General features: G+C 42.0%; 2 protein-coding genes across 3 annotated transcripts; one reads left to right on the plus strand and one right to left on the minus strand.

Annotated features, from left to right (window-relative positions):
* Positions 1–13,826: 13,826 nt before the first annotated feature.
* On the minus strand, positions 13,827–56,710 carry septin8a (septin 8a). 2 transcript variants are annotated; one of them, XM_055942004.1, is made up of 10 exons: positions 56,586–56,710; positions 41,197–41,311; positions 40,701–40,896; positions 39,647–39,833; positions 28,656–28,817; positions 27,369–27,465; positions 25,213–25,381; positions 24,131–24,263; positions 21,405–21,574; positions 13,827–15,957 (listed from the first exon to the last, which is right to left on the minus strand). In XM_055942004.1, exons 1-10 carry the CDS (start codon positions 56,613–56,615, stop codon positions 15,795–15,797), a joined length of 1,422 nt encoding a protein of 473 aa, XP_055797979.1. In that variant the 5' UTR covers positions 56,616–56,710; the 3' UTR covers positions 13,827–15,794. The 2 variants fall into 2 exon arrangements, with proteins under 2 accessions (XP_055797979.1, XP_055797980.1); XM_055942005.1 differs by lacking the exon at positions 13,827–15,957 and adding an exon at positions 17,924–19,241.
* A 254-nt stretch (positions 56,711–56,964) lies between these two features.
* Positions 56,965–59,684, plus strand: LOC129868219 (ankyrin repeat domain-containing protein SOWAHA-like). Its single transcript, XM_055942003.1, has one exon. It carries the CDS (start codon positions 57,533–57,535, stop codon positions 58,973–58,975), a length of 1,443 nt encoding a protein of 480 aa, XP_055797978.1. The 5' UTR covers positions 56,965–57,532; the 3' UTR covers positions 58,976–59,684.
* The last annotated feature ends 1,264 nt before the right edge of the window (positions 59,685–60,948 follow it).

The following is a 60,948-nucleotide window of genomic DNA, read 5'->3' on the forward strand; positions in this document are numbered from 1 at the left end:
TAGGAGATAACACAATAGATATGGTAGGAGGAAATCCAAAGAAAAACCAACCCAATTTTTTTTTTGGAGAGCCCATGCTCTTACAATGGAAAGTATAGGGAAATAATTAAATCTCCAGTATGCAATCCCTATGGCTTCCACAGGGTTTCAGCACTCCATGTTCAAGGTTTCAGGCTTGTTTCTTCCAAAACGAGTAAGAATAATGAGTTTTAGTACTGGGACACACTATTGGAAATTTGTGTATGTGTGGGCGATGAAGACAAGATGCACCTGCTAATATCATTTTCCTATTGAACATACTTCTTTCCGTAAGAAATATTATAGTTTGATTACATTTTAGAGTATCTGAGGAGTCAATAGAAACATATTTTGACTTGTTTTAACAAAGTTTAGTGGTACATTTTTGGATTCCTTTTTTTGGATTCCTAAACAGACTTTCTGGGATATAAAGAAGGATTTTATCTAACAAAACGACACTACATGTCATAACTGGTACCCTTTGGATGACAAATCAGAGGAAGATTTTCAAAAAGTAAGTGCATTTTTAATCGCTATTTTTGAATTTATGAAACCTGTGCCGGTGGATAAATATTTTGATGTGGGGCGCCGTCCTAAACAAAATCGCATGGCATGCTTTCGCTGTAATGGCTACTGTAAATCGGACAGTGCAGTTAGATTAACAAGAATTTAAGCTTTCAACCGATATAAGACACTTGTATGTACCTACATGTTTAATATCCATAATTGTGATTATTATTTATTTGAATTGTGCACCCTCCAGTTTCACCGGAAGTTGTCTGGAAGTTGTTCTTAAGAAGTTTGTGGGAATCCATGGCAACTCCCATTGCACAGGAGCACTGGCAGGTTTGGCATGGGCAGGTTTGGCCAGGGATTTAGTTCATATGGGCCTGGCACCTGAGAGGGCCAATCTGATGGCTAGGGGGCTATTTCCAAATGTTACTTCTACTATTCAGTCTTTAAGGATGGGGGGGTGGGGTATACGTATCAAGTGAAAGGTGTTTGAGCTCTGGTGCCAAGATACAGAGCTAGTTCAGATTCAGTGCTCTCTGAGGGACATCCTTGTGTTCCTACAGGAGCTTTTTGAGCAGGGGCAGGCATGCTCCACTTTAAAAGTGTACATGGCAGCTATTTCAGCATGTCACGTGGGAATTGATGGCGCAACTCCAGGGACTCATCCCCTTGTGGTGCGGTTCCTAAAAGGGTGTGTGGGGGCTCAGACCGGTCTCTAACTCTATTGAGCCCACTAGGGATTTAGCTTTGGTGCTCTGTGTGAGGCCCCCTTTGAACCACTGGGGTCGTGGATCTGAGTATCCTCTCCTACAAGACCTCCCTGCTCGTGGCTTTGGCATTGGATGTGTGTGTTGGGGGACCTCCACGCATTATCCATACACCCTCCCTGTACTCAGTTCGCCCGGGCGACTCTAGGATGACGTTGCTTATTTCCTGAAGGATCTTGTCTTTTGATATTTGAGATATTTTGAGATATTTCCCTCCTTCTTTTGCATCTGAAGAGCAACAGAATTTAGATGCCTTTTGTTCGGTACCCGCTTTACGCACATTCATTGAGCGGTCTCAGAATATCTGTTTATGTGACAATCTTTTCATATGTTTTACTAATCCAGCTCGAGACAGGGCGCTCTCTAAGTAATCTCCCTGGCATATCGCAGGGTCAAAGGTTACCTAGCTGTGTACTCTCCCACTCCACCATGGGTCTGGCAGCGCCTTGGGCGTTATTTAAAGTTGGGCATCACCACACACTTTGTGAGGATTTATGCTTGGATGTTACTGCGTCTAGTGTGCTTACAGCTGAAATATGGGAGAGTCACAAGGCAGCGCACAGTGGTGTGCACAATACCCAGATTGCTGCTTCCTGCGGGTCAGGTCTGGGTGGTCTGTCATGGACCCTTTCATTTAGTACCCTTTGGGGTCAGCTTGGGGCGTGACTTTATTTCCCCATAGTATGTTTTGCCGAAGTTGACTGACTGAAAGGGAACATAGCGTCAAGACTATAACTACTGTTCCCTGAAGGGTAAACACTTGTTTGCCCCCTTCACCTGGGCTTGGAGAAAAGCGGCATTGAAGGGATTTCATTGGCCTTGTCAGGTGTGAATTGAAATACTTCAACCTAAGTCGTGAGAGAAATCCCCATAGCATGTTCTACCTCGTGTCCCTCCTTCAGGGAACAGTAGTTATAGTTATAACGTTACGTTTTTCATCATCCTTAAATCTCCTTGACATGTTTATATTACAGAGATGAAGATTGCACAACAAAGTACTGAGAAAGGCTTGTAAGGACAGAGCCAGCTGATTTTGAAGTGGGACACATACCTTTGTTTAAACCAAATCATGTGATTGCTCTGAAAATGGATCCACACACAGCACCACTGAGTCACTGTAGCAAGTGATTTAGTACCTGAACATCTAAATGTCCAAGCTCTATTGACTCCAATTACCATCACCTAACCAAAAAGGGGTAGTGGACTAATTCAATAAGCTTGGAGTAAAAAGGTAGCACTTAAAAGTCTCCAAAATACTTTCAGTGTGAGTTACTATATACCCACACTGGCAGAGCTGGGCAGCGACTAAAAAGATGGTTTGGCATTTCAGAAGTTCCTCACTGATGCACCTCTGCATCAGTCATGATATCGTTATATAATATGCTGTTTGCTTAGAGATGTCCTCAGTGGTGATAATAATGATGAATACCATAGGACAAGGTTTCTCTGCACCAACACTGGCATCCATTAGAGGAGTAATGTACTGCACTCTCTCCCACACACTCCTCCGCAGAACAACTCCTTCCCATCTGCATCTATTTTACAGCCATGGTGTGGCAGTGAAGGCTAAGAAATCAACTCTAGAGTGAATAATGTAAAATGACATGAAAAATAAACAACAAAAAAATACTGAAATGTAATCTGCGGGTAGATAACAAACAGGGGCTATGTTGATCTTCACAATAAATGATTGAGGTCATTGGTAGAATTGAGTCTGATTGCAACTTCAATAATATACATAGACTCATGGCTAGAGGGAAATATAAACACTTCCTGGAAGTAATCAGCATTTTGAAGCGGAAAATAACAATATCAGAGAAACATTCTGTACATGACCTTTTCTACTATAACATGGAGTAAATCATGTATCTGTGTACAGAACAACCATCTTATCTCCATTGTCCCAAAGCAGAGCTACGCACATTCAACCACAACCTATTCATAGCCGTCCTCCAGACTGTACACTGCCAGCTGAATGCTGTAGGGAACAGGACAGTGTTGATGATGCTACAAGCAATGGCTTCTATAATCCAAGTTGGACAACGTGTCTTTTAGGGACAGTTTGCAGCAGTGAGAAATGATGATTATTATACAGTTCATTCAGAAAGTAATCAGACCCCTTTACTTTTTCCACAGTTACATTACAGCCTTATTCTAAAATGGATTAAATACATTTTTTAAGGCTGCAACGTAACAAAAATTAGGAAAAAGTCAAGAGGTCTGAGTACTTTCCCAATTCACTGTATTCCCTCCCCAGGAAAGGAAGAGTCAGTCACTGAAAAAAAAAAATGAATGACACAATGACAAACCATTTTGATGAGAGATTTTCCAGAGTTAGTGAGTTAAGCAAATGTCTAAGCCTCACCCCAGGCAACATGTACATCTGCTTCACTAAGGGAAAATAGGCTGAATGTGTCACCAGTCATGATCTCCATCAGCCCCTAAACGGAGCGTGGCCCCCTGGCTCACATGGCTAATGGAGCAGCACTAAGTTCAATGAGAAGGCCACTAGAGTCAAATGTGTGATTGATAACATTTTTGGCAAACCAAGTTAAGATTTATGGATAGTGTTGAAAAATTACAGCCTTGTATTTATTGTCTGGATGATGTCTCCCTCAAGTGGTTGGTTGGATGTAGTATTGCTAAACGCTGCCAGAAATAATACATTCTTCATCAAATAAATCATTAAATCTACATGACAGAAAGTCCTAAATCAAAGAAGCTTGACAACGAGCAAAAAAACTATTTTGCTTGACTTTCTTCATCATGGTGGACCTCTAAGAACAAACGTCTGACATGGCAGCTGGATCTAAAGCATTCCTATTAAATGCAGGACAGCATGCCACCTACCTCTTCCATCTCTGTACACACAAGACTAATATTACATTATTCATACGTGACATTTCACGCTCAGCGCCCTATCTGACGTTGCAATGAGCCTTTCCAGAGTTACTTCAAGGGCAACAGCCAGCGTGAACGTGCGGTAGAGTGAACAGCTCTTACAAACTGCCGAGGTGAAAACAGCTCCTTCTAATGTTTCCAACCTCAGGGGACAGGTTGCTTTATAGACTGCCTGCCAATCACCAAGAACCGATAGAATAAGCAGCATCCTGGAATGATCTTATCTGTCTACCAGACGCTTACAGAACAGCGGGAATTCTACTAATCCAAAGTATTACACACAGTTGACCCTCCCCCTTAACAATGTGATAATACTTTCCTGACTGTGGTTATTCCTGAGGAGATCTAGCAAACTGAAAGTACATAGGTTTCATCAAAAAGCTTCTGCGTCTGAGACCAAGCATGAATCCACATGCAAGCGCGAAATATGCAGCCTATTTCTGCTGCACTGTATCAGCACACTGGACAGCGCCCTACACACTAAAGCGAGGCCGTTTTGGTAACTAATATATGCTACAAAATAGATAGGGTAATTCACATAGTACAAACAGCATTTGTGAATGCAGCCGTACACACAGCTGCCTTACCAAAATAATGCAAACTAAATGCTGAAAGTAATAGCCTAGTGATTCATGCATGCTAACAAAAATACTGAATAGCAGTTTGGCTTAGAATACCGACAACTGCTAATGCGAAAGAATGAATGAGAATAGAACAAAATAGCAGATCGATACTAATAGGCCTAGTAAACAAAATATCAGATCGATAAAGCCATGGCAAAATATATATTATGGCAAATGACATTAACAGTTAACAAGCACAGTAAACAAAAAGTGAATGGAGACCCAAATAACCAACACAGCCTACAATGAGATGCCGCCACACACAGCTGTCTTGACAAATAAATAGGCCTATAGACCCGCTTCAAACATGGAAAATCATGGCGCTCATGAGTTCAGCAACACGTTATATGGCACAATACACTTCTGTGGATCAAATTCCACCCACGTAATAAATTAAGCAATGTCAGCCTACCATAAACATGTTTCCAATACGTACAGTTCCATTTACAACCACGAAAATCAATAGGCTACCAAGCCTATAGAGCCTCTGTATTGCCCTCTGGAATGATCATTATAAGAAACAAAAACAGCCTATAGAGCCTCTGTATTGCCCTCTGGAATGATCATTATAGGAAACAAAAACAGCCTATAGACTGCATTGGATCCTGGACAGTTTGAAGCATTGAGTGACTCAGTCTGTATACAGTTAAAGTCAGAAGTTTACATACGTCTTAGCCAAATACATGTAAACTCAGTTTTTCACAATTCCTGACATTTAATACTAGTAAAAATTCCCTGTCTTAGGTCAGTTAGGATCACCACTTTATTTTAAGAATGTGAAATGTCAGAATAATAGTAGAGAAAATGATTTATTTCTGCATTTATTTCTTTCATCACATTCCCAGTGGGTCAGAAGTTTACATACAATTGACTCAAATTATGTCAATTAGCCTATCAGAAGCTTCTAAAGGTATGATATCATTTTCTGGAATTTTCCAAGCTGTTTAAAGTCACAGTCAACTTAGTGTATGTAAACTTCTGACCCACTGGAATTGTGATACAGTTAATTATAAGTGAAATAATCTCTATCGAAATAATTGTTGGAAAAATGACTTGTGTCATGCACAAAGTAGATGTCCTAACCGACTTGCCAAAACTATAGTTTGTTAACAAGAAATTTGTGGAGTGGTTGAAAAACTAGTTTTAATGACTCCAACCTAAGTGTATGTAAACTTCCAACTTCAACTGTGACAGCCAATGTTAAAATAATACTTTAATTAAAGTCATATGGCCAAGGTATGTCTCCATGGCTTTGATGCAGACTGAAATACGGTCATTTACTGACATCTAGTGGTGGTGATACGCAACTGCAGGTAATTTAGGTCAATATTCTGCAGGATTCAGTGCTGTTAAATTTTTTCCGTGGTGCATGCAGTTCATTTAAGTCAACACAATGTAGTAACTGAAATTTTGTTTATGATGTTATTACAAATGGTATTATATTATAGGATATATTATCATATGTGTCATGTACAGAGCCAGGACCCTGATACAGTTCCGTCAGGCAGGAGTGTGGAAGGGGAGGAAGAGGTGAAAGACAGTGCCGGCAGTACCAATGAGGATGGAGCAAATGAGAGAAGGTGCACAAAAAAAGACAGACAAAGTGGGGAAGTAGAAAAACAAGCTGATCAGTGACTTTGCTAGCAAGAAGGCTCGGCACTGGGCTCTTTGTGAGTAAGGCTGAGCAAGGGCCAGTGATAACTGTCAAATGGCATAGCTATGGATACTGGATCACTACACACATGATGCCCACAGGCTGAGAACAAGACAGAGAACAGACTGAGAACAAGATATATCTCAAAGTAATGCCTGGATTGCCATAAAATTTGTTGTGCACAATCAAGACCCCAAGTGGAAGAAACCTATTGATTTGGTGACCTCTTGACCTTTCCTCTAGAGCCACCATCAGGCATTTTCATTTCCATGTTGTTTTCCATTTCCACTTTTACAGCTGCTTATGTTCTAGTTGGTATGTATACTTAGTTAAATCTGCTGCTGATTTAATTATTTAGTTTGTTATATCATTCTATAGATGATAATGTTCATTTATTTTAATTGAAGAGGTTAATGTATATTTAAGTTATATTTATTTTAAGTTATTCATGTTAAGAGAATTTTCCATTAGAGAATTTTACCATTAAAATTACATTTAGACTGTAAAAGATGTTCTTTAGCACATTTCTTATTGAGGGTATCAGTCTTGCATCAAATAGTGAATTCCGCTGTGTGCAGAATGTTGCATGCATGTCTGCACAGTGTTATATTTTCACAGCTCACTGTCAGTAAATATCCTACGGTAAATATAGGAACGACAAGAGAGTTGCAAGCCTGCAAAGGTAGAGTTATTTAAAGCTTTGAATGGCTCGATTGGGTTCTGGAGGTGTGTGGTTACAGCAATTACGGTACGCAGGATTGGTGTGGCCTGTGGTGGTGGGGCACAATGTTATATATTTTCATGGGGCCCAAAATCCCTGGCAGCGCCCCTGATTATGGCAGCCCCCCAAACCTCTCTGATTCGGAGGGTTGGGTTAAATGGGGCGGCAGGGAGCCTAAGGTTTAAAGCGTTGGACTAGTAACCGAAAGGTTGCAAGATCGAATCCCCGAGTTGACAGGGTAAAAATCTGTTGTTCTGCCCCTGAACAAGGCAGTTAACCCACTGTTCCTAGGTCGTCATTGAAAATTATAATTTATTCTTAACTGACTTGCCTAGTTAAATAAAGGTAAAATAAAAAAATATATATATTTTTTAAATGCGGAAGACACATTTCAGTTGAATGCATTCAGTTGTACAACTTTCCCCATCACCGCCTTCAGCAGCCCTGTATCCTCGAGTCTTGCTTGTGTTGTTAGATGTTGCGCATGCATTTGATGTTACAGAGGAACTTTACAATGCTGTCACAACTTTTAACAACCACTGACACAGTAGCCAGGTGTCCCCTTCTCCTTTGGCTTTGTTTGAATACTTTGACTAAGCAAATTTCTGATATCCATCCTGGCAGCAGCAGATTAGATGGTCAAAGCTATCTAAATAGGCTAAGGCTAATAACACTAACACTTTTACAGCTAGCTAAGAAGCTAACTAAGCTCTGTAGTGGTGTGGCGTGAGGCAGAGTTGAGTGAAGCAACTTCAATGGTAAACTTGACCCCGGCCTTATAAATCAAAATCAACTATTACAGACGGAAGCGTATCACGTAATTCACTTACCACAGACGAGAAGCGTTTTTTCCCCGCTTTTTATGGAAACGCAAGGAGTCATACCTAACCGCCCCAGTGGCTTTCCATAGCCCTCCTACACACACCGTGGTGAGCTCTATCAATTGTGCTGACCCACGGCATGTGCTGACACAGCGCAGCGGAGATACAGATTTTGTGCCAACCTGTCATTCAATCATTTTAACTTTTTTTCTATCTTTATATAGGGACATAAAACTAAAAGTGAAGGGGCACAAGTTTCAGCTGAGGGGGCTAAGCCACCTTTTGTCCCCTAGTGGAGCCAGGCCTAAGGGTACATTGACTACATTTTTTTTTTTTTTCACCTTTATTTAACCAGGTAGGCTAGTTGAGAACAAGTTCTCATTTGCAACTGCGACCTGGCCAAGATAAAGCATAGCAGTGTGAACAGACAACAACACAGAGTTACACATGGAGTAAACAATAAACAAGTCAATAACATGGTAGAAAAAAGAGAATCTATATACAATGTGTGCAAATTGGTTGGTTGGAAAATGTTAGCCAATAGTGGCAATGGCCATATATACCAACCGAAAGTGTGGACTGCACTGTCTTTGTCCATGGACTCCTTACAAGGCAACAAAAATTAAATTTTGTAATTTGGGTGAACTATCCATTTAATATTGTCCATAACCTTTATTATCATTCGATTAATATAATTAACAGTGAAAATTACACAAGACAAATGGTAAATATAAATCATTCATCTATTTGCGCTAACTTCTTTTTCCTTCTTTGTTTCTTCCTAAGGTTATCTTGATCAATTGATACAGTAGGTAGCACAACAGCAAAAGCATTGCTGTTACCTAGTATACTAAGGTGTGGTGGGGTGATGAAAACAGAACAAAAGCAGCCGGATACTAAACCTTACTGACATCAGAGATCAAACCCAACAATAGCTTGAAACTAAAAAGAAAGAACATATGTTTTGTACACTAAATACAGACAATGAAAACGTTATTATTCAGTATCCACGAGTAGTATGTTCTCCAACGCATGTGAAACAGTCTTTACACGCAACTAAATCATGTATTTGTTGTAACATATAGTATTAATGTCAATGCACCTTTCTTTTACAAAATAATGTCTAAAATGTAACAAAATTGTGTCTATTGATATCCTTCATTGAGGGCCATTGATTCATTGATATCCCTCATATCGTAAAGCACATTTTATTTGGGGAGTTAACCAAAGAGAACAAATACCACTAGAAAGAACTGTGCCACCAACTGTGGTTCGAGGTATAAACTTGTTTCAGTTTCATGGTTAAGAGTGATGTATGAGGTGTATGGGCCCTGGGGGAGGCATTGTAAATACTTACCAGCCTGTGAGTAAATTATTTTGGAGCCATCAGTCAGACCTGTTACCAACATAGAAGCTCTGACCTGTCAAATGGGTAACCTTTCTGAGATCATAGTAGCTAGGCTTACATTTCTTTGATTACAGTCATGTGATGCTCTCAACAAAAACACTTAATATTTTACTGTTTTTATCAGAGCGAAGGAGTAAAAGGAACATAAACAGTGTGAATGTGACTGAGACAATCTTGTCTATCTAATAAAATAATTGTTTATCAACAGAAAATAAATTGAGACGTTTTGCTGTGAGAAGGACCAGATTCAGATTTCACGTTCCAAGTTTACAATTATGCCAAATACAGTGTGTTGCTGGAAAATATACATTATCAGTGTCACGTTCCTGACCTGTTTTCTGTTATTTTTGTATGTGTTTAGTTGGTCAGGGCGTGAGTTGGGGTGGGCATTCTATGTTTTGTGTTTCTATGTTTAGGTCATTTGTAATTAGCCTTATATGATTCTCAATCAGAGACAGGTGTTTGACTTTTCCTCTGATTGAGAACCATATAAAGGTAGGCTGTTCACACTGTTTGTTTGTGGGTGGTTGTCTTCCGTGTCTGTGCACCACACGGGACTGTTTCGATTTGTTTGTTTGTTTGTTTGTTTGTTTGTTTGTTTGTTTGTTTGTTTGTTTGTTTGTTTGTTTGTTCGTTTGTTGTAGTCTGTACCTGTTCGTGCGTTCTTCGTGTATTATGTAAGTTCTCATAGTTCAGGTCTGTCTACGTTTTCGTTTTGTTATTTTGTAATCATTTCAAGTGTTCTTCGTGTTTCGTCTTTAATTTAATAAATTCATTATGTCATATACAAACGCTGCGCTGTGGTCCAATCCCTACTCCTCCTCTTCGGACGAAGAGGAGGAGGACAACCGTTACAATCAGCTATTCTGTCTGTTGTGTTGGTACACTGTGTGAACAGGCAGAACGATAGATCGATGGATCGATGGATATGTCCACTACCACTCAAAAGTTTGGGGTCACTTAGAAATGTCCTTGTTTTTGAAAAAAAATGCACATTTTTGGTCCATTAAAATAACATAAAATTGATCAGAAATACAGTGTAGACATTATTAATGTTGTAAATGACTATTGTAGCTGGAAACGGCTGATTTGTTTAATGGAATATCTACATAGACGTACAGAGGCCCATTATCAGCAACCATCACTCCTGTGTTCCAATGGCACATTGTGTTAGCTAATCCTAGTTTATAATTTTAAAAGGTTAATTGATCATTAGAAAACACTTTTTCAATTATGTTAGCACAGCTGAAAACTGTTGTGCTAATTAAAGAAGCAATAAAACTGGCATTCTTTTTTCAGACTAGTTTAGTATCTGGAGCATCAGCATTTGTGGGTTTGATTACAGGCTCAAAATGGTCAGAAACAAAAGACTTTCTTCTGAAACTCGTCAGTCTATTCTTGTTCTGAGAAATGAAGGCTATACCATGTGAGACGTTGCCAAAAAACTGAAGATCTCGTACAACGTTGTGTGCTACTCCCTTCACAGAACAGTGCAAACTGGCTCTAACCAGAATAGAAAGAGGAATGGGAGGCCCCGGTGCACAACTGAGCAAGAGGACAAGTACATTAGTGTCTAGTTTGAGAAACAGAAGCCTCACAAGTCTTCATCTGGCAGCTTTATTAAATAGTACCAACAAAACACCGGTCTCAACGTCAACAGTGAAGAGGCGACTCCGGGATGCTGGCCTTCTAGGCAGAGTTGCAAAGAAAAAGCCATATCTCAGACTGGCCAATAAAAATAAAATATTAAGATGGGCAAAAGAACACAGACAGTGGACAGAAGAAGATTGGTTGAAAGTGTTATTGTCAGACGAATCTAAGTTTGAAGTGTTCGGATCACAAAGAAGAACATTCGTGAGACGCAGAAAAAATTAAAAGATGCTGGAGGAGTGCTTGACGCCATCTGTCAAGCATGGTGGAGTCAATGTGATGGTCTGGGGGTGCTTTGGTGGTGGTAAAGTGGTAGATTTGTACAGGGTAAAAGGGATCTTGAAGGAGGAAGGCTATCACTCCATTTAGCAACACCATGTCATACCCTGTGGACGGTGCTTAATTGGAGCCAATTTCCTCCTACAACAGGACAATGACCCAAAGCACAGCTCCAAAATATGCAATAACTATTTAGGGAAGAAGCAGTCAGCTGGTATTCTGTCTATAATGGAGTGGCCAGCACAGTCACCGGATCTCAACCCTATTGAGCTGTTGTGGGAGCAGCTTGACCATATGGTATGTAAGAAGTGCCCATCAAGCCAATCCAACTTGTGGGAGATGCTTCAGGAAGCATGGGGTTAAATCTCTTCAGATTACTTCAACAAATTGACAACTAGAATGCCAAAGGTCTGCAAGGCTGCAATTGCTGCAAATGGAGGATTCTTTGACGAAAGCAAAGTTTAAAAGACCCCATTACTATTTCAATTAAAAATCATTACTTATAACCATGTCAACATCTTGACTATATTTCCTATTCATTTTGCAATTCATTTCATGTATGTTTTCATGGATAACAAGGACATTTCTAAGTGACCCCAAACGTTTGAGCGGAAGTATATATATTGTCTTATCATATTCAAGGCTGACCTCAACTACCGCAACTTATCAGTGTCAGTGGGTGTTTTGTGAGGATATCCAGAGATGAGCGTGAGAAGAAGACCTATTCACCCAAAGTACTGAATGTCATGTAAAGCCATGTTATCGATGGGAAATATGCATTGTCAGCATTTCTGCAAAAGTGCTATTAGGCCTACTTGTTTTGTGGTATCACTGATCTATGCCATGTCTGTAGATGGTCAAATTATTTCCATCCTATGCAGTAGCCGAACATTCAACATTTATATGCTTGCATCTAAGCCTAAGCAGTTGTTTTGTGTTGTATTCCTGTGAATCTAAATAATACAAAATGGTTGTAATTTCAGAATAGTGGTTGAGGGAGAACAACCAAAGCAGGTAAGCATAGCCTACTGCCCACTGTAGGCCCCTTTATAATGTAATGTCCCCATTTTCTGTACTCTCAAGAGTGCTGAAGGAATACAACCTGATTTAGGTTTCATTGTTTGAAAACAATGTTCAGAATAATAACTTGATTTCATGCACATACAAAAAGTAGTTCAAATAATATTCTATTTGATACTTTTATTACAGTACATTTTGTAGGTCCATTTTCGGGGGAGGCTCGACCGTTTTATATAACGGATCTCGTATCTTTGACCCCGGCATGACGAAAAGGTAGGCAGAGTCAGGGGCTGGATTTAGGTTCTCTCTTATTGTGGTGGCTTTATGTATTTTCCCCGTGTTTATGCCGGTTTTTTGTGTTTAATTGTCCGTATAAGACTGCATGGAATTAAGTATGAGCTATCCTGCAATATTTTACTGACAACATTCCATCTTGTTTGATTTAATAATTGTGCTATGGTAAACATGGAAGATTAAAACCTAAACATAAATACGCCTGTTGTCAAAGAATAACATACTTGCATTTTGAAAGGAAGAGGTAGGAAGACTGATTGATTGAAGAAATAGGTAGAAAGAGCTCAGCATGCAATAATTGGCTGTAGCTGCGACCAGCTGCTCACTATCCCACACATATTGTGTGTTCTGTTTTGTGCAATACAAGCCAAAGTAGCTTTGCGCAGAACTTAGAGTAAATTACTTTAAAATTGTAAAAATGTGCAATGTTTTTGTACACCGCGCGCAAAAAAAAAGCTGAAAATGGCGTGCATTATTTACAAAAATCTTGGTTTCCTGTATTCAATCCATCAATGGAGCGCTTTATGAGCTTGTAGCTACACTGTTGACAAAACACTTCGGCCCTTATCCACAATCCATTCAGTGGGTATATTCTGTACAGAAATCAGGTGTTTAGAATTGTGTATTCACTCTATCCAAATTTGAAATTTCCAGCGTGGGACAAGTGACAAGATTAACCTTTTGCGAGGAAGAAAACAAATACTAGTGGTATTTTTGATTGGAATAGTACATACATTTCATACAGTGTTTTGTTACAAAGTATCTATGACGTGGATTTTCAATGTAGCCTATGATTTTTTGAAATCTTCAATAGTGTTTAGCTACTCTGTGACGCATATCATAATCTCATTGTAAATGTCATGGCCTGTAACACTAAACTGTGTCCCTCAGGTGGTGGAGAAGCATGGCCAGCACCAAGGTCACATTGAAGAACCCAGGAGCTTCAGAGAAGCAACGTTTTGATGGCTTTATTGGAGGGTGCACTGGTCAGAGTGAGGCGCAGCTGTAAAGTGCCAGTCTTTAAGATTAGAATCTACAAGGAGGATGAGGTGGGATTTTTTTTATCTCTCGTAAATTTAACATCAAAACATAATTTAACATAGTGAACACAGAACACGTGTATTCTTTCTTATAATCGATCAAAAAACAACACAATGTTTGTTTAATACAATACATTTATTGGCTTCCTTGTTGCTGTCTGTTGAAGCAGGTGATTGGGTCAGTCAAGGACCTTGTTGTGCAGAGCGGATGCAACTTTTCAATAGCTGAGATTCTTTGCATGGAGTTTTATACTAGATGAGCTGAACTGGGACCTGTACGCCACGACACCAATCGACTTCCTTTGCATGGTAAGTAGCCGTTAAAACGTCCTCGCTGCTTTGACGGGCTCACACAGCAGTAGAAAAGCACAAGGGACACACACACTTCATCTCATCAAAGATGTCCATTGTTAACTTCTCCCCCCCTTGGAGTATTGGTCCTATAAATTGTGCATTGATTTGACTTGTGCCCCCCTGTGATATGTCTCTGTCCACACTTGACACCATTGGAAAGCTGTCATCTAAAACATGGGGATTAAGTGCTCTGTAGATCATAGATTAGGCCAAGGCACTTATCTGACTGTAAAGTAGAACCCTGGCTGCTAACAAAGGGAGAGCCATTTGATATAGAATTTGTCTAACCCACTCCCAAGTACAATCTTAACAAAACGCATAACCTAGATCAGTGTTATTCAAACTTTTTAAGTGGGAACCCCATTTTTTTGCACCCTGAATTTCTAGGGACCCCATTTTTTTTTCTCTATGAATGACTTGCAAATCCACCCCATATCTAATGGCACGACCTTAAAATCGGTATATTCCGATTTTTATATCAACCAATAACCTTTAATTCATTACATTTTCATCTCTTATCAAAATGAAAAGAAATCAATGAATATATTTACTAAATAAAATAGCATTTTTCTAATTATCTTTCTTTAAAACATTTGTATATTGTCCCATACAATAATCTGTACTCTTCGTTTTTTGATCAAAAAAATATATATATAATTTTGGCAACCCCACTGCAGTTCCCCCTGGGGTCATGACCCAGACTTCAAATACCACTGGCCTAGATGAGCTGGAATATTCCCATGCCTTCAGGTTTGCACATTTAGTGGAGTTAAATTCCATGCTGCAGATTTGCAGATTTGGCACACTGGAGTTTGACTTCTTGGAAAGATCCATACTTTATACTACACACTACAAACTGGAAGTCAAATATGCATTAAATACTAATTGCACTACCAGACATATTTCATCCTTTAGTAATAGTTATATCCATCTTAAATCTTTCTTTGTTTTAATGTAAGACGTCTCTGCAATGTTATCTTCACAAACCACAACCATTGGCAAAAACACTCTGGAGAATAATTCTGTCTGTGTGAATTAGTGTTTAGTGTTGTTTCAAACCAGGGCCAAAGGAAAAATGTACTCAAATTATAACATAACATTGCGCTGAATAGTAAAATATTTCAGAGGTTGATGAACACCAGTTAGTTGTGTGTAGATTACAGTGTAATCCATAAGAACTATCCCATATTGTCCTAGCTCACAATAGGTCATATTATTACAAAATACAAAAAGTATTGTAGAATTTAAAAAAAGAAACATGATACATAAAAAAAAATTCTAGTAAAATACAAATAAATGTCCTCTTAATACTTTTCAAATAAATACTTTCCAACAATAAGTATTTCACAACTACATTCCCCTGAAAATGTACCTTAAATTGAACTTAAATAAAGTGTATGCAACCAATAAAATTTGATTTGGTGTAGTCATGTCTCCATTGTCTTTCAAACCACAATGGGTACTATCTATAGGGATATTGGCACATACTTTCCACCGTAACACATTGGGGGGGGGGGGGGGGGGTTACTAAGATTGCAATGTAATATGGGAATGGCTGGTAAAGGGAAGAAGTGGAAAATTGTCCATGATCGATATGAATTGGTGATGATTGAATGAATTAAACGGTGGGTGGATATGTAATAATTTTGGTCTCCATTTTTCTGTATGATTGCAGTACCATGCCCTGTTGATCTCTAGTCATCCCCACCTTCCCACCATGGGTGCTGAGACTCAGAAGAGGCCTTGCTTCCAGGTGGCATTGTGGACCAGGCAGGTGCAGCACTGTATGGCCTGCCACCAGCTGTCACATTTCAAAGGCTCCACACTGGCCTTGGCCATCATTACCTTGGATTTGGAGAGACTCACCCCAGACTGGTTCTCCGTCTTCATCGATCTGCTGACGAAAACACAGGTAAGACACACAACGCCTCTCTTTGCCGCTATCGCCACCCCTCACACTGTTCAAAACGCTTGAGACTGTTTGGTGTTGTGCTTTAGTGTTTGCTGTGTAATTATTTGACTAAGTTGGTGCTCATGTAAGTAAATATTAGGAAAGTATGTTAGAGGTAAAGTATTTATACAGTACCAGTTGGTCCAAACCTACTTATTCCAATGTTTTTCTTTATTTTTACTATTTTCTACATTGTAGAATAATAGTGAAGACATCAATGCTATGAAATAACACAGTAACCAAGAAAGTGTTAAACAAATCAAAATATATTTGAGATTCTTCAAAGTACCCACCCTTTGCCTTGATGACAGCTTTGCACACTCTTGGCATTCTCTCAATCAGCTTCATGAGGTAGTCACCGGGAAGGCATTTCAGTTAACAGGTGTTCCTTATTAAAAGTTAATGTCTGGAATTTATTTCCTTCTTAATGCGTTTGAGCCAATCAGTTGTTGTGACAAGGTAGGGGTGGTATACAGAAGATAGCCATATTTGGTAAAATACCAACTCCACATTATGTCAAGAACAGCTCAAATAAGCAAAGAGAAATGACAGTCCATCATTACTTTAAGACATGAAGGTCAGTCAATCTGGAAAATGTCAAGAACTTTGAAAGTTTCTTCGAGTGCAGTCGCAAAAACCATCAAGCGCTGTGATGAAACTGGCTCTCATGAGGACCGCCACAGGAAAGGAAGACCCAGAGTTACCTCTGCTGCAGAGGATCAGTTCATTAGAGTTACCAGCCTCAGATTGCAGCCAAAATAAATGCTTGTTTCTTTTATTTGTTTAACACTTTCTTGGTTACTACATTATTCCATATGTGTTGTTTTGATGTCTTCACTATTATTCTACAATGTAGAAAATAGTAAAAATAAAGAAAAGCCCTTGAATGAGTAGCTGTGTCCAAACTTTTGACTGGTACTGTGTGTGTATATATATATATATATATATATATATATATATTCAGTTCACAATAACACCTTTGTTCTCACTTTATCAATAAGACAGGTCTGTCTATGTTCCTGGTTGGTTCATAACATACTGTATGTCTATCAATTTATTTTATTATTTTTTATAGTTGAGTTTAAAACATGGAACCCACACACAATTGACTACATCTGTCATAATGTGTTTTCATTTGACAAAATCACTTGTGATGTTTGTTTTTCTGCACCAGATTGAGCATCCACTGCAAGGAGATGGTTGACAAATAATACAGTACCTCACCAGCCTGGAGTTCTCCCTGCCAGCCAAAGCAGTGTACATATTTTAATATGACCAAGCAGCACCAGGATGATGAGGGGGCCTGCAGGGAGACTGGGACTCAGGCAGACCGGGAGACAAGTTCTACAATGTTTTAGGTGCCTATACAATGAAGTGTTGGCTCTGGAGGTCAGCGGGGACAACAATACTGAAGCCCCCCCCCCCCCCCCCCCAATGTTCCCCCTCCCAATCCAGTAAATAAATGTTCGCCCTCCCAATCCAATTAGACATGTACAAAGCACAGCTTTCATCCCATCATAATGCAACTTGTGATTTGAAAAGGCAGCAGCTTAAAGCAAATTACATGGAGTTATGCCAACAAAAGCCTTCGGATTAAATTGACATTTTGCTCATAAAGGCCTAACAAATTATATTTTTCGAATGAAGTGGTTAAAAGAAAGTATGACAGGGTCATCAGGTAGCTGTAACTGTCTGGATAGCACAGCACGAACCTCACCCAGCAGCTGAAGGCTAACCCACTGCAGAGGTCTTTCTATTGGCCTAAATTTCTATTGGCCTAAACTTACCTAATGAACAACTTCTCAAAGGAGGTATTGAGCAGGTGTGCAAAAACATCAACAGCTGGCGTCTCTCGAACTACACACTAGTTCTCTTAACAATCAAATAAATCATGGGATAGGGACACATCCAAGGCGAGGGCTTGCATTTATTTCCAATAAAAAGTGAGTATATCTTTCTTCTAGTCTTTCGATGTAAACATTTCTACTGTAAGTTGTGGCCTCTTAGACGCTGCATTGCATATGGGTAGTGTAAACTGACTAACGTCAATGGCTTATGGTACATCACAAACATACAGCATTATGTGCTTTATCATATACATTTTAATAAAGCCAAGTAAGATCAAAATATTCACATACATGTTTCTGGATGAATATAAAACAGCACCAGTATTTATTGTATATTTTATAGGACTAGTTTACTCGATGGTACCTACATTTACGTGTTTGCAAAAATATAAATATACAGGTATTGTACTTCTATCAGTTTTGTTATTACTATTCATGACTAAGGTCTGGCCTAGTTTGGCGCAGAATTCAGACCCCACTCTATAAGGTGTCTGGCCACTGTCTAACGTCAGATAGCGGAACACTGGTGTCTGGCCACTGTCTAACGTCAGATAGCGGAACACTGGTGTCTGGCCACTGTCTAACGTCAGATAGCGGAACACTGGTGTCTGGCCACTGTCTAACGTCAGATAGCGGAACACTGGTGTCTGGCCACTGTCTAACGTCAGATAGCGGAACACTGGTGTCTGGCCACTGTCTAACGTCAGATAGCGGAACACTGGTGTCTGGCCACTGTCTAACGTCAGATAGCGGAACACTGGTGTCTGGCCACTGTCTAACGTCAGATAGCGGAACACTGGTGTCTGGCCACTGTCTAACGTCAGATAGCGGAACACTGGTGTCTGGCCACTGTCTAACGTCAGATAGCGGAACACTGGTGTACGGCCACTGTCTAACGTCAGATAGCGGAACACTGGTGTACGGCCACTGTCTAACGTCAGATAGCGGAACACTGGTGTCTGGCCACTGTCTAACGTCAGATAGCGGAACACTGGTGTACGGCCACTGTCTAACGTCAGATAGCGAAACACTGGTGTACGGCCACTGTCTAACGTCAGATAGCGGAACACTGGTATACGGCCACTGTCTAACGTCAGATAGCGGAACACTGGTGTATGGCCACTGTCTAACGTCAGATAGCGTAAAAAAACGAACAAAATGTATAAAAAAAAGACAAATCATAACATGAATGATCCTAGAAGGGAATGGCCACTCAGCGAGTCAGCGCTCTCTCGCTCAATCTCTTCATATCCTGTCCCATCAGCATCTTTGGTCCATGTGCACAATGTCATGAAGGAATGTATAAAAACAAAACAAAAACGTTGACGTCGCTATGATGATGGAAGACAAATCCATGGTTGGCTTGGGCCCATATATTAACTGAAAGAAAATGACAAACAATGACAAAATAAAGTGAACGAAAACACTGCAGTGAAAATGCATACCACATTCACATTCTTTCAGAAATGTCTGACTTCATGAAGGTAAAGTATAATGAAAGAATAGAGAAAATAAGTGGATTGTCCCTCAGAGGATCATAACTTCAAGACAGCAGAATAAATGAAAGAGTGGCAATTCTCAGAGCTGTCAAGGGAGAGAGCCCTTCAAACCCATTGTGAAGAAAAACACTTTTTATAGCACTGTAAATGTAAAGTTCTAACATGAAAATGGGGTTTCTCGACTAAACATTCCTTTGGCCTACAATAATGTAGTTAAAAAAATCCAAGCACTACCTCTGGAACTACAGAATCTGTCAGACTCACCCCAATGCACATACACACATACACTAACTGCCAATGCACATACACTACATGGCCCAAAGTATGCAGACACCTGCTCGTCGAACATCTCATTCCAAAATCTTGGGCATTAATATGGAGTTGGTCTGCCATTTGCTGCTATCACAGCCTCCACTGTTCTGGGAAGGTTTTCCCCTAGATGTGAGAATATGCTTCCATTCAGCCACAAGAGCATTAGTGAGGTCGGGCACTGATGTTGGGCGATTAGTCCTGGCTCACAGTCGGTGTTCCAATTCATCCCAAAGGTGTTCGATGGGGTTGAGGTCAGGGCTCTGTGCAGGCCAGCCAAGTTCTTCTACACCAATCTCGACAAACCACTTCTGTATGGACCTCGCTTCGTGCACTGGGGCATTGTGATGCTGAAACAGGAAAAGGCCTTCCCCAAACAGAATCATCTAGAATGTCATTGTATGCTGAAGCGTAAAGATTTCCCTTTACTGGAACTAAGGGGGCCTAGCCCGAACCATGACCAACAGCCCCAGACCATTATTCCCCCTCCACCAAACGGTACAGTTGGCACTATGCATTGGGGCAGGTAAGCGTGATTCATCACTCCAGAGAACACGTTTCCACTGCTCTAGAGTCCAATTGCGGTGAGCTTTACACCACTCCAGCCAACGCTTGACATTGCGCATTGTGAACTTAGGCTTGTGTGCGGCTGCTCACAAAGCTCCCAACAAACATTTCTTGTGCTGATGTTGCTTCCAGCGGCAGTTTGGAACTCGGTAGTCAGTGTTACAACCGAGAACAGCGGTACTGTTGTGTGGCCTACCACTTCACGGCTGAGCTGCTGTTCCTCCTAGAAGTTTCCACTTCACAATAACAGCCCTTACAAATGCCCGGTGCATCTCGAGCAGGCCAGAAATGTGACAAACTGACTTGTTGGAAAGGTGGCATCCTATGACAGTGCCAAGTTGAAAGTCACTGAGCTCTTCAGTACGGGCCATTCTACTGCCAATGTTTAGCTATGGAGATTGCATGGCTTTGTGCTAGATTTTATATACCTGTCAGCAACTGGTGTGGCTGACATAGCCAAATCCATTAATTTGAAAGGAAGTCCACATACTTGTAAATATAGTGTACATAAAACACTCAGTGGCCCATTTATTAGGTACACCACATTGTATTATCCACTACTAGATGTTGCCTGTTGAAGCTAAAACATTTCTGTGACTGCCTCACAGAGAACCTGCCTCTCCAACCAGGAGCTGCAAAGTCGAGGTATTTTCCACGTCTGCTCATATTCACATAACTCTATTTCAGTATACAACAAACACTGCACCCTGGTATGGAACTCAGGGGGAGCAGAGAAGAATATTACATATGATCCAGACATGGACTCAGCCAGCTCTTTACAGCTTCTGCTTCTCACATAGTCAATCCACTACTCCCTGCGATCTCAATCCACTCCTCCCTGCGATCTCAATCCACTACTCCCTGCGATCTCAATCCACTACTCCCTGCGATCTCAATTCACTACTCCCTGCGATCTCAATCCACTACTCCCTGCGATCTCAATTCACTACTCCCTGCGATCTCAATTCACTACTCCCTGCGATCTCAATCCACTACTCCCTGCGATCTCAATCCACTACTCCCTGCGATCTCAATCCATTACTCCCTGCGATCTCAATTCACTCCTCTTGGGGGAAAAGGATGTGAAAGCTAAACTAACGTAAGAGAGGTTGAGGTTTGGGAGGAATAGAGGGAGGGAGATGAAAAGAGATGAATGGAAAGCACTTACTTTTTTTTGTCCTTGTCCTTCTTGAGTGGCTGGGCTAAGGACAATGTCTCAGCTGCCACCTTCCTGCGGTTGAAGGCGTTCATTTCCTCCTCCAGGTCTCGCCTCTTCTCCTCCACCTTCCTCTTCTCCTCCTGGTGCATGTGCTTCAGCTGCTCAAACTTGTTGTGTAACTGATAGCGGCAGAAAGAGATGATATCAGGCCAAGAGCTAAAACCTAATCTACAATCCAATCACATATTGAAAGTTCTGCACAGGTATGAACATGCACTGTTACATTTGACTGTATGTACAGTGCCTTCAGAAAGTATTCACACTCCTTGACTTTTTCCACATTTTCCTGTGTTACAAAGTGTGATTAAAATGGATTTAATTGACTTTCTTTAATCAACGATCTACACAAAATACTCTAATGTCAAAGTGGCAGAAAAAATTTCACTTTATTTTTTATTGACAGAAAATAAAACTCATATCTTGATTAGATAAATGTTCAACCTCCTGAGTCAAGACATGTTAGAATCACATTTGGCTGCAATTACAGCTGTACGTCTTTAAGAGCTTTGCACCACTGGATTGTACAATATTTGCCCATTATTCTTTAAAAAATTATTCATGCTCTGTCAAGTTGGTTGCTGATCATTGCTAGAAAACCATTTTCAAGTCTTGCCATAGATTTTCAAGACGATTTAAGTCAAAACTAACTAGGCCAATCAGGAACATTCAATGTCATCTTGGTAAGCAACTCTACTGTATATTTGGCCTTGTGTTTTAGGTTATTGTCCTGCTGAAATGTGAATGTCTCCCAGTGTCTGTTGGAAAGCAGACTGAACCAGGTTTTCCTTTAGGATTTTGCCTGTGATTAGCCCTTTTCTGTTTCTTTTAATCCTTAAAAAAAAACTCCCTTGTCCTTTTTTTTTTACCTTTATTTAACTAGGCAATTCAGTCAAGAACAGATTCTTATTTACAATGATGGCCTACTCCAGCCAAACGCTAACCTGGACAACACTGGGCCAATTGTCCACCGCATCATGGGACTCCCAATCACAGCCGGTTCTGGAATAAAACCAGGAATCACTGAGATGCAGTGTCTTAGACCCCTGCACCACTCGGGACCCCACAAACATAATGCTTTTTATTCAGGACAAAAAGTTCATTTATTTTGCCACATTTTTTTGCAGTATTACTTTAGTGCCTTATTGCAAACAGAATGCATGTTTTGGAATCTGTGTGTTCTGCACAGGCTTCCTTCAATGCTGTTGATCCATCCTCAGTTCTCTCCTATCACAGCCATTAAACTCTAACTGTTTTAAAGTCACCATTGGCTTCATGGTGAAATCCCTGAGCGTTTCCTTCCACTCTGGAAACTGAGTTAGGAAGGATGCCTGAATCTTTGTAGTGACCGGGTGTATTTATACACCATCCAAAGTGTAATTGACAACTTCACCATGCACAGAAGGATAGTCAATGTCTGTTATTTTATTTTTGACCCTTCTACCAATTGGTGACCTTCATTGCGAACCACTCACTGCGTGACCTTACCTTACATAAGTGTGGGGTACAGAGATGAGGTAGTCAATCAAAATGAATTTTTTTATTATATATATTTTTTAAATGTACTCTTTATTTAACTAGGAAAGTCAGTTTTAAGAACAAATTTCGATTTACAATGACAGCCCTCCCCTTGTTCAGGGGCAGAGCGACAGAATTTTACCTTGTCATCTCGGGGATTTGATCCAGCAACCTTTCGGTTACTGGCCCAATGCTCTAACCACTAGGCTACCTTCCGCCGCTAATAGTGAGTCCATGCAACTTATGTGACTTGTTAAGCACATTTTTACTCCTGAACTTATTTAGGCCTTGCCAAAACAAAAGGGTTGAATACTTATTGACCCAAGACATTTCAGCTTTTCATTTTTTATTAATTTATAAACATTTCTAAAAACACAACTCCACTTTGACGTTATAGGGTATTGTGTGTAGATCAGTGACACCAAATCTCAATATAATAAACTTCAAATTCGGGCTGTAGCACAACAAAATGTGGAAAAAGTCAAGAGGTGTAAAATACTTTCTGAAGGCAGTGTATGTTTCAATGTCAAGCTCACCTTATCTACATGTAACTGACAAAATAAAGGAAACACCAACAAAGCGTCTTAAGAGGGAATTGGGCCACCACAAGCCAGAACAGCTTCAATGTATCTTACCATACATTCTACAAGTGTCTGGAACTCTATTGGAGGGATTCTTACACAAGAAATTCCATAATTTTGTGTTTTTGTTGATGGTGGTCTCAGCTGCCGCTGTCTCAAGCGCCGCTCCAGAATCTCCCATAAGTGTTCAATTGGTTTGAGATCTGGTGACTGAGATGTCCATGGCATATGGTTTACATCGTTTTCATGCTCATCAAACCATTCAGTGGCCTCTTGTGCCCTATGGATGAGGGCATAGCCATGATGGCCAAAATAATGGCCTGCCCAGCATTTTTATACATGACCCTAAGCATGATGGTATGTTAATTACTTAACTCAGGAACCGCACCTGCTTTCAATATACTTTGTATCCCTCATTTACTGCCAAAATGTTCCCATTATTTTGGCAGTTACCTGTATGCACACCACTGACATATGTACAGTATATGGAACTGAATCCTCAATAAGGCAGCAAACCCATTTACTGAAATACTTCACCCCCCACAATCCCCCATTCCCAGCCAGCAGCCACACCCTCACCTCTCTCTCCTTCTCTTTCAGCTCTGCTTCAGTCTCCTTCACTTTGTTGACAAACATCTGTCGCATCTCCTCCTCTTTCTTCTGCAGGTCTCCCATGAACTCTTTCCTCTTGGCCTCATAAGTCTCCTGGAGACTGTGGACAGGGCAGAGAGAGAAAGAGAAATGGATTACTACATCTGAGCCTAACTACAGTACACCTCTGACTAACACAGGGTTTAAATCACTCACAGGAAGAGCATCTTTACATGCTGAACTCTGAGATGAATTGGTCCGCTTCCCCAGTAACATATGACTAGCTTCATTGTTAATTTCACAGACAAACTGAAATGGTCCACCCACACAAACAGTGTGGTGGAGAAAGCGCAACAGCGCCTCTTCAACCTCAGGAGGCTGAAGAAATTTGGCTTGTCACCCAAAACCCTGATAAACTTTTACAGATGCACAATCGAGAGCAACCTGTCGGCTGTATCACCGCCTGGTACGGCAACTGCACCGCCCTCAACCACAAGGCTCTCCAGAGGGTGGTGAGGTCTACACAACGCATCACCGGGGGCAAACTACCTGCCCTCCATGACACCTACAGCACCTGATGCCACAGGAAGGCCAAAAAGATCATCGACAACAACCACCTGAGCCACTGCCTGTTCACACTGTTACCATCCAGAAGGCAAGGTCAGTACAGGTGCATCAAAGCTGGGACAGAGATAGAAGCTGTTTTTCAATTTCAAGGCCATCAGACTGCTAAACATTAGTCACTATCACAGAGAGGCTGCTGCCTACATTGAGACCCAATCACTGGACACTTTAATAAATGGATCACTAGTCACTTTAAACAAACAACAATTTAAACGCTCAGACATCGCTCATCCATATGCTTATATGTACATATTCTCATATACCCCTTTAGATGTGTGTGTATTAGGTAGTTGTTGGTGAATTGTTAGATATTACTGCACTGTCGGAACTAGAAGCACACGCATTTCACTACACTTGCATTAACATCTTCTAACCATGTGTATGTGACCAATAACATTTGATTTGATTTTTGTTTTTGTGTTCTGTTCTCAGCCTTGCTGCCTCACCTGAATGGCTGACAGTCGGGGTCTGTATCTGTGAATCCCATCTCCTCCAGTTTGCAGCGGCGGTAGAGCTCGTAGTGTCTGGCGTGAGTCTGCTCTCTCAGATCTTCCATGTTCACCCTGATCAGCATCTCACGCAGCTTCACAAAGTCACAATGGCTCTCGTTCTCCACTGAACGGGACAGCACAGAGACAATACAATGTCAATGAGCCTATTTTACTAATATCTTTCGGGGGACGCATGGCTCTTGACCTTCACCTTTCCCGAATCTGTACGGGAGTTGCAGCGATAAGACTAACTACCAATTAGATACAACGAAATTGGGGAGAAAAAAAAAGGGAGACAAATATGTATTTGTTTTTATTAATGTCTCGCGGGCCGGACTGAAGTGCCCGGCGGGCCGTAATCCCCCCCCCCCCATTTCCTGCATTTCCTGCTTTCTGACTGACATGAGTGGGGAAGAATTTGCCCTGGAGAAGACCAGACGGAGCACATGGGCTACAGTGGTATACTGTAGGATATAGTGGAACTAAATATCAACCCCAGCTGTGAGCGCTGTGCTGAATGTAAGGATGCTGTTAAACATAGTGCCAATTAGAGAGGCATTTCGCACGGAACATGTTTACATTCCACATGATAGCCACTACACCGTGAGGGAGAAATGACACACAAACAAGTGACCTCCACTTTGAAGAATTTGAGGAGGAAAAATGGTTGATGACATCTGGTAAACTCTCCCCGCTGAGATCTGAGGTGATGACCCCTGCCCAAAGCCCCCAGAAACCCTTAGCCGCCAGGGCAGGGGATTCACATATTACACACACTGTACAGAAATAGCTGGGAGGGAAGAAATACCAGCCGTCTGCTATCTGTCATAGTCGTCTGGGCATCACAAAAAACAGCAGTGAGATTAGTAAAAGCCCTCAAAAGTCCTTTTTGTTTATGTAAAGACTTTTCTCTGTTTCTGGGTTATAATAACCCACAAATGACTTAGGAAAACTGTTCCTATGGGGTAGGGGGTTCGGACTAAAACTGACTTTATCTTAGCGATGCAGATTCAATCAAGTAAACACAACATAACATGATTTCGACACCCACCATCTCATATACAATTAGCATTCATGAAACATTATTTTGTTCAAATATTATTTGATAATTTCAGTTAATTGATTGCTCCTGAATTGGCCATTTGAATTTATAGGATTCAGATAATATTCAATAAATATAGTACCAACATCCAAATTGGACCAAACTTCTTCCTACTAATGAGTAAGACATCAGAATGCATATTTTTAGGGGGGGGGGGGGGGCAAAAGCCACCCACGGACCAGACCCTCCACAACCAATCCCACACCAACAACCAGTATACAGTATCAGTTCTCCATGTTTGACATGTATAATGAAGCTGTGGCTTGGAGTATTGCATCTCCATACTATGTAATGTATTCAGAGAACTGATACTGTGTACTGGTTGTTGAGGTGGGATTGGCATGGAGTGTGGGGGGTACGTGGGTGGCTTTTGACAAAAACATGGATTCCTAATGTCTTATTCATTGGTAGGAAACAGTTGAGTCCAAATCAGATGTTGTGTACTATATTTATTGAATATTATATGGGTGAATTCAATTAGCCTAATTTCTCTGATATAAAACTCCATTTCAATAAAATAATGTTGTTTCTAGGAATGCCAATTTTACTTGTTTCTAACTACAGAAACCATTTTTGAACAATCAGTTGGTGGGCGTCATAGTTTGCTGAAATGACATGGAACGACTTATTGGAATGCTCTCCTACGAGACCGGGTTTATAAATAAAACTAAACCACTGTCCTGGGAGGATTGGGGAATGGAAACAACGGGCACAGGATAATGGAGAGACCGTTCTGAATCTGAAAACTCCCAGCTGGGTTAAAATATTCTACCAGCAGTGCCCTGTGACATAGTTTAATTATAATGTTTAGAGTCCCTGTCAACCACAGCTGTACGTCTATAAACAAAGCAACACAAAGTACTGTAGCAGTGTCCCTGTAGTAATACTACCAATAGTGCATTCATCGGCCTATGCCATTTCCCCAACACACTAGGGACTCTGTCTGAGCAGCAGTTCTCTCCTGAAACGGAAAGAGGAGCCAAGAGGTACAAAGAGGAGAGATACTCACCTTGTACTACTCCCCAGGGGTACTGCCTGGCCCTCACCGTTTTGTTTCCCACTTTAACCTCCTCGACGCTCCCCACCACAGCGAAGGGGAGGTGAGCCTGAAAGAGTTCAAAAGGTCAACAGCTCTGACCAGAAGCTGCTTTCAAACAACAATCTGTCTCTCACACAGGTTACACTCCTTCCTTACAGCTTAGTCAACCTATTAGGCAGGTCTAACTGCTTAGACAGATGGCCATGTTTGAATTTTTTTACCCCTTTTTCGCCCCAATTTTGTAGTATCAAATTGGTAATTACAGTCCTGTTCCATCTGTGGACTCGGGAGAGGTGACGGTCGAGAGCCGTGCGTCCTTCGAAACACAACCCAGCCAAGCCGCACTGCTTCTTGACACAACGCCTGCTTAACCCGGAAGCCAGCTGCACCAATGTGTCGGTGGAAGCACCGTACACCTGGCGAACGTGTCAGCGTGCATTGTGCACCACAGGAGTCGCTAGTGTGCGATGGGACAGGAACATCCCTGCCGGCCAAACCCTCCCCTAACCAGGACGATGCTGGGCCAAATTGTGCACCGCCCCATGGGTCTTCCGGTCGCGGCCGGTTGTGACAGAGCCTGGACTCGAACCAGGATCTCTAGTGGCACAGCTAGCACTGCGATGCAGTGCCTTAGACCACTGCGCCACTCAGGAGGCAAGATGGCCATGTTTACTAGGCAGGTGTAACTGCTTAGACAGACAGCCATGGAAGAGAGGAAAATGACAACAGGAGAGAAAATATGAATGTTTATTTTAGAATAAAAAACTTTGGTTGTAACAACATTGCCATAGACAACACAAGAGTAACTCTAGGCCAAAATAGTGTTGACAAGTTACTTCAGGGGCTGTGTTTAACATCTGGCCAGCTGTATTTAGAGGCATGTCTTGTTGGCCTGATTAATAATATGGTTCTGTATTTCTCCCAGAATTACTTTGGTCAGTGAGATCCTACATCATGAGAAAAACACGTTCACCAAAGCAACCTCAAGAATGAAGTGGTAAGCCAGAACTGTCTAGAGCCCAGGTAATAAGGTCATCTAGCCTGAACACAGAGCTATAGGGTGGGTCCCGTAGACACTAGACAGGCCAGACAGACCAGCCCAGTTCTCTGTCGGATCAACTGATTTGCTGCTCTACCAATTCTCCATCAATGCGGTACACAGAGGAAGTTTCAAAGGGAGGAAACTATGTGCAGCTATTAAAACCATATATTCCTATAGTGAGGGAAAAACAGTGAGTGAGTGAGTGAGTGACTCACATTCATGGAGGAGTTGATCTCTGTGACTGCGTGGTCATCTGTGGGGAACTGATAGATCTGCACTCCGTTGCTCACCAGCTCACTCATGATTTTAATCTTGAATTTATGGAGCTCGCTCTTGGAGATTGTATCGGCTTTAGCGATGATGGGGATTATATTCACCTAAAAAGGAGAGAAAGGAGATCATTCTGGCCATTAGGATAAACTCCATCTGGTTTGCTTTTTAGGGTTTTCTACAAATTGTACATCTTTAGAAATTCTGCTATGATTTAGAAAAGATTTCATGGCAGTTGTATCTTAAAGTTAAAGATCAATGCATATCAGAGAATCTGAATTTGTCAGAGTATCATCAACAAATACTTGAAGTACTGAATGTCGCCATATGCAACCACGACGGGTTGATCTCAGTCGAACCCACACAGAGCAATAAAACAAACAACAATTAAGAAAACAAACTGAACGGGGTCCCATCTCAGCACTAAAACAGATGGTAAACAAACACATTCATGTGACAGTATTGCTTTGGCTCCTCAGAGTACTGGGACGACGTAGATAATTATCATAGATTAAAGTCACTGACGTCCTATAGCCAGGAGGTGATGAGAGACAATTTGTTAGGGTCAAAAAGGAGGCCTTATTCGATGTAACCATTCAGCAGAATTTTGCTACAAAGCAGATGTCATGGTTGTTTTGCATAGATGCCTCCGTCCTTTACACAAAGTCTAGTGAGGTAAAACAGCAGAGGCTCATCTCATCCCTAAACAAGAGCACCTTACAACACTATTTTAGTTATAGGTCCCTCAGTGCTGTGAAACTGTCAACGTTCCGCCTCAATAGTCTTTATGGAAGTAGAACTTAAACCCTATTGCCTGTCTGCTTTACATCATAGACATATAGGCTGATTTTCAGTCTGCCCTGTGTCACCTGTGAAAAAGGCTCATTAGTGACAGCTCAGAGAGCGATGCTGCCATGCTGTTGGCTGAGGTAAGCTGCCATGCTGTTGGCTGAGGTAAGCTGCCATGCTGTTGGCTGAGGTAAGCTGCCATGCTGTTGGCTGAGGTAAGCTGCCATGCTGTTGGCTGAGTTATTGGCCTAGACTTGGGCGATATCCAGATTTATACAGGGGTATTTAAAAATACAGACCGTATGATTTTCAATACTGTTTTAAAAAAAAACTAAATGTTATATACACAGTATACAGTGCATTGGAAAGTATTCGGACCCCCTGAACGTTTTACACATTTTGTTATGTTACAACCTTATTCGTAAATGGACTAAAAATATACAATCTACACACAATACCCCATAATGATAAAGCAAAAACAGGTTTAGACATTTTAGCAAACGTATTAAAAATAACAAAATATCACATTTACATAAGTATTATGACCCTTTACTCAGTACTTTGTTGAAGCATCTTTGGCAGCAATTACAGCCGAGTCTTCTTGGGGATGACGCTACAAGCTTGGCGCACCTGTATTTGGGGAGTTTCTCCCATTCTTCTCTGCAGATCCTCTCAAGCTCTGTCAGGCTGGATGGGAAGTGTCACAGCACAGCTATTTTCAGGTCTCTCCAGAGATGTTAGATCGGGTTCAAGTTCAGGCTCTGGCTGGGCCACTCAAGGACATTCAGAGACTTGTCCCGAAGCCACTCCTGCATTGTCTTGGCTGTGTGCTTAGGGTCGTTGTCCTGTTGGAAGGTGAACCTTCACCCCAGTCTGAGATCCTGAGCGCTCTGGAGCAGGTTTTCATCTGTACTTTGCTCCGTTCATCTTTCCCTCGATCCTGACTAGTCTCCCAGTCCCTGCCGCTGAAAAATATCCCCACAGCATAATGCTGCCACCCACGCTTCTCCGTAGGGATGGTGCCAGGTTTCCTCCAGACGTGACGCTTGATGCAAAGGAGTTCAATCTTGGTTTCATCAGACCAGAGAATCTTGTATCTCATGGTCTGAGAGTCCTTTTGGTGCCTGTTGGCAACCGCCAAGTGGGCTGTCATGTGCCTTTTACTGAGGAGTGGCTTCCATCCGGCCACTCTACCATAAAGGCCTGATTGGTGGAGTGCTGCAGAGATGGTTGTCCTTCTGGAAGGTTCTCCCATCTCCACATCGGGTTCTTGGTCACCTCCCCGATCAAGGCGCTTCACCCCCGATTTCTCAGTTTGGCCAGCTCTGAGTCTTGGTGGTTCCAAACTTCTATACAGTGCATTTGGAAAGTATTCAGACCCCTTGACGTTTTCTACATTTTGTTAAGTTACAGCCTTTTTCTACAGCCTCATTCTGAAATGTCTTAAATAAAATGTTTTTCCTCAATCTACACACAATACTCTATATTGACAAAGCGAGAACAGGTTTTTAGAAATGTTAGCAAATGCATTAAAAATAAAAAACAGAAATACCTTATTTACATAAGTATTCAGACCCTTTGCTATGAGACTCGAAATTGATCTCAGGTGCATCCTGTTTCCATTGATCATCCTTGAGATGTTTCTACAACTTGATTGGAGTCCACCTATGGTAAATTCAATTGATTGGACATGATTTGAAAAGGCACACACCTGTCAATATACGGTCCCACAGTTGACAGTGCAGGTCAGAGCAAAAACCAAGCCATGAGGTCGAAGGAATTGTCCGTAGAGCTCAGAGGCAGGATAGGTCGAGGCACAGCTCCGGGGAAGGGTACCCAGACATTTCTACAACAGTGAAGGTCCCCAAGAACACAATGGCCTCCATCATTCTTAAATGGAAGAAGTTTGGAACCAGCAAGACTCTTCATAAACATATCCCCTCAAAAAATGCTAACCTCCCCTGTAATTATACTGGTGAGAGGTTAGCATGTCTTGGAGGTATGATATTTGTGCGTCTGTAGCTTTCTCACTCATCATTATTCACAATTCATTGAGGATTATCTGGAATAATGGTAGCATCCACATGAATGTAGAAGTGTTTAGAAATATATTCTATTCTTATTTACAATAGAAGTGACTCCAAGATGCCACAATACATTATTTACCATTAATTTCTATTGGGCACAAAATAATCTGAAACACAACCAAAACAAACAGCAAATGCATCCAACAAGTTTATAGTCACAAGCTTGATGTAGTAATTGCGTGCTAGGAATATGGGACCAAATACTAAACTTCTGACTACTTTAATACACATAAGTGAATTTATCCCAATACTTTTGGTCTCCTAAAATGGGGGGACTACGTACATAAAGCTGCTGTACCTTTTTTTAGTGGTTCACCCTATATGGATGAAAATACCCGCAAATTAAAGCTGACAGTCATTGGATTTGAAATGATACAATAACTAGGTGCTGGAGTAGAGCCAAAAAGTGTCACTGTCCCAATACTTTTGTGGAGTACCCCCGCAAAGCCTGGTGAAGTCCATGGTACAAAATCAGCTAAAAATAAAACTGAGGGAACCCAGTGTGAATCAGTGAAGCCTCGCAAAACAATCAAATTCTTTGTTTGGACGGAGGTGCTCACTAGATTAGTATCGTAGGTTCAACAATGCGTGAGGACGGCCATGAAATCGACAATTAAAACCACATCAAAATATGTTGATGTATGCCGTGTTTGTGGTGAAACGTACAATTGTAACAGGAACAAACAGCCTTTTGCAAGGGAAATTTCCTTTATTGCGACCGGACTACACACTGGCTTTAGAAGAAATAACAATCACGCTGAGTGATGGGTTTTCAAAAGCAGTATGTGGCTCCTGTCAATCTTCTACTCAAATGTAAAAAGTGCCAATGACATGGAAAGAATCGGCTATTTTTGTGAGGGAAAGAGCAAATTCTAGAGTTAGAACGAAAAGATGTCTTAACATCCAGAGCCAAGAGTGTCTGTTCAGGAAAGCCCCAAGAGTCCGGCGAGACGAGTCCTATTCAGGGACCAGCCGCCAGATATAGGAATTGAATCACTACAAGCAGCGGTTTTTGGTGCATCATGGGTTGTAGGTGACAACTAAAGTGATCAGCGGATAGGTCAAGTAAATGCTCTACCTTGGAACAACATGTCTGTCTATCTAAAACTCACTTTTGTCAATGCAACAGGCCATGCAGCTACAGGTCCATTATGTTTTATTGTTTGTTTGTTGTCCCAGTATTAATCATTATGATAAGTCTATGAAGTGTAAAGGTCGAAAACAGTGTTGCATAAGTCATACAGGCTCACGTCTGTATTTAATATCTATTTAACATTTAATATCTACAGTTGATAATAGTACCAATTGTAGCCTAGATCATTTATGCAGTTTGGTTTTTTCCTTGACAATGAAGTCACTGATAAAGCCCATTTTATGTTGCACAAAGTTAATTATTGAAAATGTGTTGCATAATGCATGACGACCATTCCAGCTATTAAAACCTTATTTTCCCTTTATGTAAGGTCACAACTACAGTACTTCTGTATTTATTTTTTTTACCACAGAAAAAGTGAAAGACAAAACAGTGCAGATAGAAACTGGTAAAAACAGTGCAGGTGAAGTTGGAAGACCAAAGGGGCTGATATGAAAACCACACCACAAATACAAGTAAATCAGCCTAGCGCAATACCAAAGTATTTGATGCAAGAACTGCTAAAACCATGTGCGCCTCACAAAAGACCTCATCCAACATCATGCAATGTCCAGTTTGACATAAAAAGTCAGCAGGACCGTCAGAGAGCAGACAGACCTCATGCAGCGATTTGATAAAGACTGTGAGCTGAAGCCAGAGTCTGGAAAGCACTCAATCTCAAGTAGATCTGAGGATATCAACCATATAGTGTTTTGGATCAGCTACCACAAACCCAACTTAAACCGAGAGAAGAATAAACCATGTGCTCGTTTGGATCGCAGACAGATGCACAAACAGTGACAGTTGATTTCAGCTATAGTGCTGAGACCCTAGAATGGACATTATGTTATATGCCACAGTCAGAGAAGTAATACAAGAGAGGAAACACATAGTACTGTCACCAATGACAATGTAGATGCACAAAACTTGTATTTACTTTTATAACGTTACATTCTTTGTTGCATTTATTTGTGTAATTACTTTAACTGAAAATATTCTATGTACCTTTTTTTTTTAATGATTTGTGTAATTACTTTTATTACAATCTTATGTAAAGTTAACTTTCTTCCTGCTGTTCCTGTCTGAATAACTGTATATAGGAATACGTTTTATGGGCTGTGATGTGTAAAGCGTGTCAGAGCAGTAACAACTGCTATAGCCTAGCCTTTTCCAAATTCTCTGGGCCAACACTGGAAAGCCCACACCTGTACTACTTTGAAAGTTGTTACTTATTTCATCCAAAAAAGGCAACTACAAGCTCATTTACAATAAAGTCATACAATCATACAATCATCATACAATCATCTGAGCATTGATGTTTCCAAATCTGGATTATTTATTGAAGTGAAGGAGAAAAGTGAAGGTTACAAAAGGCAGTTTATAAACAAGTAACTATGGGTGACAGGTTACATCTTGACCCACTCTATACTTTAGATAGGGCCCAACTGAAAATTTGTATTAGAACAAATCTTTAAGCTAAATTATTAAATGTACTCTGTGTGTGTGTGTGTGTGTGTGTGTGTGTGTGTGTGTGTGTGTGTGTGTGTGTGTGATACATGCTACTATTCCATACAGCTCAATGGCAAAAGGACCTGTTTCCACAACAATAATATCCTAGACTACATCCCGTAAGTCTTTTAAGCAGATGAGACAATACCTACAGTGTTTTTCAACATAGCATCTAAAAGGACTCATGTGTACTCAGTCATGTTTGCAAAAGCCCCAAGCTGTCCCAACACTGAATCGTCATTATAATAATCATCACTCAAGGTGTTCATCATCCCCAAAAACATCAGTGATGATAGACAGAGCGGATCCCCCCCCCCACCAATTCAGAAAAGTAAGGGAATTGTGCTCAGACTGTTGTCAATTTTTTTGGTCCTCCAATAATCGGTATCGGTGTCGAAAAATCATAATCAGTCGACCTCTAACACGCATACACCACATGGTAATAAAAACACATGGCATGTCTCCCACCCCAACCCACATCCCCTTCTACTGCTCTCCCCACATAGCTGCACCTCCATCACCCCTCCTCTCTCTCCCGATATTGATAAGACAGTTTTAGTCAACTTAGCCAAAAAGATGCTCAACACATTTTAGTTCCACACAAACAACTCACCATTGAACCACATCGACACCCATTCCAATGAGACGCTCGCAGATCAATGATGCTTGAAGTAGGCCTCACCATTTCTCTGAGCCAACAAAAGTTTCAGGATACCGGAAGACAATCGTATATTCACCCTTGGCAATTTTCTCGTCCATCTCACTTTGACCAGTGAAAACGGCGACAATTCCTTGAGAGTTCAGAACACGAACCTGATCCTCGATTATTGACTTCAGAGAAGTTCTATTACCATTGATTTCTCCACTTTCAATAAAATCGCAGACTGTCGGCCACACTTAATACACTAAACTTGTACCATAGCCTGTAGCTAGACACAACAAAATGTATATTTTCTTTAATAGATTGTTCAAGCAGAGGAGTTATAATGCCTTCATTGATTCAATGTTGTGTATAAAGCACACATTCTGGCAAAACAGAATACAATTTTTCCTCCAATGTGAAAACTAGCTAGCATACAAAACAACTTTAAACAAAATGTATCCTACCCGGTTGGAAAACAGTGACGAACACATACCACCCTCTAAATATCCTGATAAAAAGGACTTCACTTGGAGTAACAAGGACATGTCCAGACAGTCAAGAATTGACTTCTGGTTGATTTATAATTCATTAGATAACACTGTAGTCAAGGTATCCATTGAACCATGAATTGTTACTGATCATAAAGTTATATTGTTATCTTTAAATATGAATGGATCTGAAGTTAAACTGAATCAGAGTTATAGGAAACTCAATAGTAGACTGTTGGAAGACGATCATTTCAAGATGGATGCCAAAGATATTATACAAGACAATTGGAGGAAAGCCCAACTATTTAAGTCTCATGGGAAATACTGGGAGTTAATGAAGTATGAAATAAGACAAACAGCCATGAAGAGAGGTAAAGAAATTGCTGAACTTAAAAGATTGAGGGAAGATAAACTTATGATGTTTGAAATACTTTCTCTAATCTCTATGGAGGACCTTGGTGAAGAAGGAAAGGGTCAGTTATTTTCTTTACAACTAGAAATAGACCGAATGTTTGAAGAGAGAGTAAAAGGGCCATTTGTAAGATCAAGGAGATGGTTGGAGGAAGGTGAAAAAAAACTAAATACTTTAGCAATTTAGAGAGAGAAAAATAATAATCTGAATTTACCTCTATTCATAAACTCAATATAGATGGCAAAGAAAATGAAAACCCCAAAGATATATTTCAAAATATGTTTCAAAATTCTATGGTCATCTTTTCGCCTGTCCTACTAATGACATATCTGCCTTTCTAGACTATGTCAAAGACTATTTAAAATTAATAGATGAAGACTTCCAAAAGTCTTGTGATGAATTTATTTCTATTCATGAAATAAAAAAATGTATCAGCAGGTTAAGCGAGCAAATCTCCAGGGAATGATGGCATTTAGTGAAATCTATAAATATTTTCAGGAGGACATTGTTGAATTTATATTTAATATTTTTAAGGAGGCAATTGATTTAGGGTTCCTGCCTGTTTCTATGACACAAGGCCTCATTTCTGTAATACCCACACCAAACAAAGATCCTATGATGTTAGAAAATTGGAGACCAATCACATTAATGAACAATGATGGAAAGCTACTTGCATCCATCTTTGCAATAAAACTTAAAAAAGGTCTTGACCAAATCATTGATGATATCCAGTCTGGTTTTATGAAGGGCAGACATATAGGTAATAATATTATACTGTATTGGACTTGATAGACTACAATGAGAACACAATGGAAGATAGCTTTATTTTATGTGTAAAAGTTTACACGGCTATTGATACAGTTGAACATTATTTTATTTTTGAGACTCTTTGATTTTTTGGTTTTGGTCAATATTTTCAAATATGGTTTATCTCTGAATATTAGGAAATGTGAATCATTTGCGTTAAAAAGATGCGACTTAAACTCAGTATGTAATATCCCTATAAAAGATGTGATCACATATTTTGGTATTAAAGTTAGCAAAGATCAGAAAGGGGCCAACTTAAATGTCTCTCCTATTGTAGAGAAAATTGGAAAGAGATTTTACTCCTGGTTATTAAGAGATCTTTCTTTATCTGGACATGTACTTTTGTCAAAATCTGAAGGTCTGTCCAGATAAATATATACCTCCCTTGGATGTAACTAAAATGGTTGATACCAAATTATTTAACTTCATATGGAGGAATAAACCTCACTATTTAAGAAAAGCGGTAATATGTAGCACCCAAAGTGAGGGAGGGTTGAATGCTCTGGATTTTAAAACCTTTAATATAATCTTTAAGATCAAGTGGATACAAAACTATTTAGGAAATAAGGATTGCATTTGGAATATAATCCCTAAATGAACATTCCAACAGATTGGTGGTCTAGAATTCTTACTCAAATGCAACTTTGATGTGGGTAAGATCCCTATTAAGCTTGCTAACTTTCATAAACAAGTTCTTCACAAGCATTAACATCTGCTAAACACGTGTATGTATGTGACCAATAACATCTGATTTCTAACTTGGAACCTCAAGTACAAACATAATTTTTCCCCACATAGATAAACAATCTGGAATAATAAAGACATAAAATACAAAAACAAGTCTATATTTTTCCAGAACTGGTTTGACAACAGCATTATCTGGGATAAACAATTATTGAATAATGATGGACAACTATATGATTATCCAGAACACACAACGTTACATTCACTCCTGAGGAGTATCAAATTGTTGTTAGAGCTGTCCATAAAAGGTGCTATTCTTCTTTTAGGAGAATATAACAGTACTCAAAGCGCAACTGTTGAGGATTTTGTAGCCTCAATACAGCAAGAAGGAATTTACATTTTGACCTATAAATGTAATAACATGTATATAAGAAAAACTGTCCAAATGTTGCTATTCCCTCTGCTAAAATGTACTGGAATGCAGCCCTAGGACAAGTGAACTGGAATGCAGCCCTCGGACAAGTGAACTGGAATGCAGCCCTCGGACAAGTGAACTGGAATGCAGCCCTCGGACAAGTGAACTGGAATGCAGCCCTCGGACAAGTGAACTGGAATGCAGCCCTAGGACAAGTGAACTGGAATGCAGCCCTCGGACAAGTGAACTGGAATGCAGCCCTAGGACAAGTGAACTGGAATGCAGCCCTAGGACAAGTGAACTGGAATGCAGCCCTCGGACAAGTGAACTGGAATGCAGCCCTCGGACAAGTGAACTGGAATGCAGCCCTCGGACAAGTGAACTGGAATGCAGCCTTGTTGTTATCTGGTAAATATTGTATATCTAATAAGGTGAAAGAAGTATCATACAAACTCATTCATAGAATCTACCCTGTAAAGACATTTATTATACACAGATTCTAAATAGCTATTGATAACAAATTTGTATTTTGTGCTTGTGACCCAGAAACTCTTGACCATTTATTTTGGGACTGTTCTTATGTAAGATGATTGGCGTGAGTTAGAAGATTATATATTAAAAGAAACGACTATTAATGTTAATTTGAGAGGCTCTGATATTATGTTTATTTTGATCCAAATTATTTAACTTTCATTGTTCATTTGTTTATTTTTCCTGGCAGATTAGTTATCCATAAAATGAAGTGGGCAGAGAACAAACCTCTCTTCACATTATTTAAGATCATTTCTATCAGTAAGTGTAAAAACAAAAAAGCAATACGTACCATAAAACTTTAACAAAATGAAAATGTATTTGATATGCAATACCCGTCTGTTAGGTTTATGTACATGTTTGTATTTGCTTTGTTCATAATACAAATAAATAATAAAATAAAAAATAACCATTCAACGGGCGTATGGGGGGAGGGTTCTTAAAATGTAACATCCGCTCCAAGCGGACTATTCAAAATGGTGTTGCTAAATTCTCCAGACCTCCCAAGGAAGACGTGACAACAATGTGATTTTGGAAGTATGACAACTACAATGTGTTCCTAATGTTTTGTACACTCAGTATGACGGTATGAAAATCTGGATAACGCCCAGCCCTATCATAACCATACCATCTGTTTGATATGAGTCATCACATTTCTAGACACAAACAAGCCTGGCATTTCGTCTCCACCATTCCTAGAACAGCTCTATAGGCCATACAACTGGCCTGATATATGAGCTTGGTAGGGTCGTAATAGGAGTTGGAGTACTGGATGTATTGTCAGGTTTGTCAAGTGTTAGCCGGAGTATTTCACAGATTTCACCCGCCCTCTTTGGGGTCAATAAAACTTGACTGCACTACTAGTGACATTCTCTTTCCCTCACCCTCGTTCATGCTTAAACTGCAAAAGTGACAAGATTCATTGCACCAGATCACTAATTGAGGCAACGATCATTCATGTGTTTCCAATAGACCACAGTCAATTTTAGGGATGGGTACGGTTAATCGATTAATCAAATATCCAAACGGAGGTTAGTATTAGATTACTTGAGTGAGTGTATATATTTGGAAAAAAAAAAATGGTAGGCCTATTTTAACAACGTAAAGCTAAATGAAATCAAAATTATCCTAAACTATGGATCTGCTGCCCAATACTCAGTTATTCACATAAAATACAATGATCTTCATAGGCGTAAGTTACAACAAACATACTTGCTTAAGCAGTCTGCCAAATATAATAGGGAACGATATGAACCTGAACCATCCAATAACATGTGATCTTGAATGTCTGTCAGCTGGTCCCCACCCCAACATGAAGAGCTAGCTATTCCACTGTGAGAAATCCACACGAGTCAAAGGATTTCAGCATCTATACAAGTCAAACAATAGGATGGTGTCTGTTTTTTGCCCACAAGGCATTGGTGGTAGTGATCCTTTACCTTGCTGTCCAGTTTCTTCATGGTAACTAAATCCAAAGACTTCAGCGAATGCCCTGTGGGAGCAATGAAGTACAGACAGATGTGGACCCTCCCGTCGTGGTAGTTGAAGAGGGAGCGCTTGATTTTCAGCTCTTCCTGGAGGTAGTTTTCAAACTGTGTGTCGATATAGTCCACTATCGGTTTATAACTGAAAAAATAAAATAAATGTTTTACTAAGTGGTTATTGGGTTGACATTTTGGTCCCAGTATCTCATGTTCTTTCATTGTTTCTTTCAAAGTTGCCAGTGGGGATATCAGATGCCTGTGTGTGTACAGAAATAACCTGCATCTACTCAGGTTAATCTGACCTTACACTATCAAGTATCACAAATTGTAAATACTTAAGAGGTCACAGAGGTGAACATTTAATATGCCAGTGTGTTTAGTCTAGCATTCTACAGATGAAGTGAGACAAATAACATAGAAAGTCACTGATCAACCCTGGAAATCAGATGAAATCAAAAACCTAAAGTATTAGCCATCCCTGTGTCCATCATTATACTGTAGCTTGGAGAGAAGGTAAGTAATATGGAAGCTTTCCAAGAACAAATGTACAATGTTTAACCTTCCCCTCTTTCCTCTTTACATCTCTGAGCTATTTTCCCAGAATGCATCATTGATGACCTTTAAAAAGGCTGTTTGGGATGCATCGCTGCAGCAGTATTTTCCCAAACACGATGAGTTACGGCCTGTTCCTCCCACTGTATCATTCAGGGGGGGTGTGAGCCCTCTTGCTGCGGAGGTTACACAAACACTCAGTCCGACAGCTGTAGTTCAAACCAAGAATGGCCTCCTCATCATCATTCTACACCCCCCTCCATTCAGGGGGGAGATCAAGTCCTCAAAATTACAGTTTAACTGTGCTCGTCTTGTCTACATTCCAGGCAATGTAAGCAATTTACTCCAAAAGATGGCATATTATCATGCACTGGGAGAGTATGCACATGATAAAAGAGACTCAATACTTCCAACTATTTATCAGCTGAATATCTGATTCTCAGCATCAGTTGCTTACCTCTCCTCTTTGTTGATCTGGTCCCCAAACCCCACAGTGTCCACAATAGTCAGCTTGAGGTGGACGTTGCTCTCCTGAAGGTCATATGTTCTGGGCCGCATACACACGCCATTCTGGTAGTGGCTGGCCTCCTCATTCTCAAACATTGTGTTAAAAAGCGTATTCATTAACGTCGACTTGCCAATACCCGTTTCCCCTAGAAAGCATGAGAGAGAAAAGAGAAAAGTGTTGTTAGGTCTCAGTAACTCTCAGGAGGGACATTCTGATTACAGCCTCTTCACAGCAGCACAGTCATTTGTTCTCTTTTGAGTCAAGGGCAGAAACAACCCTGGCTGCATACCAAATGGCACCCTATCCCCTACATAGTGAATTACCTTTGACCAAAGCCCTATAGGTAGTGCACTACATATAGTAGGAAATACGGTGCCATTTGGGATACAGCCCGTGAGACACACAGTGTTACTGTTAGTGTACTACCATGTGGTTCGATACTCACCTACACAGAGGATATTGAAGCAGAATCCCTGTGTCACTGATTTACTGACCAACTGATCGGGAAGGCTGTCAAAACCAACATGGCCACCCAAACTAAGATTACGCTTTTCTTCATTCTGAAAAAAATACAAGATTAAACAAATCAAAAATGACGGCAAAACTGGAGATACGCGAGGGGAATACACAGAGTAAATGGACGGTAGTACTGAATCGAGGACTTAAGGATTATGGATAACTACTGCCACGCTAAACTGTTTCCCTGTGCATATGAAATGTTCTTATAATTAATTCTACAGACATGTAGCTCGTCATAATGTGCCTTCAATTACGAGATGAGCACTCTGGCCGAGGAGCTGAGGTTGGTGGAAAAATCCTTCAAAACAGGAGCTGACATCTCTGCACTGATAACAGGCACCAGAGATTCCAACAGTCAAATGACTTCGGATTAATTGAGGTCATACCAAAGAAATCTGTCCCCCGCAAAGGAAGTTAGCCTGCTACTCTCATGTGAACAGCACATCTCTAATTATGGGTGATTTGTGGGGAAGCAATAATGTAGTCCCTCATCTTGCTCATCTCAGATGGATAGCACCTTGAGATCAATGGGTCCATCCCAGCATGTCTGGCTTAGCCTTTCCCACTAAGGCTGCATATTTGGGAGCTGATGTCACCGGACACAGCCTGAGAGCTGAGCGGTGCAGGCAGGCAGGCCAATGTGTAACTAGAATCGACTGAGGGCCACAAAAGAAATGCACACACAAAACCTGCCCCAGTGTGTCATATCAAGGATCTAGCAAAACTGAGGACGTGGACACAAACTCCCCAGATATGAACTCTGATTGAATTACGTCAGAAAAGTTGAGACAGAGGCATCCATCCTTGCTATATAGTAAAGGACAGAGGTCAGTATAGGAGTACAAAGTAAAGGAGGAATGCTGCCTCTGTTTAAAAAAAAGTCTGTAGGTAAGAAAAAATCCCATGTAAATCACTGGATCACAGAGAAATAGCTGAGCGTAAACAGTGACAAAAAATGTAAATGCTCCTTCATGGGAAACTTTGTACAGTCCCTTGCTTCATCTGTGAGAATATATTACACAAATTACAAAGAACTGAAAAAAGGGCAAAACCTGGATCTTTGAACCAGACAGACTGACAGACCCCCAGTAGAGTAGGCCTGAAAAACTCATTTCCATCCCCAGCTGAAGTCTCTCTGCTTCAGTGAACTGAAACGACACACCCCATCAGCAACACCATCACTACTACTACCACCATCACTACTACCATCACTACTATTGCTGCTGCTACTACTAACACCATCACTACTACTACTACTGCTACTACTACTGTTACTACCATCACCTCTACTACTACCACCACCACTGCTACTACAACCACCACTAATACTATTGCAGCTACTAATGCTACAGCCACTGTCACTACTACTGTCACTACTACTATCAATATCACTACTACTGTCACTACCACCACCAATGCTACTACCACTACATCTACAGTCACTACTACTACGACCAATACTATTGCAGCTCCTACCACGACATTTACTGTCACTACTACTACCAACTACTGTCACTCCAGCCACTGTCACTACTACTACTAATTCTACTACTATCAATACCACTACTACTACTGTCACTCCAGCCACTGTCACTACTACTACTACTACTGTCACTCCAGCCACTGTCAATACTACTACTAATTCTAGTTGTGGCCAAAAGTTGAGAATGACACAAATATTAATTATCACAAAGTTAGCTGCTTCAGTGTCTTTAGATATTTTTGTCAGATGTTACAGATGTTACTATGCAAGGTGCTCCATCATGCTGGAAAAGGCATTGTTCGTCACCAAACTGTTCCTGGATGATTGGGAGACGTTGCTCTCGGAGGATGTGTTGGTACCATTCTTTATTCATGACTGTGTTCTTAGGCAGAATTGTGAGTGAGCCCACTCCCTTGGCTGAGAAGCAACCCCACACATGAATGGTCTCAGGATGCTTTCCTGTTGGCATGACACAGGACTGATGGTAGCGCTCACCTTGTCTTCTCCGGACAAGCTTTTTTCTGGATGTCCCAAACAATCGGAAAAGGGATTCATCAGAGAAAATGGCTTTACCCCAGTCCTCAGCAGTCCAATCCCTGTACCTTTTGCAGAATATCAGTCTGTACCTGATGTTTTTCCTGGAGAGAAGTGGCTTCTTTGCTGCCCTTCTTGACGCCAGGCCATCCTCCAAAAGTCTTCACCTCCCTGTGCGTGCAGATGCACTCACACCTGCCTGCTGCCATTCCTGAGCAAGCTTTGTACTGGTTGTGCCCCGATCCCGCAGCTGAATCAACTTTAGGAGACGGTCCTGGCGCTTGCTGGACTTTCTTGGGCACCCTGAAGCCTTCTTCACAACATTTGAACCGCTCTCCTTGAAGTTCTTGATGATCCGATAAATGGTTGATTTAGATGCAATCTTACTGGCAGCAATATCCTTGCCTGTGAAGCCCTTTTTGTGCAAAGCAATGGCAGCACGTGTTTCCTTGCAGGTAACCATGGTACACAGAGGAAGAACAATGATTCCAAACACCACCCTCCTTTTGAAGCTTCCAGTCTGTTATACGAACTCAATCAGCATGACAGAGTGAACTCCAGCCTTGTTCTCGTCACCACTCACACCTGTGTAAACGAGAGAATCACTGACATGATGTCAGCTGGTCCTTTTGTGGCAGGGCTGAAATGCAGTGGAAATGTTTTTGGGGGATTCAGTTCATTTGCATGGCAAAGAGGGACTTTGCAATTCATCTGATCACTCTTCATAACATTCTGGAGTATATGCAAATTGCCATCATACAAACTGTCACTACTAATACTACTAGTGTTGCTACCGCTACTACTGTCTTTACTACTACTGCTGCTGCTGTCACTACTACTACTGCTGTCACTACTACTTTCTGCCACTACTGCCACTACTACTGTCACTACTACGGTCACTACTACGGTCACTACTACGGTCACTACTACTACTACTAGCAGTAGTAGTGGCAGTAGTAGTAGTACTGGCAGTAGTAGTAGTAGTGGCAGCAGCAGTAGTAGTGGTGACGGTAGTAGTGACGATAGTAGTGATGGTAGCATCACTAGTAGTAGCAGCACTGGTAGTTGTGACAGTAGTAGTAGTTGTGACAGTAGTAGTTGTAGTATTGACAGTGGTAGTAGAAGTAGTTGTAGCTGGAGTGACAACAGCTGGAGTGACAGTAGTAGTAGTAGTGGTGGTAGTGACAACAGTAGTAGTATTGACAGCAGTAGTGACGGTAGTAGCACTAGTAGTAGTAGCGGCAGTAGTAGTAGTTTAAAAAAAACATGAGCTGGTGCACACCCAGAAAAAATAGTTTGTGTGGAGGTGCTGACTAACGGCGAATAAACTATAAACTATCAAAATAAAGAAAGTCGCACACTCCAGGTGTAATCTCCCAGCAATTTAATGGGTATTTACCAACGTTTCGGCATCACTGTGCCTTCCTCAGGGTAATGTCATGAATACCAGAACCAGGTTATGTAGACAAACAGTGCAACTAATGACAATAGTGAGGGGTGTGTCATAATTATTAACTTAATGAACATTAATTAGTGAAACTGTTTTTTTTTTTTGTATAAGGCATATTAATTATTACGCTGTTATCATATGGAATATTGTACATCATATTAGCATCAACATACATTTACTACTACTGCTGCTGCCGCCACTACTACAAATACTACTACTGCTACTACTACAAATGCTACTACCACTGCTGCTGAAACTGCTACTACTGCTGAAACTACTACCGCTGTCACTACTACTACTACTACTACTACCGCTGTCACTACTACTACCGCTGTCACTACTACTACTACTACCGCTGTCACTACTACTACTACTACCGCTGTCACTACTACTACTACTACCGCTGTCACTACTACTACCGCTGTCACTACTACTACCGCTGTCACTACTACTACCGCTGTCACTACTACTACCGCTGCCACTACTACTACTACTACTACTACCGCTGTCACTACTACTACTACTACTACCGCTGTCACTACTACTACTACTACCGCTGTCACTACTACTACTACTACTACTACCGCTGTCACTACTACTACTACCGCTGTCACTACTACTACTGCTGTCACTACTACTACCACTACTGCTGTCACTACTACTACTACCGCTGTCACTACTACTACTACTACTACTACTACCGCTGTCACTACTACTACTACCGCTGTCACTACTACTACTGCTGTCACTACTACTACCACTACTGCTGTCACTACTACTACTACCGCTGTCCCTACTACTACTACTACCGCTGTCCCTACTACTACTACTACTACCGCTGTCCCTACTACTACTACCGCTGTCCCTACTACTACTACCGCTGTCCCTACTACTACTACCGCTGTCCCTACTACTACTACCGCTGTCCCTACTACTACTACCGCTGTCCCTACTACTACTACCGCTGTCCCTACTACTACTACCGCTGTCCCTACTACTACTACCGCTGTCCCTACTACTACTACCGCTGTCCCTACTACTACTACCGCTGTCCCTACTACTACTACCGCTGTCCCTACTACTACTACCGCTGTCCCTACTACTACTACCGCTGTCCCTACTACTACTACCGCTGTCAATACTGCTACTACTACTATCAATACTACTACTACTGTTGTCAATAATACTATTACTACCACCGTCACTACTACTACTGCTCCTGTCACTACTACTACTATTACCACTCCAGCTGTCACCCCAGCTACTGTCACTACTAATGCTGCTGCTAGTGCTACCACTACTTCTGCTACTACTAGTGCTGCTGCTACTAGTGCTGCTGCAACTACTACTAGTGCTGCTACTACTACTACTGCTGCTACACCCTTTACTGCTGCTAGTGCTAGTAGTACTACTACTGCTGCTGCTACTACTACTACTACTACTGCTGCTAGTGCTGCTACTACTGCTGCTAGTGCTGCTACAACTACTGCTAGTGCTGCTCGTGCTGCTGCTACTACCTCTAGTGCTGCTACTGCTAGTGCTGAAATTACTGCTACTACCACTAGTGCTGCTGCTACTACTACTACTACTACTACTGCTGCTTCTACTACTGCTAGTGCTGCTGCTACTACTGCTAGTGCTGCTGCTACTACTACCGCTAGTGCTGCTGCTAATACTACCGCTAGTGCTGCTGCTACTACTACCGCTAGTGCTGCTGCTACTACTACTACTGCTAGTGCTACTACTACTACTACCGCTAGTGCTGCTGCTGCTACTACTACTAGTGCTGCTGCTACTACTACTGCTAGTGCTGCTGCTACTACTACTACTGCTAGTGCTGCTACTACTGCTAGTGCTGCTGCTACTGCTACTACTGCTAGTGCTGCTGCTACTGCTAGTGCTGCTACTACTGCTAGTGCTGCTACTACTGCTACTGCTAGTGCTGCTGCTACTACTACTGCTGCTACTACTGCTACTGCTAGTGCTGCTGCTACTACTACTGCTAGTGCTGCTGCTACTACTACTGCTAGTGCTGCTGCTACTACTACTGCTAGTGCTGCTGCTACTACTACTGCTAGTGCTGCTGCTACTACTACTGCTAGTGCTGCTGCTACTACTGCTAGTGCTGCTGCTACTACTGCTAGTGCTGCTGCTACTACTGCTAGTGCTGCTGCTACTACTGCTACCGCTGCTACTACTGCTACTACTGCTAGTGCTGCTGATACTGCTAGTGCTGCTACTACTGCTAGTGCTGCTGCTACTGCTAGTGCTGCTACTACTGCTAGTGCTGCTGCTACTGCTAGTGCTGCTGCTACTACTACTGCTAGTGCTGCTGCTACTACTACTGATGCTGCTACTACTGCTGCTAGTGCTGCTGCTACTGCTGCTAGTGCTGCTGCTACTACTACTACTGCTACTACTGCTAGTGCTGCTGCTACTACTGCTGCTACTACTACTACTACTACTACTGCTAGTGCTGCTGCTACTACTGCTACTGCTACTACTACTGCTGCTGCTAGTGCTGCTGCTACTACTACTACTGCTAGTGCTGCTGCTGCGACTAGTACCGCTACTGCTACTACTAGTGCTGCTGCTACTACCACTGCTAGTAGTGCTACTACTGCTGCTGCTGCTAGTGCTGCTGCTACTACTACTGCTAGTGCTGCTGCTGCGACTAGTACCGCTACTGCTACTACTAGTGCTGCTGCTACTACCACTGCTAGTAGTGCTACTACTGCTGCTAGTGCTGCTACTGCTAGTAGTACTACTACTGCTACTACTGCTAGTCCTGCTACTACTGCTGCTACTGCTAGTGCTGCTACTGCTAGTGCTGAAATTTCTGCTACAACTACTGCTAGTGCTGCTCGTGCTGCTGCTACTACCGCTAGTGATGCTACTGCTAGTGCTGAAATTACTGCTACTACCACTAGTGCTGCTGCTACTACTACTACTGCTACTTCTACTACTGCTAGTGCTACTTCTACTACTGCTAGTGCTGCTGCTACTACTGCTAGTGCTGTGCTACTACTACTGCTAGTGCTGTGCTACTACTACTGCTAGTGCTGCTGCTACTACTGCTAGTGCTGCTGCTACTACTACTGCTAGTGCTGCTGCTACTACTACTGCTAGTGCTGCTGCTACTACTACTGCTAGTGCTGCTGCTACTACTACTGCTAGTGCTGCTGCTACTACTACTGCTAGTGCTGCTGCTACTGCTAGTGCTGCTGCTACTACTACTGCTAGTGCTGCTGCTACTACTGCTAGTGCTGCTGCTACTACTGCTAGTGCTGCTGCTACTACTACTACCGCTAGTGCTGCTGCTACTACTACTACTACCGCTGCTACTACTACTACCGCTAGTGCTGCTGCTACTACTACTACTACCGCTAGTGCTGCTGCTACTACTACTACTACCGCTAGTGCTGCTGCTACTACTACTACTACCGCTAGTGCTGCTACTACTACTACTACTACCGCTAGTGCTGCTACTACTACTACTACCGCTAGTGCTGCTACTACTACTACTACCGCTAGTGCTGCTACTACTACTACTACCGCTAGTGCTGCTACTACTACTACTACCGCTAGTGCTGCTACTACTACTACTACCGCTAGTGCTGCTACTACTACTACTACCGCTAGTGCTGCTACTACTACTACTACCGCTAGTGCTGCTACTACTACTACTACCGCTAGTGCTGCTGCTACTACTACTACCGCTAGTGCTGCTGCTACTACTACTACTGCTAGTGCTGCTGCTACTACTGCTAGTGCTGCTGCTACTACTGCTAGTGCTGCTGCTACTACTGCTAGTGCTGCTGCTACTACTGCTAGTGCTGCTGCTACTACTGCTAGTGCTGCTGCTACTGCTGCTACTACTGCTAGTGCTGCTGCTACTACTGCTAGTGCTGCTGCTACTACTACTAGTGCTGCTGCTACTGCTACTACTGCTAGTGCTGCTGCTACTACTACTGATGCTGCTACTACTGCTGCTAGTGCTGCTGCTACTACTACTACTGCTAGTGCTGCTGCTACTACTACTACTGCTACTACTGCTAGTGCTGCTGCTACTACTGCTGCTACTACTACTACTACTACTACTGCTAGTGCTGCTGCTACTACTGCTACTGCTACTACTACTGCTGCTGCTAGTGCTGCTGCTACTACTACTACTGCTAGTGCTGCTGCTGCGACTAGTACCGCTACTGCTACTACTAGTGCTGCTGCTACTACCACTGCTAGTAGTGCTACTACTGCTGCTGCTGCTAGTGCTGCTGCTACTACTACTGCTAGTGCTGCTGCTGCGACTAGTACCGCTACTGCTACTACTAGTGCTGCTGCTACTACCACTGCTAGTAGTGCTACTACTGCTGCTAGTGCTGCTACTGCTAGTAGTACTACTACTGCTACTACTGCTAGTCCTGCTACTACTGCTGCTACTGCTAGTGCTGCTACTGCTAGTGCTGAAATTTCTGCTACAACTACTGCTAGTGCTGCTCGTGCTGCTGCTACTACCGCTAGTGATGCTACTGCTAGTGCTGAAATTACTGCTACTACCACTAGTGCTGCTGCTACTACTACTACTGCTACTTCTACTACTGCTAGTGCTACTTCTACTACTGCTAGTGCTGCTGCTACTACTGCTAGTGCTGTGCTACTACTACTGCTAGTGCTGTGCTACTACTACTGCTAGTGCTGCTGCTACTACTGCTAGTGCTGCTGCTACTACTACTGCTAGTGCTGCTGCTACTACTACTGCTAGTGCTGCTGCTACTACTACTGCTAGTGCTGCTGCTACTACTACTGCTAGTGCTGCTGCTACTACTACTGCTAGTGCTGCTGCTACTACTACTGCTAGTGCTGCTGCTACTGCTAGTGCTGCTGCTACTGCTAGTGCTGCTGCTACTACTACTGCTAGTGCTGCTGCTACTACTGCTAGTGCTGCTGCTACTACTGCTAGTGCTGCTGCTACTACTACTACCGCTAGTGCTGCTGCTACTACTACTACTACCGCTGCTACTACTACTACCGCTAGTGCTGCTGCTACTACTACCGCTAGTGCTGCTGCTACTACTACTACTACCGCTAGTGCTGCTGCTACTACTACTACTACCGCTAGTGCTGCTACTACTACTACTACCGCTAGTGCTGCTACTACTACTACTACCGCTAGTGCTGCTACTACTACTACTACCGCTAGTGCTGCTACTACTACTACTACTACCGCTAGTGCTGCTACTACTACTACTACCGCTAGTGCTGCTGCTACTACTACTACCGCTAGTGCTGCTGCTACTACTACTACTGCTAGTGCTGCTGCTACTACTGCTAGTGCTGCTGCTACTACTGCTAGTGCTGCTGCTACTACTGCTAGTGCTGCTGCTACTACTGCTAGTGCTGCTGCTACTACTGCTAGTGCTGCTGCTACTGCTGCTACTACTGCTAGTGCTGCTACTACTACTACTACCGCTAGTGCTGCTACTACTACTACTACCGCTAGTGCTGCTACTACTACTACTACCGCTAGTGCTGCTACTACTACTACTACCGCTAGTGCTGCTGCTACTACTACTACCGCTAGTGCTGCTGCTACTACTACTACTGCTAGTGCTGCTGCTACTACTGCTAGTGCTGCTGCTACTACTGCTAGTGCTGCTGCTACTACTGCTAGTGCTGCTGCTACTACTGCTAGTGCTGCTGCTACTACTGCTAGTGCTGCTGCTACTACTGCTAGTGCTGCTGCTACTACTGCTAGTGCTGCTGCTACTACTACTAGTGCTGCTGCTACTGCTACTACTGCTAGTGCTGCTGCTACTACTACTACTGCTAGTGCTGCTGCTACTACTACTACTACTGCTAGTGCTGCTGCTACTACTACTACTGCTAGTGCTGCTGCTACTACTGCTGCTAGTGCTGCTGCTACTACTGCTGCTAGTGCTACTACTGCTAGTGCTGCTGCTACTACTACTACTGCTAGTGCTGCTGCTACTACTACTACTGCTACTACTGCTAGTGCTGCTGCTACTACTGCTGCTACTACTACTACTACTGCTAGTGCTGCTGCTACTACTGCTACTACTGCTGCTGCTACTACTACTACTGCTAGTGCTGCTGCTACTACTACTACTGCTAGTGCTGCTGCTGCGACTAGTACCGCTACTGCTACTACTAGTGCTGCTGCTACTACCACTGCTAGTAGTGCTACTACTGCTGCTAGTGCTGCTACTGCTAGTAGTACTACTACTGCTACTACTGCTAGTCCTGCTACTACTGCTGCTACTGCTGCTGCTAGTGCTGCTAGTGCTGAAATTTCTGCTACAACTACTGCTAGTGCTGCTCGTGCTAGTGCTGAAATTACTGCTACTACCACTAGTGCTGCTACTGCTAGTGCTGAAATTACTGCTACTACCACTAGTGCTGCTGCTACTACTACTACTACTACTACTGCTAGTGCTACTTCTACTACTGCTAGTGCTACTACTGCTAGTGCTGCTGCTACTACTGCTAGTGCTGCTGCTACTACTACTGCTAGTGCTGCTGCTAGTGCTACTGCTAGTGCTGCTGCTACTACTACTACTGCTACTACTGCTAGTGCTGCTGCTACTACTGCTGCTACTACTACTACTACTGCTAGTGCTGCTGCTACTACTGCTACTACTGCTGCTGCTACTACTACTACTGCTAGTGCTGCTGCTACTACTACTACTGCTAGTGCTGCTGCTGCGACTAGTACCGCTACTGCTACTACTAGTGCTGCTGCTACTACCACTGCTAGTAGTGCTACTACTGCTGCTAGTGCTGCTACTGCTAGTAGTACTACTACTGCTACTACTGCTAGTCCTGCTACTACTGCTGCTACTGCTGCTGCTAGTGCTGCTAGTGCTGAAATTTCTGCTACAACTACTGCTAGTGCTGCTCGTGCTAGTGCTGAAATTACTGCTACTACCACTAGTGCTGCTACTGCTAGTGCTGAAATTACTGCTACTACCACTAGTGCTGCTGCTACTACTACTACTACTACTACTGCTAGTGCTACTTCTACTACTGCTAGTGCTACTTCTACTACTGCTAGTGCTACTACTGCTAGTGCTGCTGCTACTACTGCTAGTGCTGCTGCTACTACTACTGCTAGTGCTGCTGCTAGTGCTACTGCTAGTGCTGCTGCTACTACTACTACTGCTAGTGCTGCTGCTACTACTACTACTGCTAGTGCTGCTGCTACTACTACTACTACTGCTAGTGCTGCTGCTACTACTACTACTACTGCTAGTGCTGCTGCTACTACTACTACTACTGCTAGTGCTGCTGCTACTACTACTACTACTGCTAGTGCTGCTGCTACTACTACTACTACTGCTAGTGCTGCTGCTACTACTAGTGCTGCTGCTACTACTACTACTGCTAGTGCTGCTGCTACTACTACTACTGCTAGTGCTGCTACTACTACTACTACTGCTAGTGCTGCTGCTACTACTACTACTACTACTGCTGCTGCTACTACTACTACTACTACTGCTGCTGCTACTACTACTACTACTGCTAGTGCTGCTGCTACTACTACTACTACTGCTGCTAGTGCTGCTGCTACTACTACTACTACTGCTAGTGCTGCTGCTGCTACTACTACTACTAGTGCTGCTGCTGCTACTACTACTACTAGTGCTGCTGCTACTACTACTACTACTAGTGCTGCTACTACTACTACTAGTGCTGCTGCTACTACTACTACTACTACTACTAGTGCTGCTGCTACTACTACTGCTAGTGCTGCTGCTACTACTACTGCTAGTGCTGCTGCTACTACTACTGCTAGTGCTGCTGCTACTACTGCTAGTGCTGCTGCTACTACTGCTAGTGCTGCTGCTACTACTACTACTAGTGCTGCTGCTACTACTACTACTAGTGCTGCTGCTACTACTACTGCTAGTGCTGCTGCTACTACTACTGCTAGTGCTGCTGCTACTACTACTGCTAATGCTGCTGCTACTACTACTGCTAATGCTGCTGCTACTACTACTACTGCTAGTGCTGCTGCTACTACTACTGCTGCTGCTACTACTACTGCTGCTGCTACTACTACTACTGCTGCTGCTACTACTACTGCTGCTAGTGCTGCTGCTACTACTACTGCTGCTGCTACTACTACTGCTAGTGCTGCTGCTACTACTGCTAGTACTACTGCTAGTGCTGCTGCTACTACTACTGCTAGTGCTGCTGCTACTACTACTGCTAGTGCTGCTGCTACTACTACTGCTAGTGCTGCTGCTACTACTACTGCTAGTGCTGCTGCTACTACTACTGCTAGTGCTGCTGCTACTACTACTGCTAGTGCTGCTGCTACTACTACTGCTAGTGCTGCTGCTACTACTACTGCTAGTGCTGCTGCTACTACTACTGCTAGTGCTGCTGCTGCTAGTGTGACTAGTACCGCTACTGCTACTACTACTAGTGCTGGTGCTACTACTACTGCTAGTAGTGCTAGTGCTGAAATTGCTGCTGCTAGTGTTGCTGCTGCTAGTGCTGCTACTAGTACTGCTGCTGCTATGCTGCTGCTACTGCTAGTTCTGCTACTGCTCGTGCCACTGCTACTGCTAAAATTGCTGTTGCTAGTCCTGCTACTACTAGTGCTGCTACTACTGCTAGTGCTGCTGCTACTAGTGCTGCTACTAGTGCTACCACTGCTACTACTGCTATTACTAGTGCTGCTGCTGCTACTAGTGCTGCTGCTGCTACTAGTGCTGAAATTGCTGTAACTACTACTACCAGTGCTACTACTTCTACTACCAGTGCTACTACTTCTACTACTACTAGCGCTGCTACTACTAGCGCTGCTACTACTAGCGCTGCTACTGCTACTACTAGGGGAAAGGGGATACCTAGTCAGCTGTACAACTGACTAACCCAACCCCTCTGAATCATAGAGGGGAGGTGAGCTGCCATAGTCGACATCACCGTCTTCGGTGTCCAGAGAACAGTAGGTTAACTGCCTTGCTCAGGGGCAGAATGACAGATGTTTACCTTGTCAGCTCGGGGATTCAGTCCAGCAACCTTTTGGTTACTGGCCCAACACTAACCACAAGGCTACTACTACTACTGCTGTTGCTACTGGCACTGAGTCTAATGGAGAAATCTTAACACGTTTATTTTTTATTTTTTTGCCAGTACATATGTAGATGGTTAAGATTGTGGTCATTGCATGGCACCAGGCATCCAAGGAAAGAGACATTAGAGAAGTCCATCTTTTCTTTTGATCAAACACACTCGCGCACATGTAACAGTATAACTTTAGACCGTCCCCTCGCCCCGACCCGGGCGCGAACCAGGGACCCTCTGCACACATCAACAACGGTCACCCACAAAGCGTCGTTACCCATCGCTCCACAAAAGCCGCGGCCCTTGCACTGCAAGGGGAAACCCTACTTCAAGTCTCAGAGCAAGTGACGTAACCGATTGAAACGCTTATTATCGCGTACCCGCTAACTAGCTAGCCGTTTCACATCCGTTACACTCAGAGCCGTCTGTCTGACAGCAACTTCTCCGTCTGTCTCCCGTCACACGCCTCTGCCCAACAGGAAAAACAGAAACAAGACAAGAGCCAGCAGAGGCCATTTTACGAGACAGAAGCACGCCAATCTGTAGGTGTCACAAAATACAAATGGAGAGAATTATAACACGGGTCACAAAGCACATTTTCATTGGAGCACATGTGTATCTATAACATCGGAGGGGGAGTGATAGCCTCCACAAGACAACACAGATCACTGACTCCCAATACACACAGCCTGAGCTAATCCATGTTTTCTGACATTGGATGTGACAGCCCTGCCTCCAGACTGTCCTGTGGTAAATATAAGACTGATGACGCAACAACAAGAAGCTGTCCTCACAATCTTTACCCAGAGACTGTTTGAAATGGGGATATAAGAGTGTCGAAGAAATAGTACATTTCCAAGACAATAAATGGTACTGGTTTTCCAAGCGGATGATTTTCTTTAGAGATTGTCTCATGTCAAAAAAATCTCACACTAACTTGTGGTACTTCACATATCATTGAATCTAGTATCATATATATCAATAAAGCCATTATTATACAAATTTAAGGCAAAATGAACTAAGTTCCAAGGAATATTGTGGCAATAAAACTCATAAGCATACCTTCCACCTCAAGGCAATGTGTTTGGGTCTAGTTGCATGAATATCATGTAGGCCTCATGATACGGCTGATGTTCTTAGGGGTCAGTAAGAATCAAGCATGCTACAGCGGCTACGGGCAATTCATTACATAAATCAAGGCCAAAATAGATCTCTATAGTAGAATACAATCGATGCACCCCTACTACTCCTTTTATTGTTTGGACACATTGATTGTTTCCCATAGCTATGTGCACCCTGCTGTGTTCAACTAGACATCCTCACTATCAAAAACCAGTCACAAAGAACAGAGTGCCCTTTAAACAAAGTCCTGCGTACAAAAAAAAGCCTACAACATTGCCTCAATTGTTTTTCATCTTCTAAAACTTGGATAGTCAATGGGAATGCTACTGTGTTCCCTGACACTAATTTCAGTGCATCCCCTACTAAAATCTAGCCAATCATTTAATTCTGTAATCACTGTCTACTGGGCAATACAATAGAGCCTTTGGGGAGTACAGAGTCAGCATGCAATCTGTAATTTGGGGGGTGTTATCTCTCTTGATGGTGAATTATCTCCCTTCACTAAAACAAATGTTGTGACAATTTGAAGGAGTGGCTCATCTATTTATCCCAGAATCATAGTGCTTACTGTCCAAGTCAACAACTCAAGGAATCTCCATATGGATTCGCTAAAAGTGAATTAACACTGTGGATCTCATTTGTTTTTATAAGCAAGAAAATGCTTATCACACCATCTTGTGTAGTCTTTGTGGCATCATTTTTTGACTATCATACATGCAATCATAAGCATGGTTTAGGTTTAGTGTTGTATTCAGACCAAAGGCTCCCGAGTTGCGCAGCGGTCTAAGGCACTCTCAGTGCTAGAGGCATCACTACAGACCCCGGGTCGATTCAAGGCTGTATCACAACTGGCCGTGATCGGGAGTCCCATAGGGTGGCGCACAATTGGCACAGCGTCGTCCGGGTTAGGGTTTGGCTGGGGTAGGCCGTCATTGTAAATAATAATTAATTCTTAAAAGACCTGCCTAGTTAAATAAAATATTCAATTAAACGATGAACAAAAATAAAGTGGAAAAAAACTCAGTATTTTTAATTACTGAACAGAAAGATGCCAACCTTGTTTCTTCTTCAAATTATTAGACTGACTTGTGAGTAAATAGCAGCTAAATCTCCATCACAACGTTGACATAGTTAGTACGTTGGTTAGCCTATAAGCATAATTTTAGACTGCTTAAACAGGAAGTTAAAATGTAACCACATGTCAACACCTTTGTTTTTCAAAGGAACCATGTAAAACAAAAAACGAACTAATGATTAGTAAAACAACGTTGCTACATTGTAGCCGGTGTGGGGTAGGCTAAATGCTTGACATAGGAGAAATGGGAAAACTACAATTGTCTGTACCATACGGTGGTAGACTATATGAGCACCAATAAACAGTTGGTGCAACTCAATGAGGAATGATACTAATGCACATTTTATACTGCCGGTATTAACTATCGATGCCTCTATATGTAGTCCTATTCATTCAGAAGCTCGCAAATAATTAAGAATCCATATCCTGAGCAGAACCCCATCAGGACCAACCAACGTGAATACCTATTGATAGTCCACACTTCCAGGAATAATTATAATGTACTTTATATAGCTGTATATTACTCATAGGCGGAACATTATATCAGTGTGTACTTACAGAAAATATGTCTACGTCCGTAGCAGCCATGGTGCGAAATGTATGTGTTTTAATGCCGAGCTAGGCGAAAGGAAACTGCCCTCGTCTCACTCTCTCTGTAAGCTAGCTGACACAGTGGAACGAGCTTGATTGCGCTTCCAATATGGCTACTTCCTGGAAACTCCCATTTGCCTTCGGAGCTACACAATCCAGAAGGACAGGACTGCGCGTTGAAAATATGGAACGTTCTGACGGTTGTAATTAAATCATCTTTGACAATTTGCAATACTGTATCATTGGCGTTTACGCGCTGATGATATGAAAAGCCATCGATGAACTATATTGCCTCGCAGGTCACTCATGGGATTTGTAGTTTGCGGAGCCTTAGCTGCCTTTTTAAAGTCAACGTTTTGTTTTGGCTACTTTAAAAACGATTAACCTATCTTGAGTTACAAAATGTGAATATCGAGACATGAACCCTAAAAAATATTGCCTAAAAACGATTCCTCGCATTCTACACCACTTCAGAAAAAGTGATGTGAGCCAGGTCTGAGGTCTCGAAACAGTGTAACCTGGCATTTCTTTTTGAAACATTGTATCGCCTTTTCCTTAAATATTGTAACGCATAATTGTATCAATGTTTATTATTCTATGCATATGATATGTGAAATAAATATGAGAATGGTCAGCTACTCCGAGGTAACTTTTTGTTAGCTACAGTAATAGTGAATGAATAATGAGTAGCAGTTAATGTTAGACGACTACAGTCTACTCCCCAGGACACCTCTGAGCACCGCCCCAAGACAGAAGTCTGCATACATTATTCAAATTATTCCACGTGTCCCCGGAAACTGCAGGTAGGGCGAAGGTATAGTTTCTGACAGGTATCGCGGATTATATGTATGATAAGTCTTTTCACTTTCGGTTGTTCCTTCTGAATTGACATTTTTGTTTGTAGGGTGTTCAAAATGGATTTGACTCAAGAAGCTATTATCTCGCTGTTGATAGAAGAAGGGGGGAAGTTGAAGAATTCCGAGTTGCTGACTAAATTCAAAGATTCCCTGAACTGCACTGATCCCGCAGAGAAGAAACAGAACAGGGATCTATTCAAAAGGTTTGTGAACACTGTTGCTGTCGTGAAAGAAATTGAAGATGTCAGGTATATTGTACTAAGGAAAGCATATCAGCATTTGTTACAAGAAACAGAGGATGTTCAAAAGTCTGAAAGTGAAGAGGTCCCCGAGCCAGGTGAACCCTCACCTGTATGGAACAGCGAGAACAATGCACATTCTCAAAATGGAAGAAGTGAGATAAGTTCTGAAAAGGTCCAAGAACCTGTTATTACAAGTGTCGGTGAATGCGTCTCAAATGACAGTGACATGCATTCATTTATAGAGCTGGCATTTAAAGAAAAAGTGGATTTCAAACCAAAAAGGTCACTTAATTTCAACATAGACCATACTTCTGATGCGCAGAGAGAATATATCCCCTCTGGGGGTGCTGTGTATCCTGGGAAGACAAAGAACCCTAGTGTGCAGAAGCCATTTGCACTGCCTTTACGAATGCCTCCAAACGTGACCAGAATAGAGATCCATAAACTCAAATCTGAGGATGATGATGGCCCTCCAAGGAGAGCTGAATCCACTGACCAAGATGCACACTGCTCCTCTAGAACCAAGAGAAGCCCATCCACTAGGAGTGTGGGTTTAAGCTCTCCGCTACCAAGGAGGGCTGTCAAGATCACCAAACCTTCTGAAGAGCCCAAGTACACATCCACAGTCCCCCTGGAAGAGGCAGAGCACGAGTGGCTGGTGAGTTCTGCTGCTGGACACTGGAGACGGGTGTACGGCCTGCTCCTCAGAGACACACAGCTGGCAGAGAAGAAGGACTTCATGTCCGGCTTCACAGCCCTTCACTGGGCGGCCAAGTGTGGTAACAGTGAGATGGTGGGTAGTATCATCAACATATCCAGGCAAGGTGGAATGGACCTCGACGTCAATGCCAGAACATATGGAGGGTACACGCCACTGCACATTGCTGCTTTGCATGACCAGGAGTTTGTGTTGGCCATGCTGGTTCATGAATACGGAGCGGATGTGAATATAAGGGACAATTGTGGAAAGAAGCCATATCACTACCTGCACAAAGGAATTTCTTCTGGGGTGAGGGAGCTGCTTGGTGAACCTAAGGTCCAGCCCCAGGAAGTGCTCCAACCGGAAAGGGAGGAGCTAGATATCTTCCCAGAACTCTCCAAAGGCTTGCATACGATAAGTCGCCTCTTCAATCCCCATGTGGAGAAAAAGAAAAAGCACAAGCAACGACCCTCTGTCTATTCGCTGGGTGTCGACCCGAGGGATGAGAGAGATGAGAGTTCATCCAATCACAGAGAGACCTCAGATGCATTTAAGTAACATGAGTCTGATTTGAAATACAATAATACATTTTGATATTTTGCATAAAATCTATTTAGCTTTTCAGGGTTTTTACTCTGATATAGATACAAATATATGGGGTTATGACAGGAACATTCAGTTGTATTGAACTTTGTTTTTTATAAATCAACAAGTGCAACCATCATAATTTCATTACTCCTTTTTTAATCAAACAAACACATATTACTAGTATGGAAGGTATAGTATCAAATGTGCTACTCTCTCTGTGTCATGTAATCAATATCATTTATAATGTATCTAATCGTGTTAATATTGAATAAGTTAATGCATGACTTCATATACGAGGTAATGCATTTTTTGCTCGATGGGATTTAACATCAATTTCAGCAGATCCAGCAGATTTAAAAAAATCCATTAACACATTAAAGTATGTGTCCCTGTACTAAACCTTTTCATAAGAGATGAATATGGCTTCATGTCTGGCCATTAACACTGCCTTCACTCTTAGGGGTTGTCATTTGTGTCATCTTTTTAGATAGATTTTCTGTCTAAGAAACACATTTGTTTGAAGAGGTTGCCGCAGTAATGAATAATTATGAAAGTGAACAATACTATGTGGCCTTGCTGTTTAAGATTCCTGTAGTATGAATGTGTTATGATGAGTGAATATTGATACATTGTTTAAAGGATGGATTTGGTGAAATGCAAAGATATACTATGAAATATTTATCTGTGATTTTCAAGTCACATGCATCTTGTCTTTCTTCCATGTCTTATACAATACATACTTTAGTAATAATGTAGTTTGTTAGTGTTAGTAAAAAAACATTGTTTGATGTACAGTGCCTTCAGAAAGTATTCACACCCCTTGACTTTTTCCACATTTTGTTATTTACAGCCTGAATTTAAAATTGATTAAATTGAGATTTTGTGCCACTGGCCTACACACAATACCCAATGTGGAATTATGTTTTTAGAAATGTTTACAAATTAATATAAATGTAAAGCTGAAATGTCTTGAGTCTATAAGTATTCAACCCCTTTGGTTATAAGCCTAAATAAATTCAGTACTACAAATGTGCTTAACAAGTCACTTAAGTTGCACAAACTCACTCTGTGTGCAATAATAGTGTATAACATGATTTTTGAATGACTACCTCATCTCTGTACCCCCCACATATAATTATCTGTAAGGTCCCTCAGTCGAGCAGTGAATTTCAAACACAGATTCAACCAAAAACACCAGGGAAGTTTTCCAATTCCTCGCAAAGAAGGGCACCTAATGGTATAGATAAAGAGCAGACATTGAATATATTTCATTTTTGAATTAACCTTTACTTAACAAGGAAAGTCAGTTAAGAACAAATTCTTATTTACAATGACAGTCTACCCCAGCCAAACCCTAACCCCGACAACACTGGGCCAGTTGTGCGACACCCTATGGGATTCCCAATCACGGCCAGTTGTGATACAGCCTGGAAGCAAACCAGGGTCTGAAGTGACAGCTCTAGCTCCACTGTGCCACTCGGGAGCCTCTTGAGCATGGTGAAGTTATTCATTACTCCATGGCTGGTGGTTCAATACACCCAGTCACTAAAAAGATGCAGGCGTCCTTCCTAACTCAGTTGCCAGAAAATAAGGAAACCGGTAAGGGATTTGACCATGAGGCAACTGGTGACTTAAAAATAGTTACAGAGTTTAATGGCTGTGATAGGAGAAAACTGAGGTCGGATCAACAACATTGTAGTTATTCCTGGGGCGGCAGGTAGCCAAGTGGTTAGACCGTTGTGCCAGTAACCGAAAGGTCACTGGATCGAATCCCTGAGCTGACAATGTAAAAATCTGTCGTTGTGTCCCTGAGCAAGGCAGTGAACCCACTGTTCCCCGGGCGCCGTGGATGTCGATTATGGCAACCCCCGCACGTCTCTGATTCAGAGGGGTTGAGTTAAATGTGTAAAGCATTCAGTTGTACAACTGACTAGGTATCCCCT

The sequence above is a fragment of the Salvelinus fontinalis genome, chromosome 13, assembly GCF_029448725.1.
Source record: "Salvelinus fontinalis isolate EN_2023a chromosome 13, ASM2944872v1, whole genome shotgun sequence".
In the NCBI taxonomy this organism is placed as follows: domain Eukaryota; kingdom Metazoa; phylum Chordata; class Actinopteri; order Salmoniformes; family Salmonidae; genus Salvelinus; species Salvelinus fontinalis.

Coding starts and splice junctions, on each gene's coding strand:
- septin8a (XM_055942004.1), bottom strand. CDS start 56,615: ATGGCTGCTACGGACGTAGACATATTTTCT. Junction 40,897..41,196: donor CTTCAATATCCTCTGTGTAG/GTGAGTATCGAA, acceptor CATGCTTTCTAG/GGGAAACGGGTATTGGCAAG. Junction 24,264..25,212: donor CCCGACTGTCAGCCATTCAG/GTGAGGCAGCAA, acceptor CCCTGTCCACAG/TCTCCAGGAGACTTATGAGG.
- LOC129868219 (XM_055942003.1), top strand. CDS start 57,533: ATGGATTTGACTCAAGAAGCTATTATCTCGCTGTTGATAGAAGAAGGG.